The sequence below is a fragment of the Thalia democratica genome, chromosome 2 (assembly GCF_965202585.1).
Source record: "Thalia democratica chromosome 2, ktThaDemo2.hap1.1, whole genome shotgun sequence".
NCBI lineage: Eukaryota > Metazoa > Chordata > Thaliacea > Salpida > Salpidae > Thalia > Thalia democratica.
This window is the reverse complement of record NC_139166.1, coordinates 32,699,417-32,761,811: the sequence shown is the minus strand read 5'-3', so window position 1 is coordinate 32,761,811 and position 62,395 is coordinate 32,699,417. Positions and strand designations below refer to the sequence as shown.

The 62,395-nt window shown below is 24.7% G+C and overlaps 3 protein-coding genes across 3 annotated transcripts; 1 reads left to right on the top strand and 2 right to left on the bottom strand.

Annotated features, from left to right (window-relative positions):
* Positions 1-4,760: 4,760 nt before the first annotated feature.
* Positions 4,761-15,494, bottom strand: LOC145829316 (CBY1-interacting BAR domain-containing protein 1-B-like). Its single transcript, XM_082937081.1, has 10 exons — positions 15,357-15,494; positions 13,160-13,292; positions 12,262-12,363; positions 9,798-9,866; positions 9,354-9,455; positions 8,874-8,984; positions 7,944-8,057; positions 7,633-7,799; positions 7,192-7,249; positions 4,761-5,348 (listed from the first exon to the last, which is right to left on the bottom strand). Exons 1-10 carry the CDS (start codon positions 15,401-15,403, stop codon positions 5,277-5,279), a joined length of 975 nt encoding a protein of 324 aa, XP_082793207.1. The 5' UTR covers positions 15,404-15,494; the 3' UTR covers positions 4,761-5,276.
* Positions 15,495-20,529: 5,035 nt separating this feature from the next.
* LOC145829486 (uncharacterized) lies at positions 20,530-59,550 on the bottom strand. Its single transcript, XM_082937294.1, has 13 exons — positions 59,399-59,550; positions 56,401-56,498; positions 55,157-55,306; positions 52,981-53,128; positions 44,915-45,082; positions 40,171-40,296; positions 38,102-38,224; positions 25,801-26,097; positions 23,711-23,904; positions 23,113-23,318; positions 22,661-22,856; positions 22,127-22,328; positions 20,530-21,832 (listed from the first exon to the last, which is right to left on the bottom strand). The coding sequence occupies exons 1-13, from the start codon at positions 59,493-59,495 to the stop codon at positions 21,441-21,443; spliced, it is 2,397 nt and encodes a 798-aa protein (XP_082793420.1). The 5' UTR covers positions 59,496-59,550; the 3' UTR covers positions 20,530-21,440.
* Positions 27,598-37,872, top strand: LOC145830184 (uncharacterized). Its single transcript, XM_082938098.1, has 12 exons — positions 27,598-27,740; positions 27,973-28,114; positions 29,245-29,402; positions 29,904-30,047; positions 30,847-30,958; positions 31,562-31,634; positions 32,041-32,171; positions 32,716-32,814; positions 34,317-34,428; positions 34,942-35,100; positions 35,953-36,109; positions 37,574-37,872. Exons 1-12 carry the CDS (start codon positions 27,598-27,600, stop codon positions 37,722-37,724), a joined length of 1,581 nt encoding a protein of 526 aa, XP_082794224.1. The 3' UTR covers positions 37,725-37,872.
* Positions 59,551-62,395: the final 2,845 nt, after the last annotated feature.

The following is a 62,395-nucleotide window of genomic DNA, read 5'->3' as shown; positions in this document are numbered from 1 at the left end:
TTTTTATTATTTTTATATTTATTTTAAACTATCACTGTTACTCCTAACCCTTACCCTCGATCGGTAAGCGGTTCACGAATTTGACTGGGTGGATTTTGAACGTGTCCCCAAATAACAGCTCACACTCAAACCTTCATGATAACAGTTTATTGTTAGTCACAACAGCTGTTGATTGACGGTATTGATTTGACTTTTTCCTCCTAGCTTCAAACAGAAGGTTGAAAGGTTGTTATAATTAGACTTTTAAAATTATAAATGTCGTGTGACTAGTCAAAGTAAGTAACTAATACTCCTGAAACTCAACTATGTACAAATGATGTTTCCAATGATTTTTTATTGTTCTACTCCACGTTTGGTACACAAACAAGTACAGCCACTTATGAAAGCGAGCAACAACATTCAGTTGATTAAGAGATTGAGAAAGACTTTTTTTTTGCTGAAGAAAATTTACTATAACAAATTAAAGAAGCTAAATTCTTATATCGGAGGAAGTATCTTTCGGCATCTCCATCCATTTTTTGTTTGTTCTGAAAAGTTATTTTTACTAAAAGCTGATAACTTTTACGAGCGAAAGTAAAATCGACTGCTTCTAAAGACTAGCGAAATTATTTTTTATTTCTTCACCATATTTAAAAATAAACTAGAATAGTTTTCTTTGTAGCTTAATAGTGTGGTTATAAGTAAATTTCATTTACCAAATTACTTACTTTTATATACAATTCCTAAAATATTAAATTAATCTTTTGATTCAAAGTTTGTATAAAAAAAGTTTTACTAAGCTTATCACAAAAGAATTAAAAACTTGATACTTTTAGCATTTTAACGTTTTTTTTTCACATTATACAACGTACAATACTCAAGTTCAACCGTATAAGTAGCTTGAAATCTTATCTTAAAATTTGAATTGAGATTTTGTATAGATATATTTTTCTTGTTTTTACAACGTTTATTTCTTTATTTTCAGTGTTCGAAATAAAATGTTCAACAGTAACATTGTGTTTCTTTGTTAACGAGATATATTAATAAACGTTTTTTTATTAAACTATTAGTATTATCATAATTTTATTTCTAAGTTTGTTCTCTATTAAAACTACATAAAGCTTAAAATATTTAGGATCCAGACCCGGCCAGAACCTAGTTAAAAAAGATCCGGATTCGGTCATAATTAATGGATCCGGTAGTTCACTACGTTCAATAAACCAGTGGTCTGCACTGTGTACACTCGTGCACACTAGTGTACATGAAATTTCTTTTAGGGTGCACGAGACTTTTGGGGTGCATGAAACTTATTTTTGGGTACATGAATTTTTTTATGGCGCAAAAACTAAATTAAAGTTTTTATTTTTAATATTTCTACAATTAAGACATATTCAACCTTGATATCTAATTGACCATTTTTTTGTAAAGAAAACGACCATTTTTGTACTCTCCTAGTTCTATTCTGTTACATTATGTAAAAATTTTTCTACCCTTAGCCTAGAAATAGATAGGGTAAACTGGTAAATTTAAATATAGCGTGTAAGAATTAACTGGGTGTTACTGACTTGTAAGTAAAAAAAATCATTAAAAGTGTTTACATATTCTTAAACACTAGCGGCGCTAAAGCATGCAAATTGGGGTGCACAGAATTTTAATTTTGTGATTAAGGGTTCACGGATTTGAAGTAGCGTGCTGACCACTGCAATAAACAATCAGAAAAGTGTAGAAATATACTAAAATAGTAAATAAAACAATTTTTTCTTAGATAAAACAAAACATGTCTTAAATCTGTTTGACTTGTGATTAGTTGAACTATCTTTTGTTGGTCTTTTTTTTTATTGGAACTTTTTAAAATCTGAAAACTCCTAAGCTTATTTGTCAAATTAACTTATAGATTTCTCAAATATTTTAGTTATAAAACCTAGAATATAATAAGCTTCATTAAAATAGAATTTCATTATACACAGTCAAAAACTAGACAGCTTTTTTACGTAAACAATAACTCTACATTAAATTCACTAACTATACTTTTGTAAATTAGATTTATGCTTTATACTTACAATTTTTAGACTGGCAAACAATTGTTACAGTACTTTAACAAAAAAAGTTAATTGTTAAACAGTAGTTATAATAAAATATCTAAAATTTATTTCAAAATTCGCTTTAGTACATTAATGCTTTGGAAAGTTTAAATATTTTTAAAAGTAATACTTCAAACCTTAAAAGGGAAATTAGCTTTTATTTTCAATTATCTAACCTGTGAAGTAAAACTATAAAACCTTAAAATATATTACAGTTTATTTGTAGACTATATATATAGTTTATTGAACGACAAAAATAAGGCTCAAATTGTTTGGTCCTAGCACTTGGTGCACGAAGAACCTTGCGGTTACCGAGTCGCACACCGAGTAAAATTAATATAACGAAAACAAACTACATCGTGAACAGTTTAACTAATATTAGAACTCTTTCTGAAAAAGAAAAGAATGAAGGTTTGTCTGACATAACTTTTGTTTATTAGCAAAAAACTCACCGAATTTGATAAATTGTTAAACAATTTCTGTTTTTTGTTTCATCCGACCGGATAAGTACCAATGCTAAAGTAATGCAACATTCTTAAATACAACCCGGTTTCATCGCAATTAAAAATTTATGTTCGGAGTGGCCCCGGTTTGGTATTTTTATTTTTGTTAAAAAGTTTAAACATAACTGACTCATTTTCAAAAAAAAAAAAAGTTTATTTATTAATTTCGTTTAGCTCTCTTCAGAATAACATTGCTAAAAACTATGAATATTGTAGAGTAATTTTAGTTATATATAATGAATTTGAAAAGTCTAACAAAAAATAGTTACGTCATAAAGAATAAAAGTCTGTTTAGAAAAAGTTTGAAAAATAGAATAGAGCTATACTGAACTAACTTAAAGTAATTTATAAGACAAAATTGCTAAAACAAAAACATTTAAAATAGTAGAAATTTTTACCTTAAAATTTATTTATTTATTAAAGTTTATTTTTGTATAGCGCGAAAAGTTTAAATTATAACATAATTTTTTTTTTCAAGAATTATGACGTTACTATAAACTGCTTGCATAATTATTATAATCAAATTAGACATGCATTTAAAGTTAAACACAGTTTACTTCTCGACTAAAATCGACCGGATAAGTGATGAAGCACTAATTTCGTTTGAAAGTTTCTGTTTTCTATCGTTTTAATAGTTCCTTGGCAACATTAAGTCTAGGAAAAACTAAAATTTACAAATAAAAATTTTTTTTTACAGTAATCTTCCTTCATTGTACCAACATATGCTTCTGTGTTAACGAATCAACACACTTCAACTGGGTTTATAATGGAAAGAATGTTTTATTTATATTCCAGTGAACTTGTTTCACTAGGATCTTTTATTAGCAAACAATTAAATCTATATTTTGAACAGTTAAATAACTCATATTAATTTAAAACAGTGCAAAAAGTAAGTAATTTATAATATTAAATAAAACACTCAAATCTGTTATAACTTTGTTTAAGGCTAACGTTGTAAAGTATATTAAAATTTTGTTGCCTGTAAACGTTTTAAAATCTATATGTTTGTTATTTAACAAAATATAGGTTCAAATTCTTATAATTATTTTTTACGTGTGTCGACTTTTTATTACAAAGTTATGAAATTTAATCTGAACTAACTTAGATCGCTTTAAGCTTCAAATTTTTTGACGTAACTTATCTAAATTTTTATTTAAATGTTTTATAAAAGATGTTTGTTTTGTAATTTTCTATTAGAAAAAGTTAATTATAGTACAAATTAACAATAAGTAAAGTGTTATTTATGGTACTAAACACACAAAATATTTATTTTTTGAAGTAAGAACTATATTTTTAACTGTCTAGTGGGCACATAATTTATATTTTATTAATTTACTGTGTACAGCATTTTAAAAGGTTGAAGACCACTAATTAAAAAGTCTGCTAGTTTAATATAACACGACAAAATCAAAAATTAGTATTACAAAAGTAAAGTATTATAAAACCAGCGAACAAAAATGTTTATCACACCTCTGTGAATGCTAATTTGCAAAGTAAATAGAAAGTCAAATTAAGAACAAACTTTTTAGTGAAATTCCTTAATGTAAATAAAAGCCATCAAACATTGATAAGTGGTTTTCCCAGCATTTCAAATACCTTGTTTCTTAAACGTTTGAACGCAATATTATAAAAGCAAATTAACTTAAACCTTTACATGTAAATATTTGCTCTTGTTGTAAATAAACAAATGTACATGTAATTACTAATATGATGTAGAAGACATTTATCAAAAGAACGTTGTTCGAATATAATTTCAAATATTTGGCACGCTAAACTATATCATTTTTTCTCCTGTTTTTGTACGTAAAAACTAACCATAAAACAAAAAGCTGAAAGCAAAGAACAAGTCTAAACAAGGTTTTGTTTATTTTAGAGATTTTCAAAATAACTCATTGTTCATATTTCAAACATGTTTACTTAAAAGTTTTGCTTTTAAATATAAGAAGACTAATACCTTTTTCAAATAAAAAACTGAGTTTAAGGCAACGCTTTCTTCTTAGTTTCAAGAAGCTAATACAAAAGTTTATATATTATTGTAAATAAAAGTTAACAAGGATAATCTGAATAACTAAATATAAAACGCTAGTAGACAACTTTTACTAAATTATAACAACATCTCTTTAAGTTTTTACATTTTACAAAACTACAAACAATAGAATTAGTTAACACATTTATTTCTCGAACTTAGCACAGACGAAAAACTTGTCTAAAAACAAAAAACTTAATGCATGCAGTTTTTTATATTACAAACTTACTTATGAAAAAAGCTTTAATTTAAATAAAACATAATAAAATGAAAAACAAAAAAAAATACTGAGGAGGTTCGTTAGAAAATGAAGCACGATTATAGAACACATATTGAAAGAAACAAGAACTAAAGTTATATAAATATTTACTCAGACATTAAAAATTTACACAGTTAAAGATACTTTTGATTAAAAAAAATGAAAGTAAAAAATGGATTTCTTTTTGCTGTTTTAATCTTTATTTTAATTATATAAACATTATTTAACTAATTGAAATTAAAAAAAAAAAACTTATATAGTACTTATATGAACTTGAGAATACTGATTTTAAAAAATTATTAATACTACTGAACTAATTAAAAAAAAAGTTTTTTGCAAAACCCTATAAAAAAAAAGAATACTTGAAATGAAAAAAAAAAATCATCAAGTTTTATAATTCAAATATGTTCATAAACGATTGAAAACATTTACCAAGGCTTTCTTGGTTTAATATTAGCTGATATTTCAGATTCAGTTTCTTCGTCTGTAAATTCGTCATCCTAAATAATATGAAAATTTATTAATAATAAATTTACACCATTTTCAACACTTTTAAATAAACAATTCTTTAATCATTTGCCAAAATTCCAAGCCTTCAAATACTTGTTTTTTGGGATAAAGTTTGAATAATTTCTATTCGCCAAAAAATTAAAGAAATCGGCAGAATACTATAACTTTTTTTAAAAACTACCTTTTTATAGCTTACACAGAGTTTATAAAATTAAATAACTTTTGAAAAACATGAGTCTTAATAAAGACTTAAACACAATAATTAAAAAAACGTTTAGGTTGGTTAATATTTATCAATTCCTAGTGTTCTAAAATAGTTTAAACATTTTTTTTATATTAAAATGAAGTTTATCAATCAGATAAAAGTATACAAGAACGGAAACATAAGTAAAGACTCAACAAAGCACAATGCTAACAAGAAACAAGGCTTGGCAGAATGTTTAACAATGGAATAACGCGTCCTTGGTTAAAACAACAATAATTTCGAATGCCAACAATGTTTTAAACTATAATGTATATCATAAAAAATAAAAATAAAATGTATACTTTGTTAGCTTTTATGAGTTTTTAAGGTAACTTATACATTTAAATCAATAAAGCTTCAATAAAACTATGTTGTATAGTATGGAATAATAATAGCCTAAAATTTAAGATTATTTTTAGTTTTTCAATTTTAACTTCATAACAAACAAAATATTTAACTATACAGAGTTAAAACTTGAGGGTCTTTGCTACAAATGTTATCATAATAAAAAATGAAACTTTAAATTTTCACTTCGTATAAAACTAATTTATTAATTTTTTTAAACATGCAAAGCTAAAATAAATAAGTTAAAGCCAAACTGTTAAAGTTCTTTACGAACTCGTATAAACAATTTTACAAATACAACTTTAAACTTTCTAAAGACGCTTCATTAAAATTTCATGTAATTCGCAAGTAGTTATAAAAGAATACCATGTATAAGTAAAGTGTTTTAGATTGTGTTACTTATGCAGTTGTAATATAAGTTAGAGAAAAAAAAAACATTACTTCCAAACTAGAGTTTTAAACGTTTAGAGTTTCGTATTGTATAGTATGAAAGTTTAGATACTTTTACATATTAATTAAATGCAAAAATCTAAAAACCGGTATAATTATTTGCCTTTTGTTTCTTTTAGTTGTTACCGACCACTAATTTATTATTTCCTTAGACTTCAACTGTTTTTAGTAAAAAAAAATGAAAGTTATACTTTAAGTTAAATTTTAATCTAGAAAAAAAATACTTTTGGTTTTGTCAGCTTTGTAAAAAATGTTGGTTGAGACACTTAGCAAGTGCAGATTTTTATTGTCAGATTACTTTAAAAACTAAAAAACATTTCAATTTTAACTTTATATGCTAACACGTAAAATATATTTATATATAACTTCTTATAATTTGTTAAAACTGTTACACCAAATTATAATTTAATAAAAAAATTTAAATTGAAAAATATTTAAAAGAACCTTAAAATCACTTTTTAAATGAAATTTAAAGCATCTGGTAGCCAAAATTAAAACTTTAAAGACAAAATTATCTTTCTTAAAACAATTTTCTGATCCTATGTCTTAAATGAAGATGCTTTGTGTTTTTAGCTTATTGCAATCAGCTAAAATGTTTTTGAAACCTTATAACTTGTCTGTAAGGCCAGCAAAAACGACTGGATAAAACTTTTAAATAAAATAGTATAATGCTCACTGAATAACTTTTTTTTTACTTACAACAAAAGTAAACTAAGTAAGTAACATAGCTAAGATTTCTACCAGGTATTTTCCATAAATGTTGATAAAAATATAACAATTATAAAGAAACATACTTCTTCTTCAGATTCAGTAAACTGATCAGTTTCAGATAATTCATCTTCAAATGAAAGTCTGTAAAAATATACCGCTTTAAGCCATAGGTTTACATTAAAAACAGTTTATTATTGATGATATAAATGTAAATCTATTAAGTGTTGCATGATTGTTGATAGATGTAAATATATGAATAAAATTAAACTTTTATGCTTCTTTGTTTTGTATAATGCAAAAAATTAAGAAAAAAACAATATAATAAAATCATCAGTAATTTAAAAAAACAAGGCATTGAAACTGTTCAAAATGTTACCTTAGTTTCTGTGCAAATTTTTTTTTAAACATTAATTTTAAATGCATTTTAATATTTTTCTGTATATTTTCTACTGCAATAAAGAAAAATTAGTTAGTTAAGGTTTTATTAAAAGTTATGACCGAAACTTTACAAAAAGGTGTTTTACCTCTTTTGGCTTTTTCTCTTCGTTGATTTGTCTTCTTTGTTTTGTGCAGAGGAAGGGCGTCGTTTGGAGGATGATTCCCTCCGCAATATGGAGTTGGAGGGAGAGGTGAGTTCCAACCTGTCGCTTATATTCATCGATGCTGAAGGTCGCAACACGTTTCGAAATTTCTAATAAATATATTTGCATTTAGCCACCTTAATACTTTGTCGGTATTTGAAGTTAAAATTTTTTAAAGAAATTAAATTTTAATAAATATATCATTAGTTTAAACAGTAAGGAAATAAAATATAAGCCATAACAAAATATCAAACTTCCATATGGTCATCTTCATCAATATCTCCCAGGTCCTTGTATGCACTACTTAAAATTTCCAAGGACTTTGCATGTTGAATCATCTCTATTTTGACAAACTCTCGTAAATACTTCTGCGAAATCACAAAATATATTAAAGTAAAATTTTATTTTATTTGTTTGACATAACTTATATAAAACTTATTTTAACTTTGAAATGTAAAAAATTATTTCTTTTGATTGGCAGAAAGCTATGAAAATTTGCTAATGCAATATATTATTCAAAAATTAAAGGAAAAAATACAAATAACAGTTTGGTTTATAAAATTTAAAAAGTTAGTATTGAACTTTGATCAGGACACCACTAAAAATTAACTGTTGGAATAAGTTTTATTTTTTAATTTAATCATTTTTGAAATTCTACAATTAAAGTTTTGGAATCAAATTAAAAGCCGGGCATTAAATCTTTATAAAACATTAAGTTATTCACAATACTTTATTTTTATAAATATGCTTTTGTAAAGCAAAAAATTAATAAAAAAATGTTGTTTTTATGTTTCAAACTATGATTTAAAAATATATTGTACTTACCAGATCTGAAAAATCATTAAAACTTAAAGCTGACTTTAACTAACTTATTTAAACTATTATATTTAAAAAAAGTTTTACAGTAAAAATGGAAACACAACTAAGATAAAGATTTTTATAACATTTAATAGATATACAAATGAGCCAGTTAACTAATAGTGTACTAAAACAAAAAAAAAAATTTATTAGTTAGAAAAATGTCATATATCATTGGTATAATCAAAATACAGAAATAACTAACTATGTTTTTGATTTTTTTTCATACTATAGCAAATACATACAAAATACCCAAAAGTTAAACCTACTTAGTATATTTTAAACAAACTGTCAACTTTAAAATATAGTTAAATAATTTTCAAAACCTTTAAGTCTTTAACTTTTTGGCTCTCAAATTTATCAATAGTTTGCTCCATACTTTGAGTAGACCTTGCCACGTCAATCGACCTTTTTTGGAGCTCTAATTCCGCATTACTCTTTTAAGAAAACAATTGATAAATTGTATTTGGTAAAAGTCAAAAAATAAATTAATTCAACATTTATAAATATTCAGATTTAATTCAATTTTTATTTATATTCGCAAAAGTTTATTTTTTAAATATAAAAACAGGCAAGAATTTTTTAAAAGCTATAACTAAAGTTACATATATTAAAGCTCAAAGTAATAGTTATAATGTTAACATCAAAAATGATTGGTTAATAACTAAAAATTTAACAAAAGTACTTTTATGTTTTAACAGGCTACAATGGGATATATTTTAACTTTAAACTTTGCATTTGTAAAGCAGTTCGTCTGTTAAAAAATCTTCCATTTTAATCACAACAAAACAATACATAAAACTAACAAGTGTCAAATTATCATTTGCAGATTTATTTCGAAGGCTTAGTGTTTGTTCATGCTGTTTCTCTTCCCTCTTTCTTGCTGATATATGTCGGCTCAAATCCGTCTTAAAATAAGAAAACATTGCAGACATTTAAAAAAATCTAACTCCTACTTTACTTATGTATTTGTTGTAAAAGTATTTTTCTTTCTAAACAATGCACTATTTAAATAATCAAACAATATGACTTTCATTATTAAATGATACAAAAAGTATAAATTCAAGTTGTTAATGTTCTGTCTAATTAAACAGCAAGATAGCTTAACTATTAGAAAAAAAACTGTCTTAATAAATTTATGAAGTAGATAAAACTCGTTTAATCTTTCTTATTAAGAAATATAACTGAGAACAAAAAAAAATTATACAACTTTGATTTTAAATAGTAACCAGTCTAAAAACATGTGATACCTCTGTATGCTTGCATTCAACAGAGTATTTCTTCAACGGTTCAACTATACACCTTTCCATTCTTTCAATCTGAGTATACAAAGTTTTCATAATGGTTGGTACTAAGTTTTAATAGAATTATAGATTGAAATAATAAGTGGAAATAGTAAATGTAAGACTTTTAGATGGTCTGTAGATTGGATAAAAGAATTAGCTTAATTAAACAGTCTCATACAATATATCAATCACATAACACTCATTGATCATAAACAAAATACTACAAACTATGATACAAGGACTTTTAAATTAAGTATATATTAGTCTCTAGATCAAATTGAAAAAATTCCTTAAATTAGCATTTAAAGATCATTACTTTTATCAAAATTCAAAATTAAGGGCACATAAGGTAAAGGCATTTATTTACAAAAACTAACATTAAATTTTATATTTAAGCTTGAAGTATAAACTATAAGTCATTTTTTAAAGAATACAAAAAAAAACTTTTAAGGTATAGTCATTTTAGTAAAAAGCTTCCGATACAAACTTTTGGACCATAGTTGTTTCACTGTCAAATTACTAGGAAGTTTTAACATTCACTAAAAATTTATCTTCACCTTCATTTTTCAAGCTATTGATCTCAAATTTTCAGGAATTGTTCCTTGCAGTACAAAAAAAAGTTATATTATAGTAATTAAAAAAAATAAAAAATAATGACTAAAAAGAAGAAAATCTATTTAAACACTCAAAATTTAAAAATTCTTACAAGAGGATAGTTTATTACTAACTTAAGGTTTTACAAAGAAAATTTGAGAAAGATTGCTTTAAAACTGTAGGAGAAGATAAATTTTTAATGAAATGGATTTTTTGCCATTTTAATTTTGTGTTTCCATAAGTATCCTATAAAACTCTCCAACTTTGTCCACTTATATCTCTAAAACTAATTTTCATAAAAAGAAACAGTAAAAAGCAACTATTAGCTAAGTCGAAGACCTTTAAAGACAGCTTAAATTTAACACTAAAATGTTATGATTTTGTTTTGAAACTGATGCAAACAAAAAAAAGCTTTTTATGTTTTTATGATATGAAGAATCATTTATAATCCAGTTAAAAGATTTAAGTAAAAAATATATTTAAATACATAAAATAAAAATTATAGTTGCTGGTTATTGGATAAAAAATTAATCTCATATAAAGTTTCATCGAGATTTTATTTAAACAAATTCCAAATACAAAACAATGATTTGCCATGTAGGTCTATTCAGTTATTATTCAAATCTTATAAAAGTAAATAAAACAAATAAGTTGGATGTATTATAAATAAATGAAAAACTTAACAAGAGGCTAAAAATTAGACTTTAACGCTTTAACTTTATTGGTAAAACCAAATTAGGGCATAGGGATCCAAGTTTTTTTTTTACAAAAAAAAACATTAGAACTTATATGAAAGCTCTAAAAATATACTATAAGATATTTTTTACAGAATAATAGAATACTTATAACTTTTGAGATATCGTCAGTAGTGTAAAAGGTTTTCTATACAAAAGTATGGAGAATAAAACTTTTCATTGTCGATTTTCTCTGAATTTAAAAAAATTCACTAGAAATCAATCTTCTTCATTTTTGGTCAATTAACCTCAAATTTTCAAGAAGTGTTCCTTGCACTAACAGAAAAAATTCAATAGTAGGAATTTAAAGAAAATTTGGATTTAAAAATTTAATGACCAAAAAAAATCAATTTGTTTTTGTAATAATTTTTTTTTACTCAAAATAAAAAAACTCCTACCAAAGAAATTTGTATTATTTAGCTAAGATTAAACTGAATAAGTTAAAACAAATTGCTTAAAAACAGAGGAGAAGATAGATTTATAGAAAATAGTAATTTTTGCCTTTTTACTTTGGTCCTTCCATACGGAACCTATTGAGCTTTCCGACTTTGTACCCTCATATCTCAAAAACTAATTTGAATTTCACAAAACGATAATTGAGTAATTTATTCAGTAATTGATTATTTTAAATTATTTTCACTTGAAAAGTTTAAAAAAAAAAAGTTAAACTCAGTACTTTTAGATGATTATTTACAAAAGTGAAAGCTTTGTTTTATTTCTAAACTAATATATCAAAAATAGAGAATGTTGCAAATTACAAAATTTAGTTAAATAATGTGTCAAAAACTATAAATGAATTTTAAGAGAAGTTATCCCTACTCAGTTTTAAAACACCTTTCAGTGTTAAATTATAAGAAGTTATAATTATAATTTTTTTAATCAAAACAAATTTCTAAAACATTAAAATATTTGACTTTTACTTCAAATCCAGGAGTTTTAAAAAACAGGTGAATATAATGTTATAATCCTATATAAACTTGCACATTTATTTCCAGTCTATACAGAACAATAAAAACTAATTATAAAAACATTAAACTCTAAAAAAAAAATCACAACTATAAACACTTAAAAAGAAAAATAGAATCAAAATGTTTACAAACTTGAGCTTGTCTGTAATCCTGAACAGCAGAAATGTTCTCAGCAAAATGAGTCAAACTTTTCTTAAGAGTTCCCATCTCTACGTCAGCAAACAACAGGCAAGTCTGTGGTCAGTTGAAATTAGCACTTTTGCAAAATCATATAAATTTTAGCCATTTCATCAATAAATACGAAGTTTTAAAAAAGTAAACAAGTTTCATGAGTTAAGTAATCCATAAAAAATAAAAGTAAGTAAGCAAACTGTATGTATATACAGAAACTTACAATAGTGTACTTAATTTGTCTTTTTTTAGAAACCTTATTTGTCATAGCTAAAATATGCAAAGTATCAAAAAAAAGTAGCTTTATTAATAAATATTATTATCAAAATATTGAAAGTATTAAATAGACTTATACTAAAACGTTGGTATACGATTATACCTAAGAATTTATTTTTCCTGGAGAGTTTTAAACTTTTAAAATAAATTCAAACAAAACTAACTTCAATTGTTATAACAAGACAGTGTAATATGTTTAAAAAACAATTATTATCTAATTCTGAAGATTTTTAAAAGCTCTTATATTTAGTTGATTTTACACTGCTTAAGAACTTTTTATGAGCTTATAAAAGGCCCTAGCCTAGAAAAAGTGCAATGAAGAATTTTAAACTATCAGGTAATGCAAACTTTCATGTCTGAAAAAAAAATTATAATTTTCTTTTTATAGCCTTAACTTCATTGTTTGCACATTGAATATTAGTATTGAGATAGTCTAATGATTAAACTAAAATATACTCATTTCAAAACAGCTTATATAACCATTATACAGTGTTTATCATATCTGAAGTGCAAAATTAGGAAAAAAATAAATACACTATAACTAACAATTCAGATAAGAAAACTTATATAAAAAACAGAATACTTTTGCTAGTCCATCATATCTGTCTCTTAATTTTCCTGTTCTGCGGCAAATTGAACCAAAGTCGTTGCAAAGAGTTCCAAAATGTTTTCTTACTTTTTTTACACTATCTTCAATAAGCTCTGTTTGTGCTGCTCTGTTAACATTTTTTTATAGATTTTAGTTAATTTGGAACTTTTAGCCTTCAATAAGTACTATACTTCTAAGGTTTTTTTAAAGTTATACTTGTAACTCAGTCTATATACTATTATATTTATACTATTCTTGTTTTTATTAATGACTTTTTTGGACTGTTTAACATAACAAGTTACAAATATAGGGTATTCTTTTATACCATCTAGAATAACTATCTGAAAAAAAGATATATAAAATTAGTTTTTAGAGTTTAAAATAAGTATAACTTTGTAATAATTGTTGGCTTTGTGATGGACAAAATTACCAATTTACTATAATTCTATGTATAATACAAACTAGTATTTTGAACTTATTTGGGATATTCTATACTTAAGCTATATAAAACATTTTAAATTAAGCTGATAAGTATTTAAATACTAAAAACTTTCCAGTAAATGCTTTAAGTTGTTTTTATTAAACAAATACATTTCAATTTGACATAAGGAATAAAGTTTTAGCAATAGTACTTGAAAATATTAAAATAAATAAGTTAAAAACTATCTTACTTTACAAAGCTTTTTTATAGGATTAATATTTTAAAAAAAATTGATAAAACAAGCTGATTAAAATTCATTTAGTTACTGAAAATTCCATAAAAATTTAAACAAGTCAACATAAAAACAAGTTATAAGTTTATAACAACAAATTTTTCAAGCATGCCTTGTATTTCATTTTTAAATTGTAACACAACTCTATACAATTAATTATAAACCGAAAAAAACAAAGTATACCATAAAAACTAGATAAAATTTACAACAAAAACAAATATTTTTGTTTAAAAAATATTCTTTGTGCACTCTACTGATTAAAGAAAAAGTTAATCCTTTTAATTGTAACTTTAATTTACATTATGAAACTTTAATGTAAAAAGTATATAGCAGAGTCTATATTAAGTAATGAAAATCAAGTTTCACAATTGCTTAATTTTGGATAAAAAACAACAAAACCTTTTTTTATTAAAAAGTACTTTTTTGTGTATCCTTTTATCTTAGTCATGTAAGAAACACAAACTTACACCGGGTTTGCCTGTCTTTGAGGCAAAAAAGCTAGCCTGACTGACCAAAAATTATCCTGAGTTACTTCAAGCAAGCCTAAGTTTAAGGTAAAAAAATGAGCCAAAAACAGAAAAAAACCATTTGATCAAACTTAAATACCTAAAAATCCAAAAAAAAATTAAAGAGACTTTAAAAAAATCATTAAAAAATAAAAATGTTTTAAGTTATATAAGTTAGCCTTAGGATGAGAATAACATTAAAAATATGCTGAATTTTCAAAAAAATTCAAATTAGACTGAGTTATCTTAAGTTTTTCAAAAATTTCAAACTAGCCTAATTAGCCTGAGTGTGTGGCAACACTGCCTCAACTAAAAACTTACACCATTAGCTTAAAAACCTAGGAACAAATAGATAGCATTTTTAAAAAGTTTTCTATAATAATACTAACAATGATTTTTTATGATGTGAGCTTGATGCAAAACATTTCAAAACTCTGACTAAATCTAAAATTAATTAGAGTTTTATTAATAAAAAGTTACTTGAAGTACAACTTTAAAGCTTTATATAAAAAAAAATAATAACTTAAAAAACTAGATCTCAATATGACAAGAAAGAAAATTTTTAAATATAATATTGCAACAAAAATTGTAGATAAAATTTATTATCTATGTTATAGTTCATGTAATAGTACATTTTAAGCCCTGTTGTGTATTCTCTAGTAAAAAAGTCTATCACAATAAATTTATACATTCATTTTATAAAAAAAATATTGGATTATATAATTAAAGTTCTATGTCTTTTAAAAACTTAAAGGAACAGCTTACATTGTTTTTTAAAACACAACATATAATTTTTGGTAGGTTTAATATATACTTAGCTTAAAATAGGTATAACGGCCATATTTTTAACAAAAGTTTTTTATATTAGTCATTACTAGGTTGGTAATAAAATTAATCATTAGAAATAAAATTAACTATAACATACTCACGCCAAAATAGTTTAAAATTATCTAAATAAAACTTTAATATTACCTGGCTCTTGCTTCTGGTGTTTGCAAACGACTTTTTCTAAAACTCATTTTAAAATCCTAATATCAATATTTTATAATATTATTATTTAAGTTTTAAACATTCTTTATTTTTAAAGCACAGATCCAAATAGCATCTCGTTGTTAACTATAAGTTTGTGCGCTGAAGCGTTTCAATTATTTTAAAGCTGGAGTTAGGCCATATTATTTACTATAGCTCGGGCCGGCTGCAGTAGCAAAGTTTTGAACTTTTTTTCCATTCGTAAAATTATGAATAATTTTAAGGTGAAGTAATAAAAAGGCAATACATAAATTTCATTTAAACACATTAATCCTGATCAAATTTGAAAATACTTTATATTTAAACCGTTAACTCTAACCCACAATACCAAAACCTAAAGCAAATAAAACGAAAAAATCAAAAATCAAATAAAACTTAATATAAACAGAAGTAAAGTAATAGCCAATCAGAAGTTCCTAGAATCTGCAGCTTAAAAGGTTATAATTGATTCATTTCAAAAATTCAGCGGTTAAAAAGTAGAATATATTGTATTTTTGAATAGATCTCGAATCTTTTTTTTTTGTTTTTTGTGTGGGTTTTGATCTCTCAGCTTACAAAATTTTAGTAATTATGTCATTAGAATCTCTACGCCATCTCGACGAATTAGGGGATTTAACTCTTAATTTTAATTTCAAATAGATTTCAAAAAGTTAATAAGAAAACAATTGTATATTTTGTTAAAAAGTTGCAGTCAAACGGTCGGCTATAGACGAGATTACTTGAGCTCTAGTGATATGACCACTAAAAAAACAATCAAATTTAAGCTTTATCATAGTTTCCATTTGCGGATCCAAATACATTCGCAGGTGAGTTTGATTTCAAACCGCATTAGTCATAGTTAAAGCTTTTTTTACTAAGGGTTTCTATATATAAAGTTGTTTTATCAAATCAAATAAGACTAGGTACAGTACAGGTTTATGGCGATTTAAGTAAAGAAAACTATAGCATTTGCAACCGCTAGATTTACAAATAATAATAGTTTGGCAATTATGAGTTACACATATAAATTAATATATATAATCAAGTGAAGAGTTAATATTAAAAAAGAATAAGTAAAATAGAAAAAAAAAATTTTTTTTCAAATAAGCATTTCTATGAAAAAGTAACTTTTATCAGTGGTCGTCAAAAAAAAAGCTATCTATCATTATAATTTTTTATAAGATTTGTTAAATAGCAATTTTTGATATATATCAGAAAAATAAAGTCTTGGATGTGTTATAAGACTTTGTTATTAATAAACATAGACAAAGTAAATAAGAATAAAAAATTGTAATTTACTCAGGACGAAAAATCTTAAGCAGAATGTGTACACCTACTCATTGTTAAATCATCTAAAAACTAATTATATTAAAAAGTAAAAATCAATAAATCTACTTTATTTTTGTCTAAGTAAAATTCAAAATCTTAAATACATATAAGTTTTTATTTTCGTAAAAATGAAAAAAACTTTTTTAAATGAGCATTAAATTTAAGATCTAGGAAAAAACTATTTAAAAATCCAAAAAGCACAGTTTAAAAAGTTACAATGAAATGTTGTGAATAAATGAAGAGAAACAAGAGGATATGTTCCCAATTATATTTTGTTAGCATATGTATTTTTAACGACAATGTTTGTGCATCTTTAAAAAATAGTTTAACATTAACCTTACTTAAATTATTTAAATATTTTTAAATTTTACATATATAATTTTTTTTTTAGTTTTCGTTTTTCTGTACTTAACCCGTCAAAACAAGACACATCGAGGTATAAATTTAAGTTACTAATCATTTACAAACACTAAATTAAAAAACTATTTTTTATGACAGTTATGGATAAAAAAATTACATTTTTATATTTTTTGTACTTTACATTGCGTAATTTTTTCAAATTAGGTAATTTTTTTGACAAGTATATAAATTTTTTGATTATTAAGAACCTATAATTGTTGTTTTATTTAAAATACAAAATATATTTCAAGCTAAAGCCTTATAAGTAAATTGCAACTACAACCATATAATAAGACAGCTTAAAAAAATTCTTTAAATTAATTTAAGTAACTTTTGCTCTTTAAAAATATTAACTCTTTAAATATCAGTTGTATTATAAATATATTATTAACTCAATGCATTGAAAAATAGCTTTATAAAGAAAATTAGAACATTCAAGTTTTTCTAAAAACAATAACAATAAACTTTTAACTGATGCGTTTTTGTTGTAAATGCACCTAATAAAAATAAAGTTAATGAGCGTTTAAAGTTTATAAATACTTAGTCTAAAAGTATATAGACTAAACTAAAAAGTAGACTAATAAAAATGTTCCAGCTAAAAATTACCTAAAGCCAAATTAAAGTTGAAATTAAAGCCTTAGATAACCGAAAGCATATTAAAACGTTTTAAACAAAAACAAATTCTACTAAGTTTTTACAAAAAAATTTAAATTAAATTTAAAGTAATAGAAAACAAAAAATATAGAAGAAAATTTACAAAAATTAAAAAAATATCCATAAAAGTTTACTTTGAAACCAGTCTTAAAAACTTTCCTAAAATACATCTAGAAATCGGAAAGTAATATACTAACACCACAAATAATTAAAAAAAATACAATTATTTTTTTCACAAACTATACGAAATTTTTTTTTATATCAGTTTATATAGTTAACAAACTAAATTCTTACTTGGCTAATATTGAAAAACATAAAGTTTATCTAAAATTAAGAAAATAATCAAAATTTTTTCGGCTAGGTTTGACAGAACTTAAAGTATATATCTAATAATAAAAAAAGCGTTGAACGAAATTATTCGTGAGACCGAAACTTTAGTTAAAATTTTTGAGAAAAAACAGCGTTGTAACTCTAGTAATTGGGGGTCTATTTAGGCATATTATAAAGGTAAGTATCTAAAAAGAATAAAATTTACAAAACTAAAACTAGTATCTAACTCATGATAAAGAAATGATAAGGGAGATATAAAAAAATCATTTTTATTTAACTTAAGTATAATAACTGTAAAATTTGCCAATAACCGTTTGTAATGATTAGAAAAAAGATATTTTTGGTATGTACTCAAATTGATTTCAGAAAGGACCATTTTACTACATTGGCTTTATTTAAAAAGGTCAATAGAATTATGTATATATTTAATTAGGTTGAAGAGGTATTTGCAATCTTACTAGACCTGAGTAAGCTTTTGATAGTGTAAAAGATTCTATGATACAATATATGCTTTTTCTAGTTGTTTAAGTCATATCTAGCTGCAAGAAAACAGTTAATAAATTTTGGGAGCATAGATCAATCTGAAAAAAATGTTTTTTGAGTACCACGAGGCTCTGTCTTAGGATCTTTAAAAAACATTTTATTTTTTTGCAGAACAATTATCATTTGAGGTTTCTTAATTTCGCAAAGAAAATAATTCTATATGCGACATTTAAACAAAACACATATAGTAACTCAATGAAACCTAAATTTGAAACTTAAAAACACTTCGGAGTGGCTTTTGAATAAAACTTTAAATTAAGTTCTAATAAAACTAGATATAATCTCTTTAGTTCAGTATAAATACGATAATCGAAAAACATGAATTTTTATGTTTAACAAAAAATGTTTATGTAATAACCTATAACAATCTTAACAAGTCAGAACACGTAGGGTTTAAAAAAATAAGTTGTTTGATAAAAGTGGTGGTATTTATATAAAAGACACATTTTGAATGAGAAATATCCGTATTTAATCTAAAATTTACTCTTAATGAGTATTATAGATACAGTAGTTTGCGTTAGGGTATAACAAAAATTAATAAAATTAGTTAAGTTATTGTATTTAATAATAAAGAACTTACAAGTAGGTTTAAAATAAATTATCATGAAAAGCTATTTTGATCTAGCATATTATTCATAAATTTAAAGTAAACTACTATTTGTCAATTCTAAAATTGTTAGAAAATACATTAAGTGCATGAGATCTTCTGAAAGAAACTATTTCTTACCGAGGTGTAATAATAAATATGGTTGAAAATAAATATATAGCTTATTAGGGTAGTAAGCGGTAAATTGAAATACCGTATGACTTAAACGATATCTAGTAAGTTTTTTAAGTTGATTTAAGACATACTTTAGTAAGAAACCAATCGAAAAATATAAATAAAAACAGGCAGCATCAAGAGGTCGCTTTCAAATGTATTAAATGAACTCATATAACTACTATATGTTTAAGTCTAGTCATTATAAATTACATTATTGAGGTTTAAATTTAATTTGTGTAATCTTAGTTATAGTAACTTTTCATTACATTTTTTATATTAGATTGTTTGTAAAGTGTTTTATTTAGTAGTTAGAAAAATAAACATTTTTGTAATTTTGTATTTTTGACTGAGTTTATAAGTATTCTTAAACTTACAAATTATCAGAAAAAAAGGTTTTATTAGTTTAAATAATGGTTAGATTTGTTTATTTTTGGATAATAAAAAAAGAGTTAATTGAAAAATTAAATATATGTAGTTTAACCTAGTTAATAAAAAAAAGTATTTAACTTTAGACAAAAAACATAGTTTTTTTTTTCAATTTAGGTCAATTTTCATTTATAATACTTGGTTGAAGTTTTAATTAATATCTAAACTTTATACAAAATTTTATTTTTTTAAATTTAGTATTTAAATAGACAAGTCATTTAACAAATAACTCATATTACAATTGAGAAGAACGAAAAAATAGTAAGTTATATGGTTTAAAACTGTTTATAAAAGCTTACAAGGTATTTTTTTGTTATAACTTTTTTCAATAGATAATGATCAATAATACGTAGTTACTATTAACATAAATATGCACTGTATTTTAATGTTCGGTTATTTTCGACAAAATCTTAACTAATATAAAATATAGTGGGTAATCAAAAAAGTCATAGTTATATCATAAATGTTATCTACTAATGTTGCTTAGTCTTTTGATTAAATACATTCAAGAACGGACAGTTTAAAAATAAATAAGAAAATAGCTTATAAAAACTTCAAGTTTGCCTTGATGTAAAACTTGTATAGGTTATAATAAATTCTATGATTGCAAAAAAAAAATTTAAAAAATAAAGTGAATGTAAAGACTTGACTAATAGAAGAAAATGTTTAAGACACATCGAGCAAAAAAATAATTAAAAATGAATGCAAAGTTGTGTTTACTCAGAAAGTTACTCGTTAAAACATCATTAACAACTTATAAAAGTTCTTAATGCGAACATGAGCATGTGAAAAAAAGTAAAAACATAATAAAAAGTCACTCTATGACTACTAAGAAATAATATAAACTTGAGACTTGCACTTTATGTTAAAAAATACTCTATTAGTTTTTAAACTCTTGTTAGTTAAGTTTTCCTCAACTTCACGTAATTTTTGTAAGTAATAAATAACAAAGAACTAATTTGATACACCGGTCACGTAGAATTACTAAAAACAACTTTTAAAGTAACTTAAAGTATTTTCTATAATACTAACAAATTTACGTTTTAAATGGGCTTCAGTAATTTATGAGCCTCACAACTTTTATAACTTTTAACAGCCTCTGATCTTGTACTTACAAAACTTTATAAACAGTCCAAAAATGATCATTTTTAGAACAATTTTGTTAAAATTTTTTTATGTTTTAAAAGTAAATTTTTGCTAAAATTGTATTAAATTTGTAAATTTTAGACTTTAATAGAACTTACACAAATACTTATTTTCATCGTTTCTGCAATGAAATTTATTATGTTTAAGTAATAAAATTTTCTTACAGTTAGTCTTAACTACTATTTTCAAAATTTAATAGGGTCTCTTTACCTAAAATTTTTGAGATCTTTAAGGTAAAAAATAACATATGTTCTTAGACTCAAAAGTATTTTAAATTTAACACCTTAGACGTTGTAGTTCATATTTTTTTTCAAACCCCGATTAGTTTTAGGTTAAATAAATCTAGGTTGCTACATAAAAACTTAAATGTTTATCAAAAATTAGTTTTTTAGAAATGCGTAATGTGTCTGTAAAAAGCTCCATAGTTTCGAACATAGTTCATAGATTCGTCGTGTCAGCTACGAAAAGTACTGATTCAAGTTCCTCGTCCCTGGGAGCTCATTGGCATGCTGCTGTTGGTAGTACTCGTACAAGGGACTTCCCCTAGGCAAGGAATTGTCGTAAATTGACGTGGGTCTCAGGTTGTCTTGACCGCTCCCTTCTTCGCCCCCAGAATTGTTGCTTGTCAGTCGCGACCCCGAAGAAGGGTTGCGCATGGTAACGAAGGTAGAAGTTTGGTGTTTGGGACTGTAGGAAAGAGGGAAACCACCTTGTCTGGGAACATTACTGAGCACAATGCTGGTTCCGCTCGCCGTGTTTCCCCTACTTTGATAATTGTGCACAAGCGCGGGTATTGTCCGATGGGTGGCGTAGTGAGGAGGTGAGACGATGGTGGTTCGCTCCCCGTTGCCTTAAAAATGAATTTATAAAAAGTTAGAACTAATAAATATTCCAAATAAATATAAAATAAAGTTATAACTAATAAGTGTTAGTAGTTTATTAAAACCAATTAGTAAGCTTAAAACTACATCTAAACGTAAGGTAACAGTAATAACAGGTTAAATTGGTTCTTTTATATTCGCCAATAGAGTTTAAGAAAGTCTTTATAAGTTTAAGTCTGGTTACTTAAAAAATTATATAACTACATATTAGTTTAGTTTTTTTGACTAAACTGGTATTTTACCAAAAAATTAGTAAAACTTACCGTTATGGTGACAATGGTAGGGATATTTAATCAATGTGCTTGATGACGTCATTGCAACGTAGGAGTTCTGTCTTTTCTTCAGCAGTAAATTGTGCTGAGCAAGCGCCTGCTCGTATTTTGAAGGCTGAGGAAAAGGTGGAGGGTCGCCACGTTGAGGTGAAGTCGAAAGTGTTCGTTCTCTTTGAAACTTTGAGGCTGTACCCTGTAAGTTTAAAACTTGTCTAAATTTATTCAAAAAGTTTTGTCTAAAAGTTTTTAAATTCTACGTTTTGAAATATTGAATAAATAAGTGCACTTCAACAAATTTTACAGCATAATATGCTAAAAAAAAAACAACCAATAGAACAAGTTTTATGTGTAAATATTTTAAAAAACAAAAGTGATTAAGCTACAAAATAAAACGTTTAACATATTAAGCTATTTTTTCATATAGTGTATTGTTTCAAACTATTTAATTAAATATAAATTTTTATTTGTTAAAACTTATTCGAACCATATGAGGTTTAAAGGTAGTGAAAATTTGTATGCATTTACTTGCAAGTAAGTGATTCCGTTGGGACCAGTTTTGTGACGATGAGCCTCAACTGGGACTTGCGCGTTGACTATGGTTGAGTTTGGTTGGTCCGGGTACTCATACAATGACGTAGCATCATCTTCGAACCTGTTGACGGGGAATGCCGAGTAAGTTGTATCGTTTTCAGTGGTGACGATTACCAGCGGAGAAGGGGATCTGAAATTTAAAAAAATTCGACTTGCAAACATGAATTGATCTATTTTTATAATCTTAGTGCGTTTTTTTTTCTACAAAACGTGGTATTATAATACAGTGAAAAATTAGTTGTAAAAAACTAACGAGTTGTAAATTTATTAATAAGTGATAAAAGTTTAATTTAAGTTAAAGAAAGTTTAAAAACAACTCTGAAATTTATATCATAGTTAAACAATGTTTTTTTATTAATCTTAATAACTAGAAGTAAAATCCTCACCTAACGCTAACGGATGTTTCGTTTGTGGGGTCTTCCCCACCAACAACATCAAGAAGGGAAGAATTTCTTGAAGTGACCCTGTAGTGTCCTTCCTCCTCCTCATCGTCTGTGGTTGTCAAGGTTATGCTGCGACGTTGTTTGAAATGAAAGCACGACGTCATCATTTCGATCCACTGACTTGATCGACGGAGTCGACTTTTGTTTTTCTATAATAAAAAAAAAGTGTTATAAAAAACGATTGTTGATGGTAAAACTATTGCTTTCACACATCAATAAGTTTTTTATTGGTTTTTATAGTTTTTAAGTATTAGTACTTAAAAAGTAAAAATTAAAATCTTGTGACTTTAGACTACAATATAGAAAGCTTCTTTACTTCAGTATAAGTAAAAAAAAAAAGTTAAAACGTAAACAAAAAAGCTAACACCACAATACAGTCAAAGCTAATTTTTATTTACCTTTAATCATAGTAAATAAGAGCACTCATCGGTAGAACTAGCAACTAAATTATAGTAATTAGAATATATTTTAGTCGAACAATCATTTAAGTTGTTTGAGAACTACTTAAAACGCATTCTGTTCGTAGATCTATGTAGCTTACTTGTTGTAAATTAATGTTGTGTTCAATATGAGTTATTTCTAAAAGCGAAGATCTGTCGTCTTCGTCTTTTCTCTTCTTAGTTTCGCTGATCGGACAACAGGGTTTTTCGTAGTGTACAAAAAGAATTACTACAACTACAAAAAGCAGAGATGACACGATTGCAAAAATAACCATCAAAATTTCTTCCAAATTCTCTGTAATTTTTGTAGTTTGATTAACTATTTAACCGCAAATAACAAATAGACCAAATTACTTTAATTTCAATAAATATTACCAACAAACTTGTTTTTTAAATATTTACTCAGTTTTAAAAAAAGAAGCATTGAGAAACTGCGATGAACTATTTTTTGAATTGTATCTTATGTTTTTTTATGAACTCGAAATTTAAATCTTCTTCTATTTAAGATCTGTTATAAAAATATATTTTTTTTAACTAATCTTTTTTCTATCTTGAAAGAATAAAACCACTTAAAATTACTTTCATGATTATAAAATCAATTTAATAATTGAATAAAAAGCTTTCAATTAAAAAAAATAGAAAATAAACTTCGACATTACTATATAACTTATTCTAATGAAAGGTTTACCTTAAAGTAATTTGCTAAACTATTTTTGATGTTACAATAGTAAATATTGTTGTCTTTGAAATTTTAAAACTTTATATATCAATTTAGTTGTAAATAATCTTAAAGAAAAGCAAAACTCCTATCTATTTTTAATATTAATTTTAAGCTCGGTAGTTAAAGTTGTCAATATGTTTTTTAAATGCTGTAACTTGTATTTAGGAATGATTCTAAGAAAAGCATTGTCAACATTTAAACGAATTAAAGACAACATAGTTTTTATTTACGTCAGTAGTTTTAGCTTATGTTTGTAGTTTTAGATACGTTGGTTTTTTTTTAATAAATTTAAAAAATCATTTCAGTTTTTAGAATTTGCTTATGTATGTTTAAAGTTTACAAAGTATAAAAGAAATAGTATATCAAAAATTAATGCTGTACATTTTAATAACATTTCTAACTTAAAAGCGTGTAAACGATAACAATATGTTTTTATTAAAAAAAAATTAAAATAATATGTTTTTTAACATGCGTGTACGGAAGTTTAAGCTTCTGTATAACTTTAAAATAATTAGTTTTTTGTAAAATAATTCGATTAAATTTTTAGCTAGTTTTAAACATATATGACAAAGTATTACAAAAGGTTAGTTTGAACTTCGAAATAAAGTTTTGTTTTATTTACGTTATATTTCAAACTTTTCAGCCTCATAACCTAAAGTTAAATTTTCTTTTAAGTTGTCTTTGTTTGTTTTGCTTAAAGGTGGGGACTCAAGCTATTCTCTACAAACTTATCATGCGTGACCAGATCTTCAACTCTTGCTATTACTTTTGATAGAGACACTTGAAAAGTTTATTTTCTAATTTGTCATTAATAACAATTTTGCCTCTTTTTAGGCCCTGAATTATTTGTTTCTTGAATGATAGTTTTTAACAAATTACTCTCTATTTTTTGGCTATTAAATTTATTTACAAATTGCTTTTTTATTTTATAATATATAATTTAATTTTGAACAATGTTAGAAGTAAATTATATAATATTAATGTATAAACTAAGCAAAAAACAAGTTAAAGCTTTGTCATTTACAATTTAAAGTTACCTTTTTAGTTATTTACGTTAAGTAAGCAGTTAATGAAGTAAACAAAATAAAAACTTTTTGTTTATCGAAATAATATTTTTGAAACTTTTATTATGAGTTTCTCACATAAATTTTACAAAAACGAATTAAACTTACTAACATCACGATTTACAAACAACACTAATTATTGCAGTATGAAAAAGTCTTGCAACTGTAAACTTAAAATTACTCTTATATTAGTTTTAAGACAGATTGTTATAGTAGGTAAGTAAATGTCTGTAGATTTATTTAAACTACCATAAGTTTTACATTTTCTATAAACTAATTATAGTTTGTTATATACATTTAACAAATAAACATATTATCTCGCACTTAAAGTTGTTTTTTGTATCAAAAGCATTTATTTAGCATTTAAAAGTACATTTATTAATCTAACTTTCTTAGAACAACTTACCATCGAAAAACTCTGCGAGTGCTGCTAGCGTCATTATCAATCTCACTGATTCGTTATAAGCAGTTGAAGTGGTATTCAAATCAAAGAAATTGGGTACTTTATTTGTTGTTATCGAGACGTTACTACTTGTGTTAGTTTTCGGGAGTGTTGTGAAGTAGTTTGTCTTCTTAGTAGAACTCAAATAAATTAAGTTTGTCTTTGACGTTGATTGGCTACTGTTTTGAGCTGTTAAAGTTTGGAAATCCCCAAGTGTCGTTGCGGGAGATGTTTCGAGTTGAATTAGTTGAGTAGTGTATGCTGTAATTTAGAAAAAAATTTTGTTAATGTTGCAATAGAGAATGAGTAATGTTTTATATGTGTTTTATAAGAAGGTTTGATTTTTTTTTACTTTAATTTAAAAACGCATATTGAACTTATACATCTCTAAAGCTTTTTATAAGTAGCTTACATCTTTTTCAAAAAGATTCAAATTTTATGTAGAATAAGGTGCTAGTTGGCAAAATTTTAATTACTATATAATTTATGTAAACAATAAAGTTTAAAAAGTTATGTTGAGCGATAAGAAATTCTTTATCTAAATTCTAATATTTTTTCACACTAAATTAAACTGTTTTTTTTTTTCTTAATCTGAACAAATTGATTTTAAAACAATTGTTTCAACTAGGAAGTTTGAACAAATCAGATTTATGATTTGTTATAGGATCTACTAATTGTATCAGTAAGTATACAAAAAAAAATCTTTGTAACATTTTATCAATATTAAGAAGACAAATAAAAAATGTAAGAGAATAACGCATATATTTAAGTTAAAAGTCTAAAACAAAAACGGTTTTAAGCTCGGCAACTAATATTAAGTACTTTTTCAATGACAATGACTTGTTATATATTCAAGCTGTGAATTTATTTATTAATGCAAAGTAGCACCGGATGTGAGGTGAAGTCACGGTGCTTGTTTGCTTGTAGTTATGATGTAACAATTCACAATAAAGAAAGTTGTGATTCATTATTAAGAAGTGGCAGCTTGCTGACAAAGTATTAATTTTTGAATAGATTATAAACGTATTTAAAATTATTATGTTTTATATTTTAAAACAGAAAAGATCAGTTCAGATTTTTTAGGTGTGAAAAAGATGATCTGAATAGTTTTATTTTAACTTGGGATTTTGTGGTTATACCTAATAAAAGTTGCTCAAGAACAAATTGGTAGTTTAGTGAGCTTTTATTATCTTACAGAGATGTTAAACAAGTAAAGTTTAACAAAAATAAGTTTGAGTATTGTAAACAGAAAAGCATTAATATTTGTCTGTGCTTTTCTTTGACGTAATAGGTTTAGGTAAAATTTTTGTTTGTATTACCTTTTATGTTGAAGATTATGAAGATTTTTTTATCTATATGACTTAAACATTATTCAGCTTAGTGCAAAAAGCACTTATTGCTTTAAAAGCTTTATAAACAAAAAGTAGTCAAATTTTATTGCTTCTTAAATAGCATATAAAATCTTAAAGTTCAAATAAAACTTATATTTCTCTGATAATTGTTTAAATATTAGTAATACTTATAAATTTGTATGACTATAAACATTTTTTCATTTGTAAAAATGCTTCTTGTTTTGTGTATAAAAAACTTATAAATTCTATAGTAGCATAAATAATTTATATAGTTACTTATACCATTACAAAGTGTAAAAAATTATAACTAGTTATATCTCAATTTTAAAAACAGTAAGAAGTCAGTTAGATAATTTATGTTAATTACATTCAGAAATTTATGATTTACTTAACAAAGTATAATATCATAATGAAGGCAAAGAATTTTATAAGAGTTATTGTGGTACAACATTTGCTGATCTATTTGTGTCTTGCTGATAACCAATATTGGATAGTACAACAACTTAAACCCGACAAAAGCTGCACTAAAAATTGTGCTGGTAGAAGAGTTAGGTATTATAATTAGAAAATTTTAAAAGGGATTAGTACAATGATTTAGAATTTTAACTATATTAAAAAAAAAAATACAAAGATTAAATTTATAGCTTTTAAAATTCGTCTATAGCAACCACTTTTTTATAAACAGTTCAATGTTCATCCTTACTTTTTCGTAATATAATGTTTAAGAATAGTAAAACAATTAGGCCTATTGCATTGACAACAATTAACTTTTCTACTATTGCAGAAAAAAGTGTTCTGAAAATGATTGTACATTAATGGAAGAATTTATCAATTGTAATTACCCAAAGACTTGTTCTTCTGGCATCACTGAAGACTCATCTAAAAGAACTAAATGCACTGGAGAATGTAACCATGGCACTTACAAGGTACTTAATTGCTTGTTTTTTTAATCAGTTTTATAATAAATCGTATTACCCCTTATTAACTGCTTTTAGAGAGTATCACCTACTTAACTTGATTAAAGCTTTAAAGTTTGCTAAAGATGTGTGAAAGTTGTTACTTTTTGATTAATACAGTTTTTAAAAAGTAAAAATACAGTTCAAAAATAAATACAGTTTTGATTATTTTTTAAATTACTAAGACTTGAAGTTTATATACGTAAAAACATAGATTCTAATTTTCTGACAAAAACTAAGTTCATTGACTATATAGTAAGTTCAAAACATTGCTTTGTTTGATAACTTTCGATCATGTAGTTTTTAGGGTTTAAGTTGTAAAATCTATGGTATTTGAAACTTAAAACTGAATCTCTTGAACTATCAAAAACTTCTAATATTTAGTTCTCCTTTGAACATAAAAACTTAAATGAGTTAAGAGGTCAAATAGAAACATGTTATTTTGTTTATAGTGAAGAAGCGTAGTACAAATGCAAAATTTATACTTAAACAATTGTAAGAAATGCCTGAAGGTATAACAATTATTATTGAACACCATTTTTAAATTCTTATTGTGTTAATAAGCTTTTATTAATTAATATAGAGAACGTACAAAATACTGTATAAAAACAAACCTAAAAATGTGCTTTTGTTGTATAACGCTATAAGGAGAAAAAAAGATAAATAAGTCGCAAGCATTCTTTTTGGAAAAAAAAAAACACACAATTCTCAACATATTGACAACAATTTCAAACATAGAATCAATAATGATGTAATACTTTAATAAAAACTTTTTAAAACTATTCTTTTTTAGATGGTTGATAAAATATTAAAGAAATACACTAAAGATATTGGATAGTTTTATACCTTCTTGAAAGTTATCATTAAGTGTTGTTTATAACAATCGACAAAAAAATCTTTAGTAATTAAAAAAAATTTATAACAGAAGCTATGAATAAACATAATGATGCAGAAACTAAACAGATAAATGAAAAAGAATGATTATTTATATAATTGTTTACTGAAGTTTAAAAACCATCTTATGCTTCAAGTAATTTTTATCCATCATAAAACGCATTAGAAAATTTAACACTTTTTTTATGTTTAATATGTTTATTCAGATAGTAGGAACATGCTCAAATGATTCACAGTGCACAATATACCAGACTAAACCTTGTTTGATAACAGAAGACTGTACGTCACAATGGACTGAATGGCGGAGTATTGAGGACAAGTGTAACCTTGGCAACTGCAAAGGCTGGAAACTCGCCACGAGAACGTAAACATAAAATGCTTACAATACCGCTATTAAAAAAAACTTTAGCACTTTATAGTACACTGTTAAATATTAGTTTTGAAACAGTTGTGAAGCTTGATAACTTTGACTTGACCCTACTTGAACTTTTATGTATGTGTATTAAATACATACAACTTTTGTCAAAAACTTATAAAGTACTACTATTTAAGTTCAAAAGAAATTTTTTTATGCTTATTTTATAACAAATTATTTATTTTTTTTTCGGGAGACTATCATAATTTCAAGTTATAATACAAAACTTTACGTATTTTTAATTGAAAATTTTCTTAAGTTTTGCTTGTGTAATAACTTTTGAACCAAAACTAAACTACTTAAAGAACTTGATTTACCTTTTGCATAATTATCTGACTTGGGTCAAGTTTTTTGTCAGCTTGCCGTTTAAAAGTTTTAGTTTACATGATTTAAAAAGCTCAAAAGAAGTTTTAAAAAGAACTTATTGAACATTTTTGCAAATTCTACCAGTTGCTTAAACAATCGCGGTACGCCGACATTAAAATGCTTCGGAGTAGGAAGCAAAGCAGTGCAGAAAGTTAACATTACTTGTGGAGAGTACAAAAACTGTGATAAGGACAGCACTGATATTCCAGATATAGCAAGAAGCTTAAAGTAGATGTGTTATGATTTATTAGTTAACTTAGTCTGTTTTTAACAACCAGTTTACAATAACTTTAAATCTTGTTTTAAACTTAAGTTAGCAACATATAAAAATATTTTTTTATATTTATATCTTAGCCATAAGTAAAACCTAATCTATATATGCATTTTTAGACCTCACTGTTATTGCAATGATTTGGAATCAACCACAATGAAAGCTTGTCAAAGACACCAGAGGTAAATTTGAGTAAAGATTTTAATTTATAGATTTTGGATGTATTGCTAATAACTTAAGATTTACTTTACGTAACTATGTAATAAATTTTATTAATAAAAATATTTACCCTTAGTTTGAAATACAATACAATTTGACATAATAATAAAATGAATTTATTATTTTAAGAATTTATTTTACAAACTAAGCTTCGGTCAAAGACCTCGTCAGTGCTTAAATAATTCTAAACACATATGTAACAGTCATGGAAAATAGCAGTTAAACAACTGAACTATTATAAAAAACAACCTTTACTCAAAATTTTTACTTAAAAAACTAAACAAATTAAATTTTAATATTAAGATTGAATTTAAGGTAAAGTTTAAATTTTAGTTAAATTTTAAAATCAATATAACAACAATAATAATAATAAAAGTTTGTAAAATAAATTCTTGAAAGAATAAATTCATTATTTCTCCTCCAGTAGTCGAGATCTCTTAATTTGTTTTCTTTTAACTAAAACATATAATAATAAAATAATAAAAAACTTTATTTAACGAAAAATGAGCTTAAAAGAACTACAAATAAATTTTTCAGATCACAAGTATCATATACTATGAACTGTAAATCAAAGTCTTCTCATGAAGTTATTTACAACAACAACGATAATACAGTATTACACTGGTCGAATTGGAGAACTTTTAAAAATGTAAGTAAATATTAATAATTTAACTCATTGTGAGTCAAAGAACTCTAAATCATTTTAAGAAATATAAGCTAAAGCAAACAAATAAAATTTTAGATTTGATTTTGCTGATGTACTACTAATTTTTTATGTGCTTTTTTTCTTATTTTTTAGTTTTTCGTTAAATTAGATATATTTCATCATAGTTCATTTAACTAAGTACTAAACTTAATTAATAATCTTTTAAAATTTTAAACAAATTTTAAGTTTGAATCAAAAAAAAAGCGGTTTAAAAACAAAATATAAATTTTTAATCTAGAGGTTTTTGAAAAAAGTTTAATTGGTTTATTGGTTTGGATTGTTGGAGTAATATTCTAAACCTAAAGTATAAATTAAAAGGAAAAGTAAATTATTATCAGGTAGAAGTCATTAATAAACATTTAATAATATGAAATTAAAAACATTCCGTCAAAATTAAGAATGTGTTTAGATAAAATTTAAAAATATTTTTGTAAGTTTTCAATAACTATCATTTTAAATAATGTCATAGTGTAATTTCACACTATATAGTTTCAGTTCGTATTTACAATTATTTTTATAAAAGCTATGTTTTCAATTTCAATAAAGGTCACGTTCAGAAGTACAGAGACGGATAATGATTGTAACATAGAAGTTCAGGTTAATTGCCAACAAAAAAAAGGTTGGGTTTAAATTTAAAAAAAACTATTTATTTGTGTACGTTTAGTTTTGGTTATGAATAAATTTTATAGATTCTTTTTAGTAACATAGTAATAGAATAAATAAATAGTGATAAAAATTTGTTTAGTTTCATAAACCTTTTTTTGTTTATAAGTTAACTAAAAAACTTAATTATTTTAAAATATTTTAAACCAAAACTACAAATTTCTCTTAAAAAATTAAAAGCTGTTTGAAATGTTATGTTATATTAAGTTTCAAAACAGTATAATTATAAACACGCTTGTTTAAATAATAAAAAAGTAGACCGTTAGCAAATGTTAAATAAAATATAGTTGCAAACCTTTTCAAACTCAAGGTGTTAAATAATTTAAGTTAATATTTTTTAAGCGTAAAAATATAAATTTCAGATCAGAAGCTTAACATATGGATGGTGATTGCTATTTCAATAGCAGGTCTTTTACTTATTATTTTAATTTTAACTTTCCTTACAAAAAAACGCAGGCCACAGAAAAAGAAGAAAAACAAAAGTATACAAAAAGTTTGTTTTCAGTTTTAAAATGAATTACTAAAACTGTAGATATTAAAAAATTATTTTGTTTAAAGTAACAGTTGAGTACAGATTTGTTGAATTTTATAAATAATGACTACTAAAAGTAACTGATATTAAATATACTTAAATTTAACCGGAAATATAATCAAACTCATTTTATATAAAACAAGTACTTTAAGAGTTGTTCGGTTACTTTTTACTGAATGAAAAATTAAATTTAATGTATATTTAATATATTTTAAAACATGTACTTTATTTTATGTAGTTTGTTTTACGGCCAAAAATTTTTAATTATTCATTTTATAAAAGGTCTATACATTAATAAAAACAATGCCCGTACTTTTACAAGAATATAATATTGTTAGTTTGTACTTATTACTAATCATTAGCAATGTATATGCTAAAGAAAACTATTAGGTTTAAAACAAATTTTGAATTACGTTACGTCTTAAAAATGTTTTAAAAAGTTTGATGTTTTTATGCGGTTAAAGTAACTAAAGTTTTGTACTAAAAAGCATTTTTTTGTTTGCAGCAAAATCAAAACTCCTACAGTAATTTTGAGCCGGCAGGAATTTCGTTTGTGGTAACATCCGCCGAAGGCAATGAAATTCATAGAGACTCGTTCAAAAACGTTTGTTTTTGTATTTGTTTGATTTGTCAGGTTTAGAGAAAGTTTATCGGTTACTATAGTAACTATGGACATTATAGCTTTCTTTTCTTATGAAAGAACATGTTTTTACAATAACTCTCAAAAACACTTGTGAATAACTAAGTTCTGATTTAAAGTTATAAATAAGATGAGTTTTTTTGTAACTACATGTTGGAACGTTATGAAAAGATAAAAACAGTGTGAAATTTAGTTAGCTAGTCATAATTAGTATACACTTGAAATAAGTTATACAAAAGTTAAAATTTAATAAACAAATCTACAAACAAATTTCAAACTATTTTGTTCACAAATAAACAGCAATGAAATTAAGTTTGTTTTAAAAGTGCGTCCCTTAATATAAAACAACTGCCGTTTACATAGTTTGTGTTTAAAAGCTTTTTACTTACTTGTAGTTTAAAACAATTGTCTTATTTAAGTTCTGGGAGTAAATGTTGTATTTATAGATGCTGTAATGTTTTTTATAAGCGGGATTATGAAATAGGTGATCACCGATAACTTTAACGACAACAAATTAAGAGTTTTGAATATTAAAGTGTTAAAAAACCACATATACATTTTACAAAGTTTTGATATTACTCTTATATAAACTGCTTGTAGAAAATTAAACTTAACAAACATATTTTTTAAATTTTTATGAGCAAAACATTTATATTGCTCATAAAACAGATCAAAGCGAAGTTTTTCAGTCCTTAATTTGTTCAGGTTTAAAAATGACTTGTTCTTAAACGTTTGTAGCTAAATTGATAAAAAATTGAGATATTTGTTCTTAATTAAATAAACACCATATATATGTTAGAACTTTTAAAAGTTAAATTGAAAGATTATGTAAAACATCCAAGAAAACATTTCTGAAATATAGAGATTTCTACTTCAAAAATAAAGTTCATTCATATTTTTTAAATCAAACTGTAAAATTTCTGTAAAAACATGATGAAAGTCGTTTGCATATTTCTTGAAATAGTTATTTTCTCATTTATTTCTTACAACTAAAACACTATTTAAACTTTTGTAATCCAATAAAAATCAATGAAAAAGTTTAAAGAATTAAAACAAATATTCAAAAAATAGGACGGATCATTTCATACCTTTGATTATCAATAGGTTTGTCTTAAAGTATGATTAAAAATTTTTACCTTAAGTTTAGATCAGTCTACAATATTGTAATTAAAATTGCTATTTAAACAGTTTATAAAGTACTAAAAGTATTTCTCAAAAGCCCTTTTTGTGTAGTTTTATAATTGAATTTTGTTAACAACTAGAGTAGTTTATAAATGTTCGCATAAAATATAATAACAACTGTTTATGTATTTCAGTTTTAGTAAAAAAAAAGGTTGAACTATTGTACTAAAGCTACAGTTTTATTGAATTAAGCTGAAGTTTGAACAAGAGAATTTACAAACCAAGAAAAACTAAAACTTTAGTGTTGTAGATTTTTGTTTACTTTGAGTAGCAAAATAAAACAGGTGCCACTACTAAATCGATCTAGATGTCCAACACCGAGAAAAAAAGATTTTGAGAGCTGCACAGAATACGAAGATGCAGAACAACATCAGCCGATACACAAGAAGAAGTCAGGTGAGAAAAAAGTGATGTAAAATAATTAAGAAGTGGTTTAACAATTTAGAATACAACAAGTGTTCATGACCCTTTCCAATTTGATAAAATTTATGAATTTTTTTAATTAATACTTACATGGATCATCAACTACAAATAATCACTACCAAAGTTTAAAATTGCTTATTCTTAAGGTATATCCTTTACTTTTAACAAAATAGTTGTTTACTTGTTAATTTGATAAAATAATAATTAATATCAATAAAAAATTTTTTTAACTTATATTCGAAAAACAGTTTCTTCTAGGTAAAACAAAAATGTTAGTGATAATACACAAGCATTTTCACTAGACTTCATAAACCATTTGGACTATTTTTAAAACTTAATGACAAAAGTAAATGTAAAAATAATTGCTCACAATTATAAAAAGATTTCCCACTAGTTTTATAGCGAAAGTATATCTACCTGTAAGGTTATTATGGAACCTACAAAACTTTAGAAACTACATTCAGAAAAAAAAACTGATCTGAACAGATTCAATGCACTATAAAGCTCCTCAACTTCACTACAAAAGTCCAAAGAACTTTTTAGATGCTCCAAGACATGATCAAAATATACCTAGATATGACCAAGTTCCAACTGGAGATAGTTTTAATGATGTTTACTCATTAGTGGCACCACAAGAAACGAATCGTGAGTCACAGTACAGTATAAGAAAGTATGAAAGTTTTAAGCCGTTTGTTAGAGCTTTAACATTTTTTCATATTTACATAGAATAAGTCGATTTAGTTATACGGGTAAAAAACTTAATGATATCAAATATTTAAGTCTTTAGTTAGCATTAAAACTATAATAAAAGTTTATGTTTTATTTAAGTAACTAATTACGCTAAAATTAATATAAGTACAAACAAAACAAAAATCACGTTTAAGTGACTACTTCAAGGTGACTTAGTAAGAACTACGTGTTATACTTTTTTATTAAATATAGGTATAATTTTTGTTTGGCTAATATAATACTATGAAAAACTTATGTAGAATGTAACAGTATTTAAAAGTTACAATTATACATTTTTCTTGGAGTTTTCATAGTATAACAACATGAACTTAATAACTTTTTTTCACGTTTACTATGAATTGTTATTATTAGGTTTGCTAGTTTTTCAATTACACTGTTTTAATAGTTATCTGTATTTCTAGTTTTTATTTATTTTGTAAAATTTTTGACACTGATATTATTTTTTTAATCGTTTTTTGATCAAGATACTTTAACATAAAAATAAAACCCTCTAATAATAAAAAAACTTTCCTTATTGTTTTAGTTTATATAAATGAAATAACGTTTAACAAGCAGAAACATATGTCAGTGTAATAAAAGAATGATACTGTATAATTTGTTATTATTACAATTAAAATATTTATCAAATTAATCTTATGTTATTTTATTTTTAGTAATAGAAGGTTTTTAAAAAAGACAACTTTTAGAATTAATAAAACAATTCTACATACATTAGCTGAGCAGGTAAATAATTATGTTTTTTCACAGAAGGCTATTTAAAACCTAATAATTGCAACGAAGAAACAAAAGCTCCCAAAAACCGCATTCAAACAAACTCACAATACATGGAAATGTCGATTCGCAGTAGAGGCACAGAAAGGAGGGAAACCTTGGAGAAAGAGAGGCTGGCAACTTCTTATTACAAGTTCGAAAACACAATATTCATAGAAATCATGGTTTTTTTGTGAATTTTTGTAAATTTTGCCATAGATGTAATTTTAAAGGTAATTTAAAGTGTACTAAACTAGTAGCAATATTTTGGCTATATTTAGATTTTTTTGCTCAGATTTTATTTGTTTTACAATTCTCTGTATTTGTATGACAAAAAAAAACGTCAAATTTCTTAAAGGTAGCCGAAATAACAACTAATTAACTTGTCAAACGAGCTCAAAATATAGTTGCACATTCAAATAGACAATGTCTTAGACAAGGGGTAGGCAACGTACGGCCCGCGGGCCGGATCCGGCTCGCAGAGTGAAAATGACCGGCCCGCGAGCGAAGTGACATGCACGCAAAGGGTCAATTTTTATAAAACTTTGTATCATATTCTTACAAAACAAAAATGTAAGAATCTAATGTTAAAAACATGCTAAAAAATTACTTTTTAAATTAATGTTTACTAATAATTACACCAATTTGTCCTAATATATTGTGTTTCTGTAACTTAGTTGGAATATCTTTTTGTTAAATTATCCCAGTCATACGTACCTTTGTCAATTACAATGTCAATTCTATTTTTTAGACATTATTTAAACATCTGATATCTCTCAATATACATATAAAGTTCTCAGACTTGAGAAATTTTGAAAATTTATCCAAAAAAATTAAAAGCGATCAAAAAAGCGATCAACTGTATCAATAGAATTAGATTCCGGCCGGGTCTAAAACTTTTATTTAATTTAGAATCCAACCCGCTACGGATCTCGACTTAAAATTAGTATCCAGTCTGGTTTGAATCTAAAAAGACATTATTAGGATGGATCCATTAAATCACTAGCTCGAAATGCTCCGGCCCGCAAAAGATTAAATTTTTACGGATACGGCCCGTTGATTGAAAAACGTTGCCCAGCCCTATCTTAGACATTTAGTTTTAAATAATTTATTGCGTCATTTTTTTTTGACTGTTTTGTAAACGCATGCTTCAGTCCAAATGTACTTAATCTCGTTTGGTAAGACTGAAACAGTGGCATCTCAAGACAGACAATGTCTGCTTGATTAGTCCTAATAAGAACGAAACTGATAATAGCTTATCCCAGAAACTGCTGTTGATAGCCTTGCAGTTCAGTCTAGTACTAATTATACATAAAAAAAGTATCTTACATATACACTATAAATTTTACAGGCACAGATTTAAAGTTTTGGCTTACTTAGAAATCTTTTTTTCTATGTGTTTTTTTGCTATAACCTATCCCTAACTATATAATGAATTTTTAAGATTATTTTTACTTTTGAAGAAAACTATATATTTATTAAAATTAAGTCAATATTACTGATGACTAATGTATTACTACGATTCTGTTCAACCTACATGGTAGTTCAAGATTTATTAAGTATGAATTTATATTATTCCTTTAGAATTAAAGCTAACATTTGCGAATAATTATTACAGGTCTTTGTCTAGTGATTATCTAACAACAGAGGAAATACAAACTGCTACAGAAGACAGGATGGCAAGTTTGCCGAGGGCAAAATTGTCCGTTAGACCCAACCAAAACACAAGTTACGTTTCATTAGAAAGTTCGCAAAACATGCATTTATGACAAAAGACTAAAATTGAGCATTTGATTTAATATAGATTCAATCTGCCGTTGAGAGACGATTAACAGTTCACTGTTTTGTTTTTTGAAAAATAAGAAAGTTTAAAAGACCAATTGACTAAACGTTATGTAGGAATTATTATAAGTTTAAAAAATTAAGACCTCTGTATATTACAAAGTTCATAAAAGACACCGCACTTTAGCGTTGACCCTTCCTATCGGAATAAAGTTTTTATTTTTATAATTAAGAAAAAAAAAACAAGCTAATGAATTTATTAAAAAAATTTCTTTGAAATGCTGCCTAAATATTAAACCCACAATAAAAAACAAATACGGTACTTTACTAAAATTACTATAACAAAAAGATAAAAGCAGCGTACCTTTAGTGGGTGGAAGAGTTAATACAGTTGTTGTTTCAGGTGCGGTTATTTCTTCAATACTTTTTTTTTCAATATATCTGAATATTTGATCGGTTTTTTGTTTTGTCACTAATCTCTGTGGCACTGAAAATTGGAAGGGCTCATAAAAATATAATGTGATTAGATACTTTTCAAAAAGATACTTATTTTAGTTTCTTAAAATTGTTTTGTAAAAAGTATGTGTCGTAAAAATCATGTGTATTTATAGTTATTTAATCAAAAACTTTTTTATTAAAAAATGTGTTTTATTCATAAAAAAATACATAAAGTTAGTTTTACACAACAATAATTTAAATGAGCAAGTTTTTGAACGATATTTTTCATGTAAGACAATTTCACGATGTACGAAAATCATGTTAACATTTACTTTATTTTTAAACTTCGAAAAGTAAGAGCACAAATTTGGTACGTACATTAAAAGTATGTCTTGTTACTTAAATACTGTTTGTCTAAGTTTTTTCAACATAATTAAAAACACGTTTTTGTACAAGAACTTTAAATTTTAAGTATATGAAATTACTTTTATTTGTTTTACTGTAAATGTTACGTATTTTCGTTTTTTAATCTCATTAGTGACTGTCATGTATAATTGTCATATATGAATAAGTAATGAGAAAAATGTTTTTAAGAATTATAATAACAAGGTCAAAGTTGATTCAAGTTTTTTTTTGAGATAATTTAAAATATGAGTCATAGTTTTTCATAGAACATTTTATATAAAACTGGATTTTTATATTTTAACTTGGTTTTTATTTTTTTTATTGTTAAGAAACGGATGAACTTAAACAGTTTTTGAAAAAATTTTAAGGAGTTATCAAACACTCCCCTTCAATGACAAATAGTTAAAAGTACTTTCAACTTTTAAGAAAAACTATTCTTAGCTCTACTTTAATATATAAGTGTATATTAGTAAAAATTAACTCTGATAACAAACTTACTTTAAATTATAATGTAGTTTAATTTAAATAAAAAGACTTTGTTTGCTCACTTTGTAAAATTAATAAGCTTACCCGTTAGAACAATAATTAAGTTGTAAGAACTAATCTTATAAAAAACTAAAAACATCACTTTGCAAAAACATTCATAAAGTAGTTTCTAATAAATATACTAATAATATTTACGCACCTTTGTTAATTTGTAGCCTAACAGAGCACTTATGGTACATCAATATAAAGTAGCTGCATCGAAAAAGATTTGAGAAAAGAAAAAAGATTTTTTCAAGTAGACTTACTTTTCATTTTATTAAAAAATCTCTCGCAAGTTTTTCAAAGCGAAAGTTAACTCGTTGACCTTTAATTAATCTCTATTTTTTCTTTTATATTGAGTTTAGAATTGGTACCATTAGATTTTTAATTAAAGCCAAGAGGTTTTTAATATTACTTAAACTCGTTAAAAAGTTTATGAGTCTGAGTATTTTTTCCAAACTAATTACTCTAAAGTTTATTTAAATTGATGTTTACAGGAGGAAAAAAGTAAAAACACTTTCGAAATAGCTCATTAATTTGCCGTATTTTTTTTAATAATTAAGTATTTTACGTAAAATAATGTAATTTTATAATGATTTTATTACACTTTTAAAACTGTGAGTAAAAAATTAGAAAAAAAACTTTTTTAAAAACCCATAAAAATGTACTTTTAATGAAAGTAGTACTTAAAGTAGTATTTTTCCTTTTCACTTTAACGCTTTAATAAAGTTTTTTAAAGATATAACTTACTCTGTAGATATAGACATTAATTATTTACACAATGTCATGTAAAAAACTATAAACAAACACGTGCCTCGCTAATATTTAATAGGTTTAAGTTACTTTACAAAAAATCAAAATTTAAACTAAGTCTGGCTAGTCATTTTAGATACTTTTGAAAGCTATATGCCATAGTTTAACACTAATAAAGTGAAAAAAAAAGATTGCAAAAACTTTTTTACTCACTAATGTAGGTTATATAACAATTAAAGAACAATAAAAGAAGTTATAAACTACAAAAAAAATCTAAAAATTGAATCAAAGATGCGATAAAAAGAAACTAACAACATAGGTAGTTGATGATCATTGAATTGTTACAAGTGTCTCTGGGAAGTCTAAGTTTGCAAGATGTTTTGTTGAAGCAAGTTTCGGATGCCATCGACATCAGATACTCCTGAGTTCTGTTGCAATCTTTAAAAAAAATTAAATTAAGTTTTTAAATATTATGTTATTAGAAAAAATTACAGTTAAGTACATACATAAACTTCGGATTTTATCTTTACTTCTGCAATTTATATCAGTAGTTAATTTTTTTAAGATTATGATTGCATAACTTTGATAAATGAAGATTTAAACAAAGCTGATGAAGTGTAACAGTTGATGTTTATATTTAAAATGATTAAAAATTTTATTTCTACGTGGACTTGGTTTTAGTTTGGGATAGAATTTGTAAAGTTATCGCAAACATAATTTAAAAAAATTACTATTTAAAACTATTTAATTGTTCAAAAGTATTTTTCTATTAGAAAAAGCTTCTTGTTACTAAAACTAGCTCAAAATAACAAATGTCATTTAGACCAGGATTTCTCAAACTCAAAAAAAAAAACCTTTTCCAGAAAAAATTAAAATGATCGCCCCCACTCATTATAAGCTCCAAATTATCTAGTATAAGTTTCAAATTTCCCATAAACTATGCCTAAAATTTTTTGTTTTGTTTTTTTCTCTTTGATACAAACCTCAAAATAGCTAGTATAAGTTACAATTTTTTTAAAAACTTACCTAAGTACCCCTTTATGGCCCCTTTGCAGCTTATCGCTAAGATAGCTCCAAGGAGGCCATATGAACCCTGAATCCATGGGAAACCCTGAATTAGACAATTTAAAAGTTATAGTTTTGTAATTTGTTATTTCCTGCTAAATTTTTAAGTTTATTTTTATTATTTTCAAATATTAAAAAAAAATAAAACGAAAAGTAGAATATATTATATAGATGTAATTTATAAAAATATCATCTATCTTTATGTTTTATCAACGTAATTAATTTAATGAGCTGTCGATAACTGATCATCAGTTATCTTTAAGAAGACCACGTGTTTCAAATATTTCACTACTTATAATGATTTATAAATGAATTTTTTTTTAAGTTAATGTTAAAAAAGGACATATTCAACCTGAGGTAATGAGTTTATTTTTAGTAGTTTAGTAAGCTTGAACTTTGTTTAAAAAAGTTGTTTCAAAATAAATTTTTTCAAATTTGTGAAGTGGAGTGATATAAAATTTTTATAGTTTAATAGTTAGCTAGTACCAATATTTTTAATATTTATTGTATGTTACTTTTTACAACCGTGTTTGAAATCAGCAGATTAAAACTGTAAGGAATACGTAAATGACTAATTCAAAACTCCATAAAACTGTGTAACCGAATTAACACATGGAAACGCGATATTTTTAAAAGTTAAATAATTTATAGATTGTTGCTCAATGAAAGTTGTATGTTTATAGATAAAAAAAATTATGTTAAAAACGGTTCAGAAGTAGTAGTTTTTAAAAGTTTAAACGCTCTTTTTTATAACAAAAATAAATTAATCCTCAAAAAGAGTTTTGTAGTTTGTCGTTATATAAAACAAAAAAAAACGTATTTTTTTACTGAAAATAACTGATAACTTTAATTTTTACACCTGATTTTTTAAGCAAGCTAATAAAAAAAAACGAAGTGTATTTCTGATATATACAATTTAAAAATACAATTTATGTATTTTTTCTCTGATTTTCCACGTCTTCAACATGTTTTATTAGAGTTAAAAAAAAAAGCTAGTTGAAGTCGTGAAAAAGCACAGATGTAATTGTAGAAGTTTATAGTTTTCTTTTATTTAGTCTATAATTGTTACTTACAGAACGTGGCTAACATGTGTTTCATCAAAAAAAAATTCAACAGACACATGAAAAAACTATTGTATTTATTTATAAATAATTTGCTGTTTAATTAAGTACAAACTTATTTAGAAACGTAAATTTTAAAGCAGCTAAAAAGTAAAGAAAATATGAGCTTCAAAAAATATATATATCACTAAGCAAAAATAAATAATTTCTAGCTATAAGCTAAATTAAATCGTATAAGACTTGTTAGTGTAACTAATAAATAAAAAGTACTTTAGAAAATTTATAATCTTTAATGTAAAATTACCAACGGCTTATGCTACTTTTTACGGCAATTAAGTATTTACGAAGTGAGAAGATGTAAAAAAAAAGTGACTTTTTTATATTAACCTAGCTTCTTATGCATTAACAACTTAAATAACTCGAACTAAAAAATAGAACCTACTCTTAAAGTAATAAAAAATTTTGTCGCTCGTCGTTGAGCAAAAATAAGAAGTTTTAAATTTCAACGTTATAGACTTTAAAGTCAAGGAAAGTTCTGAAGCTCAATATCCAATTTAGTACTACCAAATAAAATAACAATGAAGATTAAGAGTTCAAATATTGAGTCATTGCCACCGAAATTAACCATAAGTTAATTACAGAAAGTTTCTACTCAAAGCAGAGAACATATAAAAACGTGTTTAAAAACCATTTTAATAAAAAAGTCTTTAAGTAGCTTTTGTTAGTCTTAGTCAAACAGAAATAGAAAAAGCTTAACCAGACAAAATGAACACATGTTTACTTTAAAACGTATTAAACGTACTTTTTAGTTTTTGAACACTGTTTTATAAAGCATAAATAACCAGCAAAAAGCTTGACACAATCAGTGATTCAGAAATCAATAACAAATAAGAAACAAAATGAAGCCAAAACCAAAAACGGGTAGGTGTCAAATTTGCACGAGCGTACAAAATTGCACGAGGGGACAAAGTTGCACGAGGACACAAATTTGCACGAAAATAAAATTATACGAAGACACTTTTGCACGAAGGGTCATTTTTGCACGAAGACAATTTTGCACGGGTTGAAGTTTTTTTTAATTTATTTTTATTTTTATTTTTTGTTTCATTTTTTTTATTTATCTTAATTATTTTATTTTACTATCACTAGAACCACTAACCCTTACCCTCGATCGGTAACTTATCTTTTTATTTTTATTGTTTAATTATTTAATTTTTAATTTTCATATAAGTTATTGTTTGTTTTTTATTTTTATTTATTATCACTGTTACACCGAGCCCTTACCCTCGGTCGGTAGCATTTTTTTCTCCGTGTTTTTTTTATTAACTTATCTTTTAGTTTTTTATTCTTTATTTTTTCTAACTTTTTTTTCTGTTTTTTTTTCACTTTCGTGCAAAAATGACCCTCCATACAAAATTGTCTTCGTGCAGTTTAGTCCCCTCGTGCAATTTTGTCTTCGTGCAATTTTGACCCGTTCCCACCTAAAACATCTAAATGAATATAAACATTTAAAAAAAATTCTATTCATTATAGCTTTACGACTTTAAAACATGCACTAAATTAGTTTTTAAGTTTTTTTGCACTATAAACAATATCTTATAAACTAAACACCTGAAGAAATTTTAGAAAATATTATATTTCCTCATTTCAAAATTGGGTATTATTTAATATTAAAAAACAGGTATTGCTCTATCAACTTTTATTTTAAAAAGGGTTGATCATGCCAATTCGATCATCAGACCACAAGTCTTGGTAGACTGAGACCGGTTTCGTCCTTATTAGGACTTATCAGTCAGTTACAACTGAAAAGCTTGTAGTTGTCAATCTACAAACGGTTTATCATGCTTTCACATGAAGCAACCATTTGCTGGCAATGATTAGTGACGTCAGCATTGTCTTTGCCGTGCAACGTTTAAAACATTGTCCACTAAGCAAGACATCAGGTACGCTCGTCTAATGTGGTCTGATGATCGAATTGGCATGATCAACCCTTTTGTTAAATTAGAGCTTGTCTCACGGCAAACGAAAGTCCGGACTTCTGTTCTGCAGACTTTCGCCGATATTTTTTGTTGATTGTACTTTTATTTTTAGGTAGCAAAAATTATATTAAAGAACAAGATAAGCATGAACTACCTTAAAAAAAATGTAAATAGCTAATTTAAATAAGTTATAGTTTTAGACTTACTTTAAGTCAAGTCTTACTTTTTTGTCAATCGATATTATCCGTGCCACCCTAAATTATGTTTCATGGCCGCCCATTAACCTTGTGGATAAATTAAAATAAAAACTGTTTTATATTTATGCGGGCTGATCTAAGAATAAAATTTTTAAATAAAATTTACTTTTTGCAGATTCGTTTATATATAAAAAGATTTAGTAGCAGTCAGTGCAGATGTATAAAAATGTTTTTACACTTTATTTTTTGCATACTAGGCTTTAGTTTTTTAACATCAGCTTAGCTTCAAAGGCATTACAAAATTAAATAGGTAAAAAAAGATACTTTTATCTGTATAGTATCTTTATTTAGTCAAAAAAAATATTTTTCTTAAAAGTTTATTTTAAGGACCAAACAGCTTAGCTGTTTACAACTTAAAAATTGATAACGTTACAATATTTACCAAAAAACGATAGTTATAACACAGAAAACGTCTTTTTTAGATTTAGATTCATCCTAAGTAACGATGTCTATTTATTCCTTTTAGTTTAGTTCTAAGTGTTAAGTATTATTAGGTGGTCATTATGTTTAAAAACTGTGTACGTTATGTTTAAAGAGAAGTTATCAGAAAATACATTTGTTGTAGTTCGGTATAGCAGCAATTTAAATAAACAACTAAGCTAAACCTGTCTTAGTTATTATAGTATATCTCTTTTTTAGACCGTAATTTAAGTATAGAGAATGCAATTAGTTGTTAAAGTTATCATTTACTTACAAGACATAGTAGGATGGCTTAAAATTACATCATCGCATTTAAAGTCATTTTTCAAAGTAAAGTTGTACAGCTGAACAACGTGTCTTTCCAACTTGGCTCTGTGTTGTGGACACCTCAGCCGAGGGTATTCACCGGAACAAGTATTTTTTCTTCTCAGTTCGGTTTGTACTGTTTTAATTGTTTTATTAAATCTTTTAAGTTTTTAACTTATCTGTGTTTTGTATTTATAGTTTACTACAGAATATCAAGTTTATAGTATAAAAGGAAACGGAACCTACTAAAAAGCTAAATCAGAAATCGTAGTATCATTTGTATAAACTTTGGTATATTCTACTTTGAACTATCAATAAAAAAAGCCTTTAACTTAATACGAAAAAGCATCAAAAAATAGTTATCCTTTTTAACAAAAATATTCTATTAAAAATAGATAAAACATCAAAAACAACACAAAATTAAGTTTTAAAAAACCTTAACTTTAAAAAATTAGAATGAAAGTTTTTAAAAGTATATATAACGATTATATTACAACAAAGTAATAAATATTTTCTTAAAGTTTCTACTGCTAAATTTTGAATCAGATTTAATTAAATGCTTAATTGAATTAACAGTTGACAAACGACTATTATAGTATAAAAAAGTTTGTTTTTCAGCTAAATCTATTAGAAAACTTATTAAGCATTTAAATTGTACCATTACATATCTGACTTTAAAACTTATTGCACTATAATAGAAAACTGTAGAACAGATAATATAACCATATAACTAATTTGTAAAAAAATTAAAAATATGTTTACATTTAAATTTAAAAACAATGATTTTTTAAAAGTGAACAAGTTTTTGGACTTATATAACATCGCTGTTAAATGTGTAAGATAAGTAGCTTTTTTAAATATTGTAAACATATATTTTATTTATACACGAAAAATTTTTGAAATGAACAACTGTTAAAAATTACTTTACTTTTTTTAAACTTTATTCAGCTTTTGTGTATAAATAAAACATTTATAAGAATACTTTCAAAAGTCTAATAGAACAAAGAATACAAGACCTTTGAAGTCAATTTGTTTTGACAACTACGTATGCGTTAATATAAGATTTTTTTCACACTCACAAAACTAAATTGAATTAAAAGACTATTTATGAAAACTAAGATAAACAATAAGTTGTAATTTTAATATTATTTTTTAAATAACATCTTGGCTTCTACTCATAACTGTCCTAAAAAGTTTTCTATCCTCAATACTTTTTTAAGGTTTCAAAAAAGTATAAGCGTTTGCATTTGTTTCTTTAACTTCATTATAATTAGAACCACATGATTTACTGTTTAATTTTTTAATACTTCAGAAGTGACAGTCATAAGTAGTAAACAAACAAAAAGTTGTTTAAAACAAAACAATGCCATAAAACAAACTACAAAAAGTAAATAATGGATGATAAGGCTGTAAATGTTTGTTTAAAGAAAAAACAATACTGTTACAAATTTTTTTTGAATAGTTTCAGTTCGATTAAGTTAATTTATAATTTCAATAATTTATAATAAAGGCAGACTATATCAAGTAACCTTATTTAAAATATTTGAATATTAATCGTAGAGATATATCTATTAAACAAAACTTTTGCATAGCAGTAACACTCAAGTAAAAAAGTCCAAGAAACATAGTATAGACTAAGATATTAATTTTTGCATTACGATTTTTTAAACCGTTATAAGAAAGATCACAATATTTTTCTACGTTTCAGTTTTAAAGTCTTATCATTTGTTATTACAATTTCTACATCGTTAGCCTATCCAAAAAACTATACTTCGATAACTATAAATTGAAATAATACATACAATACTTCATAAATATTATAAACAAAGTAATTTCTTGCTAAAATTAAGGTAGTGCTGTTAATTGATTATAAACTCTTAAAACTTTGAAAACTTATTTTGATTACGTTTTCAACATTGAATAAATTAGACACTCATCTAATTAGCTAGCATTTCCAAAATCAAAAATAGTTATATTAAAGTAACAAACTACCAATTATTACTTCAAGAATATTAATAAGTTCAATTTATTCCGTACTAAAAATACACAATTTAGTTAAATAGAGCAGTAGAGTTTGAACATGGATTTTTTAAAGTACTTTTATTCTTTTTATCAAAATTTGTTTAAAAGTTATGTTTATAGTGTTTTTGATTTTACTTTTTTTTTTTAAACAATTTGTTGTTTTTAATCTTTTTAGTTGATCGTGATTATTGTTTTTTACTGCATTTCTAATACTTTACAGACTTTTACAAAATTCTAGAAAATCAAAGTGTTTTTGTAATTAAAACAAGCAAAACACAAAACTGAATTAAACAATAAATAAATTTTAAACATTTTAATTCAAAAATTTGAACATTTAGAAAACTTAACTTTAACTATTTTAAGTCTGACATTTTTTGCATTAAATATAAAAACAATATTCAAACTAAAGCTTAACAAACTTGGAAGGCAAATTAAATATAAAATAAAATGTTATTGTTGTTATGTTGTATTTATAACTTATATTACCTACTAAATAAAACCTACTGTGTTATGACTTTTATATAAAACATCTTAACATAAAAATATAATCCTAACATAAATATACATACAGTGTAACTTTATGAACTTACTAAATATAGACCTTATTAAGATAAACTATACCTTACTAACTTTAAGGTTTAATTTTTGGTTAAATAGCATAAGTTTGCAAACTATTAAGTCAAGTAAGTGCAAAAGACAAGTTGAAACCTATCGTCAACACAAGCTTTTAAAATCATTCAAGTATAACTTTTACTTGCTGTTTACATAAAAACTTATTGAAGTCTGAGTTTTAAGCATTTTAAAATATCTACTGTACGCCAAATTAATACGTTGTAAACACCAATTTGGTTGTATGTGTATCGTTTTTTACAAACAAAAACGTAAATCCAAAGCTTAAGAAGATAAACAAAACTATAAAAGGTGTATACTTATATAACTGATTTAGTTTTTCTGAAAAAAACTTACAGTTTTAAAGGTTTTTTTTTGATTTTTTATAGTCATTCTATATTACTACAAAATTAAATACCTTTTTCAATAAAAAAGTACACATGTTTAAAATTTAAAAGTTTTAGTTTTTAAAAAAGTAAAATTAAAACACTTCCTATATAAAAAAATAAGTTACACATATTCGTTATTAAATTCCTGTTTTTTTTAATTTTTTTTATTAACTGACAAATTAAATTCAGAAATTATACAAACTCGTTTTAAAAAAGAAGAAAAAAAAAACTTAATTAGTTATTAAACAAGACGTTTTACTAAGGATAGGAAAAATGTTTGAGTATATAAATTTATAGTCTATAGCAGGGGTCGGCAGGCAGTTGGTGGTCGCGGGCCAAATTTCAAGTTTCCAAAGTCTTCGCGGGCCGCAGTTTTAGTTTTAGTGACATTTGAAAAATCTTTTGGTTTTAGTTTTAGTCACACTAGAGAAAAGTTTTACTTTTATTCACCTTATTATTTTAAAAGACTTTTAGCTATACATAGAATGCCTATTTAAATTAATATTTTTTAGAATAGAATTTACGTTGACTAATATACATAAGTGTTAATAAACTATGTACTTTCATAAGCACTTAATAAGTTAAACTTAATATTTATTTAATTTAGTCTACAACCTAACTTTCTATAAAAACCTAACTTGAAAGACAATTTATGGGTTACTTTTGTACATTTGTTATATTAATTACCTTTTTTCATAGTTCTAAGAATATTTACTTCAAAAAAGTTTTTGCGTGGTAAATAATTTACACTCATTAAAAAATTTAGTAATTAGTTAACTTAATAAAACTAATACCTTTTTGTATTCCAGAAAGCTAAAACAAGTTCTCGAATACTTTAATAAAATATTTTATTAGTAATTAGTCTTTTACATGGTTGCCACTTAAAAAGCAAAAATGTCTGAATTGTATCAAACCAGCCTAAGTTTATTAAAAGTTGAAAGAGCTAATAAATAGCTGTTAATCAAGCTTAAATACCTATTTAAAATATCATCATTATCAAAAAGTACACAAATGGTAAAAAAAACAAGAAAAAACTACAATTAGTATACTACACTACAGTCGTAAAAACTATTCTGAAAATTGGAACATTTCTTTAAAGTGTTTGAAATAAAAGTTTCACACACACCTGAGTTTTCAAGCTTTTAAAATAGCCTGTTTGTGTAGCAACCCAGTTAAAATAAAGTTCACAACATAAAGAAATTACGAAGGTTATTAACAGTAAGTAAATTACATGCCAAAAAAATATAAGTCAGCTGGATTGGACAATTAAGTTTCTTAAAGAAATTTAACAAAAGTATAAAACTTTATTGGTTCATTAGTGAAGTAGAAAAACTTATTTTCTATTAAGCATTCTAGCAATTCTTTACCTGCAATGAAAGTATTGCATTTAAAAATAGTGCTAGTAAAATATAGGACGAGCTACAAGAATAAAAAGCCGTTAGTTAGGAGTTATTGCGAGAAACGATAAAAAAACAAATCACCAAAGTCAGTTCAAACAAGCACATGATTATCTTCAGTAACTACAGAATGATAAGAAAAAATTATTAAGGCAAGTTATAAAGTAGCAAAATTTATTACTTAAAATGAGATACCGTTTATAATTGAAAACTTTTTTAAAGAATTTATGTTGGCAGTAATGAAAAACTTTTGTTTATTTCTTCAATGACAACAAGAAGTCGTGTTTACGAAATGCATTAAGGTTACAAAGTCGAATAAATCAAATTAAGAATTTAATCAATCTGTTAACATGAGAGCACTGATAGAAAAACCTTTGCTCATCTGAGAATTTTTATTATAGATTTTTTTAACTTAGACATTTTAGTAGAATTTCTTGGTTTAGTTCCAACGCGAAGCACAACAACCGGTGAAATTTTACAAGTTAAGGTGCAATGCACCAATACAAAGTTTTTGGAAGTACATTCCTTCTTTTATTTTTAGTATAAAGTTTGATTAAAGTTAGAAAATGTCTTAAAAAGTATATCAATATTAAAAAATACTGTGAAGCTACTTTAATATATTTTTTAATAAAAAAATATTTATTTGGTAAATTTTGACTTCATAAAAAATATTTTGGAAACTTCATTACTTTACATGTAAAAATTGTTTGAAATTCAGGTTTATCAAAAATTCTCAAATACAAGTTTTTTTTTCAGATTTTTTAAGCATAAATTTTCAAATTCAAAGCTTTTACGTTATTCAAGTTTTTTGGCTTTACTGATTGTTCACACTTAAATGTACACAATATTATAAATAATATTTTGAATTATATCAGCTGCAAGACTTAAAACTTAAGATATATTATAACTCAAACAAACACTGTGGATTGAGCAAAACATACATTATAAGTTTAATTTGCCACTCATTCAAGGGAAAAAGCCAGTCTGAGTCAACAAAAACATTCCTTTTATTTTTGTATACAAAAATCAATTCTAGCCAAAAACTTAAAAATGACTTAGTTGGCCTGAGATTTGAAGTCTTCAAATAGTGATAGTCTGAGTGTGTGGTAATGTTTAGTTGTTTATTTGCTTGAATTTGAACTGTTTTGAACAATATGCAAACTTAATAAATTTACCATCCTTAAATCTAGTTTATATTAAATAGGTAACTCCAAAAAACAGTAATTGTGTGTATTGGTATGCAAGGTATTAAAATTAACTTAGTTTGACAAAAACAATGTTTGAAAAATAAAAATGTATACCTAAAAAAAAACTGTATTACTTTATGTCATATATATTGTTTTAAATGTGTCTGTACAAATTTAGGTATTACGTGTAGAAACAACAATGTTAGAAAGTTAAACATAAACTAAACTAAAACTAACTAAAGTATTAAATAAAAAGTGGTTTAAAATATGAGCATCTTTTTAAGTTAGTGTGCGTAGAAATTAATTTAAAGTGCAAAAAAACTTCTAAAAATTTAAAATGTGTCAAAAACCTTATTTCTTATTACTATGTTATTTTAAATAATTTTACACCAAAATATAACATTTACAAATAAAAAATCTATAAAAGAAACTTAGGTATAAAAATTATTGGAAAAAAAATCTAAGCTATAAAGAAATGATACTTTAGTTAATTGCTGTGCAATACTTTTGCACAAATGGAAAACACTTGCATTTAATTATTTAATAAATTGTTGTCTTATAACTAACTTATTAAATCCGAGCACTCTTTACACTCTTTTTTTTTAGATAATTACTTGCTGTTGTAAAAAAGAAGTTATTATGAAACTGAGAAAAATATCCTGTCAGAATGATAATCTGTCTTATTCACATTTTTAAACTAAAGCAGTAACTTCTTCTAATTATTTTAAAATGTTATACAGAGATTTAAAACCAGACTAATCAAATTAAATCGAATTACTGAAAACAATTTAACTTGAAATAAATTTTTGCTCAGCGGGCCACATTTACATGCTCGCGGGCCACAAAATTTTCTTTCGCGGGCCGCATTACATTCAAAAAAATAATGTGCTCGCGGGCCGCAGATTTACCCTTCGCGGGCCGCAATTGGCCCGCGGGCCGCAGTTTGCCGACCCCTGGTCTATAGAATCTCTTAGGATACTATTTTTTGTGAAAATAGACTAAATCGATAGTTTTTGTTTTAGTGTTTAGCATATTGTAAAACTAATTGTTTTCATCAGAGTTTTCTCTTAATTTGTGAGAAAAATAAAAAAGTCTGTTCAGTAAATTATAAAGAATTCTTAATTTATGTAGTATTACTTAAAGACCAGTTGAAAATACAAGCTAAAAACCACAAAAAAAGCATTTTATTGTATTAAAGCTAACGTTAATATCAAATAGACACATTTTGTCCTTTTGAAATTGGACAGAATACAGCAAGGAAGATTGAAAAAGTTGCAATTGATTCTAAAAAAAAAATTATTCAAATTTTAAGCACATTTTACTGCTTGTAGGTAAACAAACTTGTTTAACAGCCTCGTGCGTGTGGTCTGTAGTACAAATTAACAAATAACAGAAATCTTTCAAACAGCAATTTTACAGCAAATATAATACAAGAGACTTGAACCTACCTTTTTTTCACACAAAACGTATATATTTTGTTAGGGTTAAAAGACTAAAATAGAACATAAAGTTTTTAAATAAACTCATTGTACCAAATCTTAAAGCAAATTACTAAACAAAATTATCTAGCCAGAATAAATTTAAATTTTTTTTATTTTTTGAAATTTTGTTGATGAAATTGCATTAGTTTTTAGTTTATGTTATTAGTAAATTAAATAAAAATCACAAACAAGCACAAATAATTATAAAAAACAGAGATAAAAGTGTTGATTGCTAAAGTTGTTAGGCAAAAAGTGTGAGATTTTTGCTTAACAATTTATTAATTGTGTTTCTACTATACTTTTGTGATTAGTCTACCTCTAAAATGTTCTAAAATTATTCGCTACATACTAAAAATGAAACTAATGTCAACAAAACTCGCCATAATAAAATAAATAAAATTAAGACAAATTTATAGTTTTATTTTAAAACTTTGATCAAATGCACTTTGATCAAATGCACTTTGATCAAATGCACTTTTAACAACTATTCAAGAAACAAATACATGTGTACTTTTTTTAACAAGTAATTCCGAAAAGATTAAGATAAGTCAAAGTTTTATTGTAGTGTATAGATTACTGAGTACTTACAATCAAAAAAAAATAAAGGCGATAAAAAAGAGTATTAATGAGCATACAGATAAACTATATTAAAACTTATTTCTTTTAAACTAAAGAAGCATTTACATGCATCAACCATAATGAAGTCATTAGTGCATAGACTAAAGTGTTTTATAAAGCAAAAAGATAAACAAAAAAACTGAAATACTTTAGTAGAATTAAAATAAAAAAGCTATGTATAATCAATTTTGTGCAAATAGAAACAATGCTTCAAAATAAGAAAAGTATTTAATTACAGATAATTTGTATTATAGATTTCGAAATATAGAGTTTGAACAATAACAAAAGTGAGATAAGAAAACCTTAGAGTTTAGAAACAAGAGAAACTTACCAATTTTGCATTTGTAGTTTACTTGAAGATAAGCAGAAGTCTGGTTGAATAAAGGACAATCCCCATCTTTCGGTTGATATGAGAAATTTCCAACCACCAGGGAACAGAAGCGATGGTTATTACAATAACTTGCAGTTTTTATTGCTTTCTGTTTAGATTTTTTATTTAATGAAAAACTTAGTAGATAATACAAATATATATTTGCCTTGATCATACACTAAAAATTTCGCCGCTTTCTACTTTAAGATTTTATTTTTTAATATTTTTTATTAAAGAGCTTCTATTATCAAATACATTGTTTGTTCTCAATATAAAAAAAAGTACAAGTTCTTATAAAATTTATATAAATATAATCATAGGTACGACACGCGTTTTTAAAGCTTGTATTAAAAGAAAACAAGTGAATTTAGTTTTTTATTATAAATCAGGAACTTTGTTTTTATTAAGTTTAAACAAAGCTTAATACTAGTTTAAAATGAAGTATAATGTTTTTATATAAAATGATAGACGTGCTTTTGTTTATAAATCACAAACAAAACACCTTTAAATCTGTTTTATAGCTTAGTTTGATGAAAACCAAAAGCCTACTAGTAAACAGAAGCAGCTGGAAAGCGCTGCTGCAAACAATGAAAAATTAAGTCAGAAAGATCAACAAATTCTTTAAATTCTGGCCGACTTTAAAGATATAATTGACCACAAAGCCGGTCGTTGTTATGAGTCATGCTAGAACTTATTGAGAAAATATCTCAGCGGAAAGATCACAAGAGATCAATATTTGTAACGCTTTTGACGAACTTTGAATAGCTTTTATGACTGAAGCTTAATTGCATGCTAAAGTAGTTTTTTTGTTGTTCTAGGTTTTAATTGAGGACTTTAACAATGAATCCTAATACCTAAATACAAAGATGTATGTACAATGTTGTTTTCATTTAATTAAGGTTTTTATTTAGTTTTAAAATCTGTTACTTTTAATAAAGTAACAAACATAAAGAACAAAGTTACATAGCTACTTCAAAAAAAGTAAAAACTGTTTATTTTTTGTTTTAAAGTAGATATTTAAAGTAACAACTGAATTAATAATACTATTTAATTTAATACTTTTCTAAATTAGATGCTTTTTATGGTTTAAAACTTCAAAAATATACTTAGCTCATTTATAACAGTTATAAATATTCTTCTAAATATAAATTTTTTAAATTAAACTTTATATACAAACCTAAACTATAAATCAAGTGTTTTAAAAATATTTGTAGTTATTTTGTATTTTAAAAATAAACAAATAAAACTCACTTTTTTTTGCTGTTTTAATTCAAATATTTACTATCTTTTTAGTAGAAAAAAAAAAGAAAAAATATTTTAAAATAAAACAGTCTTTAACCTTTAAACACTTGAATCAACTTGGTACTAATCCAAAATACCAATGCTACTAAGTCAAACAACATAAGTAATCAATTGTATAAAAAGTGTGCAGTAAGGCTTCTAATTTAACTACTTTTTAATATTTATTAATAATAAAAGTCACATGCAAGTAAAAACAATACAACTTTTTAGTAAAAAATTTGAAAAATATATTTTTTCTAAAAAAATTTACAGCTTGTATTGTTAAATTAATCTAAAAATGTTTTCAAATACGACTGATGAAACCGCGTAATGCAAACAAAATATAAAAGAAATGAATCTTATCAAAAAAAAAACTCTTTTAATTCAAATTATTGTTTGTTAAAAAGATAGTGTTTTTGTTAACAGGATTGTTCATTAAAGTTTTTTACAAAATTTTAAATGTTTTATTAGAGCATGCCTTTATCATCTAAAACATAAAAATTAATAATCTGTATTAGTTTGTACTGCGTACTTAAAACTTATATGCGACTTAAATTTTTAAGTATATCAATGTATATTAAAAGCAGTTTTTTCTACACTTTTGTCAGAATGGATAAATATGTATATTTTTTTATATATTTATTTCATACACAGTTCAAAATTTTCTCAAGCGCTAAACTATAGTTTTATATGTGTTCACTAATTGTTTTTCAGAAGTTATTATAAACTTTATAATCTTTTAACTTTAAAATGAACTTTAGATTTCTTTTGGAAATAAATTTATTCAAACTATTAATAAAAAAAAAAATTAGAAGTGAGAAACCTAAAACGAGATATCAAAACTCAATAAACTTACAGCCATAAATTTATCTTGAAATGTTTTACATTTTAAACTCCCGTTGACTACTTGTTGTATCACATTTTCGTTTATACTCAATTTTCTCCGCTCTTTTTTTCGTTTTTGTTCCATTAAGTGACATTTACTAGATCTGCCGTAGGAAGCCCCCTGAAATACACATTTTGTTTTTCAAATATATTTCAAAAAAAGAGAGCATTTATTAAGTTTTTTTTTGTCAAAGTCAACAAAAAAAAAAGTTGCTTCTGATTAAAAAATACTTATTGTTTTTATTACTTAGTATTAGTAGTTCAAAAGTAGTATGAATAAAATTACAAAGATTGGTAGCTTAGTTTTAATAAAAGAATATAAATGTTAATTTTAACTAAAATAATATATTTTAAACTTTATGGTATCTAACCTAAAAAATAAAGAATACTAGTTTACTTTAAATAATCTTTGTTATATTTAATGATATATATTTAATATAAATATACTAGGTAGTTTTATTTAATTCTTTATTGAAAGTAAATGTGTTACTTAAAAAATAATTTTACTTGATCTCAATAGCTTTATTTTTAAACATAAGTAATAAGAATAATGTTTGTTTAAATACAAGAAACTAAAAAAAAAATTACAGTTTAGAATTTTAAGTATATAATATAAAATAATTTTTAAATATAAAAAATAAGCTATGCAACTTAAATACTGTTTATTTATCTGTTTCTTCTAATGAAAAGATTTTAAGTATGAAATTTCAAATAAATAATAAGTCAAACTTTAAAAAAAGTTGCTAACTTTAATTTTGAATTACATATAAAAGTATCATTGTTTAATTTATAAATTAAATAAATATTTAAGGTGATAAAGACTGAAAAAAAGTAGTGGCTTATTTTTAGATAAGGGTCATAAACTTTAAAACATGTTTTTGCTTTTATTTTTGAAATATATTTTAAAAAGAAGTTTTATAGCTAGATCTTTTCCATTTAATTTAAATAACAATAAAAAATTTTCTCAATAAACTTGATGCAACTTTACAAACCATAAATTAAAAAATAATTCAAGCTAGATAATAAAATCAATAGTAGAAGCTTAAATTAGAAAATAAAAGGTTACTACTATATGTCATTGTACACTTAAAAAACTAGTTCGTTTATTGTCAAAGACTAAACGTAGTTGTTAAATACCGAGATTTCGATGCCAAATAGAAACAAAATCTACAAAAATACTCGGTATAAAACATTTTGATTACATTTAAAACTTACTAAAACTTGAATAATCGTCATTGTTGGACATCTTATGTCCCATTTCTTTCCTTCACATGCTGTCATAATTTGTTCTTTCATAATTGTTTCCATGTAGGCTGTTAATTGTTATAAAAATATTGAAATTGTTTTTAAAACCACCTTGTTAAATACTTGTTTAATTTATATTTTAACATACTTCTGATATCTTTATACAATGTTTTTTTTTAAACCTTGTACTTAAATACATCATACATTTATTTAAGAAACTCACAAAACAGTTGCATAGTACTTTAATGCAAAAATTTTGTAAAATATTTACGCAGTTGTTTTGACTTCACTGAGCATTGTAACAACTGTACTTTGTTGTTTTAATTAGAAACAAGTGTTATGCTTAATTCTTTGAAGTTTTGTTTTTATTCACATGTTTTTTTCGAGTTTTGTTAAGAAGCTGTTTGGTAACTAAGCTATTATACTAGTAACTTTTATAAGTTTACATTTTTTGTAAAGCTTAGTATTTCAATTAAAATAAAACAGGTAGTACTCATACTTTGAAAACAAACAGTTTTTCAATCGTAGAAATTTAGATTGCAAAAACATGTGCACAAATTGCCAAACTTTTTGGCAAATTAAAATGCATATCATATACCTTTACTATAAAACGGAGGCTATAGTGTACATAGTTTTTTTTATTTCGAAAGAAATATATTCACTGTAAGAAGGTTTTTGACAATGCTCTACTTTTTTTTAAAGGCAGTTTATCAAAATTTTAAAATTTATAAAATAACTGAGTTAACTTATATTCACCAATTTAATTTAATGAAAACTTAAAAAGTTATTGTTTATTTGTACCGTCTCACCCGGGGCGATGTCTCTGTCACGGTCAATAAAAATTATTCATGCATTGAAACAAGTTTGAGTGTGTTTGATTTATTACTTGTATAATTTATTTTACTTGTTGTTGTTTGTTAGTATTGATTTCTAGAACTGTTAGACTGGATGGATGTATAAGATTGATAAATTTTATAACCAATTATTTTTGTAGCAGTGAATCGCGATTAGTAAGATATTTACTTGAACACGGGCTCTAATAATTATTTCATTTGTATCATAAATTAAAAGTTTGAAGGCGAACATCATTAATGTTTATAGTATTTAAGGAAAATATAATTATTTTTTGTTAAATAAAACTGACAACTAAAGTTTTTGATTTTTAATGTACAAAATACAGATGCTATAGATCTGTTAAAAGTTTTTGTTTGTTTTAATTTATCAACGTTAAAAAAGTGTTTTCAGTCTTTGAATTTTGATAATACTTAAAGGTATGTCACTACTTTCTTTGAAATAATTTTTTCTTATGTTTGTTTTTATTGTTTAATGTTATATTTAGTATTAAAAAAGCATTAAGGTTTTGATTGAAAGAAAAAAAAAACTGTTTGTCAAGCAATGTTTTGGTGTCGACTTTTGCAATAATATTTATATTAAATGTTAAAAACTGCTTCATGTTATACTTTTTGTGCAATTTGGCAATTTTTTATCTAAAAAACCACATTATCAAAACACTCTAAAACTTACTAATAAACTGTAACTAATTTGCTATTAATGCTACCAACTTATTTTAAAATAGCATAGCTTTGAGGTAAAAATAAAGCATCAATATTTTATTTTAATTAATTAGTGTAACCAAAAGCCACTAAATAGTTATAAAGGTCTAAATAAGTAAAGCAGGCACTCTTAAAATAGTAAACTTTATTTTATTTTTCGGTCATAAATTTTAGCGATTATTTAAAAAAAGCTTTAAAACATGCTTTTTCTAAACACAAGTTGTTAATGTTTTAGTTTTTTTTTTTTTATTTACTCAAGTTTTAAACTGATTCTTATTTAGATTTTTATAAATATCTATAATAAAGCTGTTTTTGCTTTGGCTCTTTTCTATAAGATCAAAATATTTAAAAATTTTGGTAGACTAAAAGTTTTATACAACAATTGTATAATAATCTTTTTTTTTTTTAAGAAATTTTTATTACTATAAACTGAATATTTTTTTACTATAATTTAACTTTTGTATACAACTAAAAAACTACTATGTTATCTTTTAACAGTTTAAAGTACTATAACTTAAGTATATAAAAAAGAACAGTAAAATTGAAGTGTTATATATCTATGCATTTATTAGCCCTCACTTTTTGAAAAATTAAAAGTTTTTAAACATTAGATCCGTTATCATTAAACTTTAAATAGTTATAACATATAACAAAAATGTCTCTATTTATATATTTAATTTTTTTGAAATTTTGTGTCCCTTAAATCATATATATATTTATTTTAAAACACTTTAAATACAAAACCGTTTTTTGTAAAAAAGGTTAAAAAAAATCCTTGAAAATGCATAAGCTGAGTTAAATTGTTTTGAAATTGCTTGCCATGACCTTAAATAATAAAAACAACTATGACGAATTTTTAGTTGTTTGAATGTGGGAAATTAGCTGCAAAGGAGCTTATTAAATCCGGATTTAGCGTCGCCTTTATTGTATAAGAGTTTACTCATTTTGAAAAATAGTAATTAGAAGCTTTTTATTTATCATAAGCTGTTTAGTTTTAACATTTTAAATTCTATTTAAAACTAATTCTATTTTATTTATCTTTTTTATAATATAAGAATTTTAAAACTTAAAAGTTAAAATATTCCAATCAAAAGTTTTAGGATTTTATAGCACATAGTTTTAGGTTTACTTGCAATAACTAGCTCGAAACTTCGCTTATGATTGCAATTTGGAACTAAAAAATACTAAATACTTATAAATGAACCAACTAGTTTAGTTTTTCAATATATTAAAAAAATGTTTAAACAACTAAATGACGACAGTAAGTTAAGTCATTTTGTTGTTTTTTGTACAATAGAAACTGTCTTAAATAGTTTTTCTGCTTCACATTTTGTCTTAATGTTATAAAGTAGTTCGAACAAAATGTAGTTAAGTTCTGTTTTTATAAAAATCAAGTTTAAAAGTAATTAGTAAACCTTCTCTATAAAATTCTACGTAGTGATCAGGAGTTTGTAAAAGAACTCTACCAATTAATAGTGTCACCAGAAACATTACTAGAAATGAACATGACATTCTGTTGCTTTTTTTAAAGTCATCAACTCAAATGTTGCGACTTTTGTCGCTTTTTTCTATTTTTCAGGAAAACAAGTTACAGTTTTTGTAAAATCTTCGTAAAATTCTTCAATATAACGTAAAAATTTATTTTTAAGCTACAAAAATGCTGTAGATATTTAACTTGAAAACTATAAAAGTAAAGTAAAGTTTTGGAAATTAATTGAATTAAAAGTTATTTTTAAATATATACACAAAAAATATTTCAGAATAAAGCTTTTACATCACTTAAAACTGAAAAAATAAAGTTATAACCTGTTCATCTTTAAAAGTCAAAAATTATTAAGGTATAAAACTAAGTTATAAATTATTATGTTGTGACATTTAAAAAACATTGAACAAACTTTTTATTACTTGAAACTGATAAAAAATAATTAAATTTTTATATTCTCTCAATCTAAAAAAAATCGAATAAACCTTCGAAATAAAAATTATTTATGTTATTTATATAACTAACAACTACTGTTTTCTATTTTGAATTATTCAAATTACCGGTGTGAAAATAGTAAAATGTAACAAAATCGTTTCTCAAGTACGAGCAGAACACAACTAATTTGAGAAAGTTTTTAAGTTGTGAGAAGAAAGAGAGTTTAAGTCGTCTTTTTTACTAGAAGAGAAGAACTTACACTACAACAACGCTTTTTAAAATTGAAGAGCTGTGAACTTAATCTTGTGCAAACAAAGTATATGCCACTAGGTGGCTCTAAAAAAAACTTTTTAAAAATCAATCAGCCGCTAACTCTTTTTTTTCTAAATTTTAACACTTTATAAATTTAAAAATACAATATGTAGGATATACATTAGCATTGTTGATTTTTTAATAACTTTATATAAAACAATTTTGCAATAGTACAAGGTTGAAACAAATCTTAAATTTAATGAAAACTAATAGCATTTATTTAAACATATACTAAACTTTAGCGTTAAATAAAGAACAAAATGATATTAAGCAAAGTTCTATCATTAATAAAGAAACCACTATTGTTATGCTAGAATAAACGCTATTTACAGATGAGTAACTTCGCTACCCTTTTAGTTCAACAAATTTTTCTGAATAAATTTTTATTAAATGTTTTTAATATTATGAATCAGACACCAAAACAAAAATTCATAAATGATTTTTTATTTACTTGTTGTTAATAGTTATATATTTATAGTTGTATTACACCTTATACTTCTGTTTTAAACAACTGTTAAATATTTTACTCTTTAAATTTTGCAATTTTACTAGTCTTTGATTTACATTATTACTAATTTATAAAACATATTGTAGACCTCAGTAGAAATTTTATTGTAAACATTTTTTAGGTTAATTTAGTTTATTAAAAGTTTTATTTTAAGTTTATCTATTTTAAACATTTTTACTGTTATAAAATTCAGTTTTACATGTTACTTAATAAACTTTAATCTATGTTAACTTATTTTCATAAAAATCTTTTTTAAAACATTTTTTTCTCATTTAAATTACAATGATTAAAAAATCTAGTTTGTAAATTACCTTATGAAAATTAAAAGTATTTATTTTCCTTATAACTGTGTGTAACTAAAGTATTAAAACTGATAATTCTGAAAACTTGTTTGCTTTTGCTCTATAGATCTTATAAAAAAACATATCAAAAATTATTAAGATTTTTGATGAAGTTCGTGAAACTATAATGCGGACACATTTTTAAATATAAAAATAAAGAATGAATAACAAGTCTAATACCACAAAGATAGTGATTTTTGTTTGAAATAACGAGCAAACTTTTTTTTCTCGCTCAAATATTAAAAACTTCAATTTTTAAGTAAAACTAAACAAAAAGATTTTTTTTTTCATAAGCTGTGTTTTATAATTAAATTTATAACCTAACACTGAAATAAACTTTCAAACTTAATTATCAAAGTAGTTTGTAATAATTAAAACTGTTTTTTCTAATGTTTAAAAGATAATTAAGAATATGCCAAAACTTTATTTCATAATATTTTTTTAATTTTGTTAACTATAAACGTTAGCTAATGTTGATAAAAACTCCCTTCAATTTATATAGTTTAATTACAAAATATATGCAATAAATTTTATTGCAATTACAAAATAAAGTATTATGTAGAAAAATTATATTAAACAAGAGTAATTTAAAAAAGAAGTAAAAATATTAGTACAGTAAGTAGTTTATTCAAAAAAAAACACAACAGTGCAATATAGACCACTATATTTATTTTACGAAAAAAATACTCTTTTTAAGACTTATTTTCATTGAATATTTGGTTAAAACAGATTTAAATAAGAAATTAATTTAAACTGATAATTCCTATATTAAAAATATTTTTACATGTTCAGACAGTTATTAAGTTTCACCGCTGTACGGATTATCAAACTGCGACTCTCTAATAAACAAAAATGAATAACTATGCGAAAATTGATACTATAGTTAAATTTATGAAAAATAATTGTATATAACATGTTGTAACAATATATAAAGAAATTAAAAACAAAATAAACAAGAATGATATATAATGCAAACTTATTTTTTTTTAATTTTTACCTTTACAAGAAGTTTTCTATAAACAAAAAAATATGTTATGCACACTACTATACAGTGTGTTGATAACAATTTACTGTGCACTGCACATTTTCAGAAACACTTGTCTAAACTGTTGGTTGTCAATGACAAAAAAGTAATTTTTTTTATTGCTAACTACGTTTACTATATGTGTTACTTATAAAAAGCTACCAACCCATGTTTTAGATCAATGTACTGACCAAAGCTTGCAACATACACGCTATAAGTAGTGTTGTAACATGCGTTATTTACTTTGAAAATTGAAAATATTTTGAAATAGAACATTGGAACTTTTTTTTTTAACGGAAGCAAAACAGT

What these genes read in the sequence shown, in the direction of transcription:
- LOC145829316 (XM_082937081.1), bottom strand. Translation starts at nt 15,403, where the DNA reads ATGAGTTTTAGAAAAAGTCGTTTGCAAACACCAGAAGCAAGAGCCAG. An exon ending in AGGATTACAGACAAGCTCAA is followed by an intron (nt 9,867 to 12,261) that starts GTTTGTAAACAT and finishes TTGTATACTCAG; the next exon opens with ATTGAAAGAATGGAAAGGTG. An exon ending in CAAATGATAATTTGACACTT is followed by an intron (nt 8,985 to 9,353) that starts GTTAGTTTTATG and finishes TTTTCTTAAAAG; the next exon opens with AGTAATGCGGAATTAGAGCT.
- LOC145830184 (XM_082938098.1), top strand. Translation starts at nt 27,598, where the DNA reads ATGAAGGCAAAGAATTTTATAAGAGTTATTGTGGTACAACATTTGCTG. An exon ending in TGGAAACTCGCCACGAGAAC is followed by an intron (nt 29,403 to 29,903) that starts GTAAACATAAAA and finishes AAATTCTACCAG; the next exon opens with TTGCTTAAACAATCGCGGTA. An exon ending in CTGGCAACTTCTTATTACAA is followed by an intron (nt 36,110 to 37,573) that starts GTTCGAAAACAC and finishes TAATTATTACAG; the next exon opens with GTCTTTGTCTAGTGATTATC.
- LOC145829486 (XM_082937294.1), bottom strand. Translation starts at nt 59,495, where the DNA reads ATGTCATGTTCATTTCTAGTAATGTTTCTGGTGACACTATTAATTGGT. An exon ending in AACTCTTCCACCCACTAAAG is followed by an intron (nt 26,098 to 38,101) that starts GTACGCTGCTTT and finishes TCTAAATTACAG; the next exon opens with CATACACTACTCAACTAATT. An exon ending in ACGGAATCACTTACTTGCAA is followed by an intron (nt 22,329 to 22,660) that starts GTAAATGCATAC and finishes TTAAACTTACAG; the next exon opens with GGTACAGCCTCAAAGTTTCA.